At 39.2% G+C, this 72089-nt stretch overlaps 3 protein-coding genes and 1 long non-coding RNA gene across 5 annotated transcripts; 3 read left to right on the top strand and 1 right to left on the bottom strand.

The window, feature by feature from the left end:
• Positions 1-1956: 1956 nt before the first annotated feature.
• Positions 1957-3233, top strand: LOC139951701 (uncharacterized). The gene is made up of 3 exons (XR_011787823.1): positions 1957-2085; positions 2227-2392; positions 2845-3233. It is a non-coding gene; the product is annotated as an uncharacterized lncRNA (long non-coding RNA).
• Positions 3234-12772: 9539 nt separating this feature from the next.
• On the top strand, positions 12773-23106 carry LOC139951691 (3-oxoacyl-[acyl-carrier-protein] synthase, mitochondrial-like). Of its 2 annotated transcripts, XM_071950716.1 has the most exons (12): positions 12774-12988; positions 13998-14114; positions 14398-14462; positions 14742-14849; positions 15599-15670; positions 16391-16477; positions 16998-17149; positions 17576-17690; positions 18118-18184; positions 18523-18660; positions 19187-19335; positions 20770-23106. In XM_071950716.1, the coding sequence occupies exons 1-12, from the start codon at positions 12778-12780 to the stop codon at positions 20950-20952; spliced, it is 1464 nt and encodes a 487-aa protein (XP_071806817.1). In that variant the 5' UTR covers positions 12774-12777; the 3' UTR covers positions 20953-23106. The 2 variants fall into 2 exon arrangements, with proteins under 2 accessions (XP_071806818.1, XP_071806817.1); XM_071950717.1 differs by lacking the exon at positions 14742-14849 and having other exon boundaries at positions 12773-12988.
• On the bottom strand, positions 22526-29810 carry LOC139951694 (uncharacterized). The gene is made up of 7 exons (XM_071950720.1): positions 29651-29810; positions 29093-29267; positions 28202-28373; positions 25537-25595; positions 24693-24768; positions 23800-23918; positions 22526-23265 (listed from the first exon to the last, which is right to left on the bottom strand). Exons 1-7 carry the CDS (start codon positions 29701-29703, stop codon positions 23134-23136), a joined length of 786 nt encoding a protein of 261 aa, XP_071806821.1. The 5' UTR covers positions 29704-29810; the 3' UTR covers positions 22526-23133.
• A 6970-nt stretch (positions 29811-36780) lies between these two features.
• Positions 36781-71457, top strand: LOC139951688 (high affinity cGMP-specific 3',5'-cyclic phosphodiesterase 9A-like). Its single transcript, XM_071950710.1, has 18 exons — positions 36781-36917; positions 37217-37323; positions 48132-48202; positions 49371-49448; positions 49730-49776; positions 50044-50101; positions 50939-51009; positions 51884-51965; positions 54147-54234; positions 54874-54948; positions 55678-55764; positions 56433-56620; positions 57574-57730; positions 58161-58277; positions 67932-68036; positions 69376-69504; positions 70197-70295; positions 70931-71457. The coding sequence occupies exons 2-18, from the start codon at positions 37246-37248 to the stop codon at positions 70997-70999; spliced, it is 1599 nt and encodes a 532-aa protein (XP_071806811.1). The 5' UTR covers positions 36781-36917; positions 37217-37245; the 3' UTR covers positions 71000-71457.
• Positions 71458-72089: the final 632 nt, after the last annotated feature.

The raw sequence follows: 72089 nt of genomic DNA, 5'->3' as shown, positions 1-72089 counted from the left end.
ACCCTAACCCTAACCCTGACCATAACCCTAACCCTAACCCACACCCTAACCCTAACCCTAACCCTAACCCTAACCCTAACCCTAACCCTAACCCTAACCCTAACCTAACCCTAACCCTAACCCTAACCCTAACCCTAACCCTAACCCTAACCCAAACCCAAACCCCAAATCCTAACCCTAACCCTAACCCTGACCATAACCCTAACCCTAACCCACACCCTAACCCTAACCCTAACCCTAACCCTAACCCTAACCCTAACCCTAACCCTAACCCTAACCCTAACCCTAACCCTAACCCTAACCCTAACCCTAACCCAAATCCTAATCCTAATCCTAACCCTAACCCAAATCCCTAATCCTAACCCTAACCCTAACCCTTACTCTTACCCTAACCCTAACCCTTACCCTAATCCTAACCCTAAACCCTAACCCTAACCCAAATCCTTATCCTAACCCTAACCCAAAATCCAAACCTTAACCCCAAATCCAAACCCTATCCCAACCCGAACCCCATTTCCTTACCCTAACCCTAACCCCAAATTCCAACCCATCCCCAAATCCATACCCTTAACCCAAATTTTAACCCTAACCCCAAATCTCAACCCTACCCCATAATCCCAACCCTAATCCCAATTCCCAACCCTAACCCCAAATCCCAACCCTAACCGCAACCAGCCCTAACCCCACATCCTTACCCTAACCCCAAAGCCCTAACTCCAAATTCCAACCCTACCGTACCCCCATCCAACGCTAACCCCAAAATCACAACGCTTACCCCATCCTAATCCTATAACCCCAATTCCTAACCGTAACCCCAAATCCTAACCCTAAAAAAAAACGAAGTTCACTCGGTTTAATTTTATGGAATTGCCTCTAAAATTTCCCCCGCTTCTTTCTTATCGTAAAAAGGTTTCAAGATTTTCAAGATTTTGTGATAAAGCCATAATATTGAACATTGCTTCCCCATAAAATAAGGGCGCTGTTTTTCGTTCTTTTTATTCCGAGTAAGAAACGAAGTTAATTGTGACTAAACTTCACAAAACGGAGTAGGCTATCTCACATTATATTATTTTGAAGGCTAAAAATACTTTCTGATATTTTCTTTCCTGCATGCTGATTATACCCCTTGCAATTTGTTTGTTTTGTTTGAAGTTGTGGGTTTGTTTCATTTCCAACACAATAAATAATCATAAAACGTACAACCAAACATCCCAAATTCACTATCCCACAACCCTTTCTAATAAAGAAGGCAGTTTATCCATTATCCAATGCGAGACCTTTTTTTCTCAAAGTGTTTTTTTTTTATACATTTTCGCCAAACCTGCGTTGTGTTCTCGCTATAGCCAATCAGATTCAGGATAGACATTGTTAACGCACACCTGTTCTAGACATTCCTTGGACTGGGGTTGATGTGGAATGCCAACCTATTGAAGATCTTCATTGTGCAGTATGCAAATGAGGTGTTTTGGCGCTCGCTGTTCGAAGAAGACTGGTTGTGGAAAATTACTGCACACATCTCGGCCATTGCGTTTCGAGGAGAGCAGCATGGCGGCCGTGGGGACATCTCAGCTCATCGTGGGACTTGGACTTCGCCTTTTCTGATGAACTTTACTTGCAAAAACTATCAAAATTCTTACCAAAGCTGGTCATGTGCATTCAGGAATTATTTCAAGACATGCTGGTTCACTTTTTACAACAATTTAGTGTGATATTCTTGAGGAAAAACTCGGTCAAAAATTCGGCAAGAAATGAACCTGTGCTTTTTGTCGGGCAAGCCACGTGAACCACGTGCGTTTTGCCAACAAGCCATGCCTGTGAAGTGCTTTGTGAGGCCAGATAAAACCTTTTGACTCAGTCAAAACTGCAGCACATTATTTGAAACACAATTCACAGTGTTGAACCCTTCAGAACACTATTATGGGTTCCTTGAAGTACTCTATTTCGACTACAGAGACTTTTACAAGCAAATTAATTAAGTCTGTGTCGAGATTTGGGAGTGGCCGTTCCTCCGTTGAGCCATCGTATACTACAAAGAAAACTTCATGACCAAAGCCGAAATTTTTTCATGCACCGACATCCGTTTAGGTAAACTTATTTTTTGAGAGTCTTCCTTTAACACAATCACCACAAAGTAGTTGTCTTTTAACTGACTCCATTTTGTCCAATAAAGTGACTCAGTTTAGACCTAAAACTGTAGCATTTATAGGTTTAATTTTTTCTCAACAGCGTCGGTGAAAATGACCGGGAAGTCGGCGGTGCGCGCGGTGGACCGAGACGGGGGAACAACGAAGCGGAGACCCACCCAGCCAGTGCCGTCCATCCAGCGGGGTGCGGGAAGAGGGAAGTTCATTCTACTGCCGTCTCTCATGAGCACAGAGTCTTCAAGGGACAGGTTAAGACCAAACTGAATAAAAAACATTCTTTCTTCAAAAACGGTGTTTTGTTCTCACAAGTTATTTGTTCGGGGAAAAAAATGTCCGTATCCTGCCACCATGTTCCTTTTTTGTATAAAAAAATTATAAAACGTGAAGGCAGAAAATGAAGTTCTTTCCTTTTTGAGTTTGTTAACCTCCAAAAATAACTCTCATTATCTCTAAATACTTTTCCCTTGGAAAGTTACCCCCCCCCCCCAATAATTTTTTTATATTTTATGCTCAAAATTGTTTTTCCATCAGAATTTTTTTTTCATTCAGTCGAAATATTATTTTGTCGCTGGAATGAAATAGTTTATTTTGAGGGAAATAACTTCATTCCAGGGAATGAAAGGAATAGTATTGAGGATTTTATTGAATAATTATTAAATTTGTTTGGCCTAATTAATTTTTTTTAACTTTCACTTTATAGCTTCTCCGTCTGAGAGACATGTGAAACCAGATGGCAGTTAGAGTATCTATGGATATGTGGTTTGTGGACGAACAGTGGAGTCATCGCCTGAGTCTTCGCTGGAGTCATCGCCGGATTCAGGTAAGGAAAACTTGGCAAAATTCGACCTCCACTCTAGTCAAGTTTGCTCAAGTGTAATTCTCCTCTTTGATAAAAAATTAGCTTTTATGGCCTTAATTGCCATACTCCTAAACATTTTTAAGAAGAACAGTAGAGAACAACATCCAAGAGAAGTTTCAGAAAGGCTTACAACAGACCAAACTATTTGTCAACACTACAAAGAAGCATACATCCCCAAAGGCCCCCCCCCCCATACAAACTCAATGGAAGAAAAAATCATCAGAACTACATCGGAGGCACAGAATGTATTTGGGTTGAACCCATAAACAGTCAGCGTGACAGCTAAATAACAGCTAGGTAGTTTCACTAGGTAGTTTATTATGTTGGACCATTACCCCTTGCACCCCCCCCCCCACAAACAATTTTAATCACTTGAGCAACCTTGCAATACAGACATACAAAAACTAACTTTTTCAAGTTTTTCAGTTTTGGAAAAAAAAAAGAATTAAAAAAAAAAAATGATTAAAAATGAATTTGACTTGAAAGAAAACAAGTTTAGAAAAATAAACAATAAAAACAATTACTGATAAAAACTTACTTAAAAAAGAAAAAGAAAAAAAAATGAAATGCAATAATAGTGGAGGTCGGAAAATGCAAGTTGTCCTTAATCAAGACCAAGACAAGACGAAGACATCGAAGTGTAAGAGAAGATCTAACCCGTTCTCTTGCAGAGTCCCACCCTCGCTACCACCCCTTTCCCCCCTCCAAGATGTTCTGCGATCTTGTTGATGTTGTCCCTTAATATTGTGTAGCTTTCAAGGGGACATCGCATTGTCTTTGGTATTTCTTGATTTGCATATTGGTCGAAGCCAGTGATGCTTTTTAATTAGGAGACTTTTCTGGAAATTTCTTGCGAGGGGTTGATACTTCAAGTCATCAGTTGTCATGTTTATCTATAAGTTGTCATAACGTTTAAATAAACAATTTGTAATTCAAATAGGCCTAAATAATATGCTTTTCTTACTAATTTTCAATATTGTCTCAAAAAAGATGAGCATGTAATTGTCTTGAAAGAAAAACATCTTTTTTATTTTATTTTATTTATTTTTTTTTTTTGGGGGGGGGGTCTTTAACTTAAGCTGCAGCGCAGACCTATTAACTGTAAGCACAAAGTGACCCTCAACAATAAGAAATAGTCTAATGCTTGATATGCAGTCAAATACTCATCAAGTCCAATCAGCATTCATTTGATGGTATGTTTAATTTAGGAGTAATAAATATATAATTTAGAACATCTAAATTAATATTTATGCCTAATAACAGCAATACATCAAATCTGAATGCAGACATGTTTAACTTAAAGAGCATAAAGTTTAGTAAATTCAAAATTAGTAAAGTAAATAAAAAATATATGTAACCCTTCTCAACAGATTAAGTTCAAACTAAAGGAAAATAGAATTGAAGATTTGATGATTGATTTAGGAAATTTAAATATATAATTTAGACATTAGCTAAATTAATATTTAAATAATCCTAATAATATCAGCATTCCATTCTGAATGTTGGACATTTTCGATAAAGCATGAACAACAAAGTTTAAGTCAAAATGATAAACTAAATTGCTGTATCCCTTACTTATTTAGACCAAAATAAAAAATAAAAATAAAAATTGAAAACTTGTAAGAAATACAAGTTTCAGTTAAAGCTGTAGTCCTGAAATGCAAATGAGTTTGAGTTTTATTTCTTTTATGGCTCATTCCAAATACGTTGTCTAAAATATAAATCAATCAATTGGTGAGCGCTGCAAAAAAAAAAAAAAATGTGAAGAAAGAAGAAAACAAAGAAATCAACACAAGAGAGGAGAAGACAAAACATACAAAGATAAGAGAAGAGGGACAGGAACAAGCCAAGAAAAAAGACTCAGCAGCCGATTTCACAAAACTTTACACAACTGCGTAAGCCCCACTTGCGCAACGTCTATGGCGCAACTTACATCATAAACGTTGTGCAAGTGGATTTACGCAGTTGCGTAAAGTTTCGTGAAATTAGCTACAGTGAGGTAAGTATGAATGGTAAGATAGAAAGGCCTAGAGTATTTAGTAAAGGCCTAGAGATAAGACTAACTCTCTATTCTTTCAGCAGGTGTCCTGGTACAGGTTAAGTATAAGGTGTGACTGGTGTAGTGCTTAGTCTTGATTCAAGATGCTCAATCTCATTGCCTTTGCAGCGCCACATTTTAATGAAAAAAAAAAAATGCCTTGAATGAAAAAATCTGATGTCTTTAATCAAAACTAAGAACTATGCCGTCACTAGACTTTGAGTAGATGGTGAAGTCTCTCCCTCTGATGTCTCTGATGATGAGTGAGCCGGAGGTCAGTGAGGTCAAGGGTCGCAGCAAAGGGCAAGTTTAACATCATAGGTTAAGTATGGGTAAGAACGCTAACCATTTTCTCCACAGGGCTAACCAAACTTTTTCTCCCAGCAGGTTTTTAAAACTAAATTCTCCATGTACCTAACCTTTTCTTTCAGCCTTTACCTGTAGCCTCTAAACATGTTCTAATCCACTCTCTTTTTGTTTTGTCTTCCACAGTGTCCTGTTCTTCCTAGTCTTGGCCAAGACTATAGTGATCGTATTGGATAGTGTACTACGCGCAGTTGGTTGTAAATCACTAAAGTGCGCCCTTTACGATATGATTTAATTTACTGGCGAGGCTAAAATCTACCCCATAGCTTGCCAGTATAGTCTAGATTTCAAGCTCACCAGTATATTAAATCATACAGTAAAGGGCGAGCTTTAGCGCTGTACAACTGCGCACATGTACACTGTTCATTAACGAGCACTATCTTGGGCCAAGACTATGTTCTTCATAATCGGATTTTGTATCAGGTTAAGTATTAGGTAAAGTATGTTTGAGGTTGATCGAGAAATACTCGATCCCTTCACAGCTACAGTTTCAAGTGTAATACAAATTTTGACGTCACAGCCCTGTTTTTACTGAGAATGTTTTGCAGGAGTTGAGCTCAGTCTAATTTTTTCGAATTATTCCTTGCAAATGTGTGACGTCAAACTTGTACCGCAATCGCATTTACAGGAAGTATGAACTGAGCTTAACCATGTTTTTGTTTTCCACTTTCTATTAACAGCTATTCCAAAGTAGATGTTGTGGCAAGGAATCGTGCACTGATGGCATCTCTTGGCCACTGTAGATGACATTATTGGTAAAGTATTGGGCACTTTCTGAGGTAACGGATAGTACCAATGTTGAAGGCAAAATTCTAGACTTCATTTCTATCAATCTTAAATTCAATCTTGCATTCAAGCCTTGACTATTTTTTTCTGAAAGACCCGACTCCATCTGTTCATCTACTCTGTTACCAAAAAACCCATGTCAAGTCAATATGGTGAACCTGACTTTTGCTAATTGATTTGATCTAAAAATGCTAACCTTTCTAGATGTAAGTTTTTCTTCCAGGAAGCAGATTATCGGTTCTTTCTGAAGATGATAAAGAAGTCTGTGCTGACATTGTAAGAGTGTTGATGGATGATGACTTACAAAAGGTTTGGTAATGTATCAAGTTTTTACAAGTTTAGGCCCTGTCACACAGGCCCCGATAATGAGAACAAGAACAAGAACTGCACGTCTTCGATTGGTTGAAAGTCTTCGCGCAGAACACGCAAATCGAGTGCGTGCATTTTTATCTCTCTCGATTTCCTTATAAGGTCCTGTGTGACCGGGCCTTTACTTGTGAAGAAAGAACTTTAAAAATGGGACAATCGCTCAGGAAATTTTGAGAACTATGAACATATCTAAACATTATTTTATCCTTGAAAATATACTTCAGCCAATCCTTGAAATTATAAAGAAGAAAAAACAAAGTTTTTGAATCCTGCTAAAAAATCTTTCAAGTACTATCTATGGACAGAAGCAAACAGTATAGTTAAAAAAAACAGCAGCCAAGATACTTGTGACATTTGGGATTGGACATCCATGGACAACCTTCAAAACCATCGAGTTAAAAACAACTTGAGAATGAAACAACTTGAGCACTTAAAAGCAAGTTGTTTCATTCTCAAGTTCTTTTTACAAAGTTCTGTTCTGAACTATCACCCAAAACTGCAACCCTTCCTGAAGCAATGGAAGTAAGCTCTTCCTGCAATTGAATTTTTCACAAACAAAATGTTATGAACTCATGGTAACAAAGTGATCTGTGTCTTCTTTTCTGTTCCCTCATAGTTGAGAAGTCTTTGGTAGAGTGGTGACTACAACAGCTGTTCGGATGGACACCACCGATGCATCGTGAGTGCATACCACCTGGGGTTCAGCGAGCACCTTGACTGAAGGCTACTTTCTGTTGTGTTGTTGCAAGGACACAGATGCGAATACTTTAAGACAAACCACTTGGTAAGTTTGAAAAAATTAGTCCAAAACATTTCTTGCAACAGAGTCCAGCTTTCTCCAGAATACAATCAAAGTACACTGATCAAAACATTGAGTTGTTGGCAACCACCAGGGCCATGTTTCATAAAGCTGCTTAGCACAAAAATTTGCTTATCATGAAATTTTTTGCCTCGATAAAAGTAGGATTACCAACTGAATTTCCACATAATTTTCAAGACTAAGCAAACAATAGCTGAACACCAGTATCAAGCAATAGAAAAAGAATGGAAATTTGGTTGGTAAGAGGAAGAAATTTCATGCCAAGCAAATTTTCGTGCTCAGTTCTTAACAGAACCAACACTACTTTAAAGAGATTCGCACATGCTGCTACCGCAAACTTCACCTAATTAAACTCCCACCTAGTCTTGGTTCCAAGACCATTGGTGTTGCGCGGTCACACACAACCATTGTTTCGATCTATGTGTTTATGCGCAGCAAATTGTGCACGCTTGTAATAAATGAACATAGATGGAGCTTTGTATTTCTGATTCCCAGACCGGATTTGTTGTTAGGGGGAAAAGAACACTAGTCACAGCGCCCTCTTTGTTCATTCATTACAAGCGTGTGCAGTTTGCTGTGCATAGATCGGAACGTTGATTGTGTATGACCCTGCAACAGCAATGGTCTTGGAACCAAGACTAACTCCCACCATGCAAGGTTTCAAATCCTACTTTGACTTGTTTAAAGAGAAGAATCGGCAAATTTTGCAAAAGAGTTAAAGGTTTTAAATTTCATTTGTTCCAGCTATTCTCTGTGAAAACTAAGTCAAGATTTTTAAGATTTTTTTTTTTTAAAACCACATCAACAACAAAGTGAATGTTGTGTGATGTGAGTTGAAGAGCTGATCTGGGCCCAATTACATGGAGCTGCTTAGCACAAAAAAAATTGCTTAGCATGAAACTTCTACCATGATAAAAACGGGGGATTACAAACAAAAATTCCGTTTGTTAAATATTTCTTGTTACTCGTATTCAGCTGTTGTTTGCTTATCCTGAAAATCATGTGGAAATTTGGTTGGTAATCCTGTTTTTATCAAAGAAGAAATTTCATGCTGAGCAAATTTTTGTGCTTAGCAGCTCTTTGAAATTGGGCCCCGAGCTTGAGAAGAACACATGAGAAGAACACATTCAGTCTGTCCTTCTCAGAACAACTGATATTGTATTAAAATATTTCATAAAAGTTCATTTCTTTTTAATTTTTAATTTTCTTCTGCAGATTGAGATGATGACCTTTAAGATAACATACACCCAACCTTGAGGCTCATCACTGCTTTTTAGACTGTGCCAATAGCTGAGGAAGGACTGCATAAGTCTAGCCAGATGATTCTTCACTATCAGTTCAACCGCCGTTCAAGTGACATACACTTTGCATTTCAGACTTTGTACCATCAGCTTAAAGACTGTGGGAAGTCTACCCAGATGATTTTTCCGCTGCATGTTGAACCATTGAAGTGACCTAGGATCAGCGTAAAGGCATACCAAAACTTTTTAGACTTTGTGCCACCAGCTCAACGAGATTGCGTCAAGTCTTGCCAGGTGACACTCATTGACAAGTTCAACTATTCAACTCATGTAGGGCATGTAGGGATGTTGAGGAGACCAAAATAATTAAACTTTTTGGACGATGTGCCACCATCTAAAGGTCTTAAGACTCTGCTACAAGTTCAACCATTGGATTTGGTCTACATGGACAACACTTTTTAGACTACCACCAACTGACAATAGTTAGACTGGGTCAAGTATAGCCATTATGATTCCCCACGTATGTTCAACTGAAACAAGCAGGATCATGACAGCGCCTTATTGGATAAAGACACTTGAAGAGAGGAGCTTAGGCTATGTCTGAGTTTGTGACTGCAGCTATGGCTGTGGTATGGCTGTGGTTGTTGCTATGGCATCGCGCTTAAAGGAACACGTTGCCTTGGATCGGTCGAGTTGGTCTTTGAAAAGCGTTCGAACCGTTTTTTATAAAATGCATATGGGTAGAAAGATGTTGTAAAAGTAGAATACAATGATCCACACAAACATGCCTCGAAATTGCGTGGTTTTCCTTTTACCTCGTCGACAAACACGTCGGCCATTTATGGGGGTCAAAATTTTGACTCCCATAAATGGCCGACCGTGTTAGTTCGCACAGTAGAAGGAAAACCACGCAATTTCGAGGCAAACTTGTGTGGATCATTGTATTCTACTTTTAAAACATCTTTCCAACCATATGCATTTTATAAAAAACGGTTACAAACGCTTTTGTTTTGACCAACTCGTCCGATCCAAGGCAACGTGTTCCTTTAAATGCACAAACATGTATTCACTTGATATCGGGGCTCAATTTCATAAAGCCTGTAAGCACAAAAATATGCTAAGCAGTAGGCACAGAAATATCTTGCTTAGCAGAGACTGGGTAGCAGCCAAAATTCCACAAAGTTTAAATTGTGGCAACTGGTGCCGCACTTGTTTTTTTGCTAAGAAGTACTTTCTGCTTCACAGCTTTATGAAGTTGAGCTAAAGGTCACAGTCGCATTCGAGCCACCATGGAGCAATCAACTACATGTAGCAGTTTATTGCTCCATGGCAGCCACTTACCCAGTCCCAGTGTAACATTTAGTAAATAAGTTTTTCTTGAATCCATCAAACTCAAATGCCATCGTACAATGTAGCCCGGTACTTTCATCCTTTGGTTTAATAAAATTGGCCCGCCTGGCCTCATGAAGTACATTCTAGTACAATTAACCTTGGACTTTGATGGATTCACAGTAGTTAGAAAGACAACTTTAAAGAGCAGCTTTTGTCTTTAGAAACAATCAAAATTTGAGGTTACCCAAAATGTAAAAGTGCACTTTATGCAGTGTTTTTGGCTCGATGAAACTTTTTGATAAAACAAAACCACATTTTTTGCAAGCTTTACCACTCGTAAAAAATTGTTTACTAAGGAGCGAAGTTTTTAGAATTAATTGCTTGGCTGAGATTAAAATCAAATTCACAAAATCTTTCTTAGAAACCAAGGCAAGAAATGCTATGAATATTAAATAATGTTTTGTAGGCCAAATGAAAAAAAAAACAGTTTTTATAATAATTTCTTTGATAAGGGTAAACAAGTGAACAGACAAAATATTGCCCATGCTTGTTGTTGGACTGGGCCCAATTTCATCAAGCTACATGTTTTTTTTAAAGCAGAAAATACTGCTGATGCTAAGCAAAAAGTGGGTGGGGCACCAGTCACACAATGCAAACTGCATGGACTTTTGGCAGGTAACCATTTTCTGCTAAGCAATATTTTGTGGTGCTTAGCAAGTATTTGTGTTTACAGGCTTTATGGAATTGGACCCAGGTTCTTTTGACTGAATTATATCAACTAAATGACCTGAACTTGGCTTTTAAAATGGCTTTTAAATTAGTGTATACAACTACATTGAATCATGGTAAACTTTCTGGTCCAACCAATTAAATTTTCAAACAATAGTTGTCAAACAAATTTCAGCACCAACCACTATTCAATCTGGGCATTGCATTTTAAATGTATAATTTTTTGAGACATGTATTTTGTCTACTAGTACTAGCGCTAAAAAATAAAGTCACTTATATTATTAACAGGCAATCATATTGTTGAGCTGAAATCAGAAGTAATTTAGTAACATCGTTTTAGACAGGCGCTCCATTGGAGTCATACCGAACCAAACTCTGAATTAACATGAAAAGGTCAACGTCTCAAACAAGTAGGATTGTCTCTGGAGCGCATTGTTTCAGACGTAGAACTTGTCATGAGCTGAACTTAATGTAAATGTAAATGTTATGTTCGCCTGATGAAACCAAAATTTAATTGGGTCGACCCAGAGTCGCTCCTAATCTATTTGGTTCGGAGTCTGGAGGGCCTGATGTCTGAACCGGGTGTAAGATATTTTATTAATTTCTTAAAATTTGTTCATTGTCTCCAAGCTGTGGGGAAGTTTTCTTTTTAGCATGGTGCAAGACTTCCTTGTTTACATTAATTTGTGCTTTGAGAGTTGTTAAAAAACTAAAACGAGAAGGTCACATTGCACCAAGACTATAAACTTTTGGATGGGGTTACCGGTTATATTGGGCCAAATTTCTAGCCTTGGTTCAAGTCAGTACTACTTGGAGGAAGGAAAACAGCTTCTTCTAAAGTACTATGCCTGACTGCGACCTTCGGGAGGATGGAGGGTTCGGATTTCTCACTACTTGATCAACTAGGATCAATCATGGAGGTAGAATTTAGAACTTCCTAAATCCAAAGAGTCCATGCAAGTTAACAAGGTTGGCATATTTTTCTACACTCCTAGCACTACATGTATGAGAGGTTTGTTCCACTATCTGCTTTCATCTTCACGAACTGTATAGCGAAACAAACATCATTGTTCTAGGAGTACGGTTGGCATGTGATGTGGTTGGTTTAGCAAATGATTTGTAATTGTGTATTTTTTATAAGCAACTTGTATAGTAAAATATTCATTTAAATGTATACGAATAACAATAAAATAGGTATGTGATCATGTAACAAAAAAATGAATTAAAAATAACATCATTATTTTACAGTTAATATATTATTTACTTTTGTATCCATTTTTTTATCACCTCAAAAAAGTCCATGGACTCTGTACTTTATTTTTATAGGCAATAAATTTTGAGATATTTTGCAAGTCGTAATAAAAAATAATATAACTCGAACTGTGTCAAAAATGATAGACCTGAGACAAAACTGTCGCTCAGTCAGTGTAATTGATTGGACATATTAATTTATTATTATTGTTGAGTGTATACCATGGAAACTAAATATGCTTGGGATGTTGGGATCGATTCAAAAAATTCTCCAGAGTGAGAGTCCATGACTGTAGCTCGTGTCATGTCTGCTGAGCTCCTCAGTCCGACCATGAGCTGAGTTAGCCCACCTTGTTGAGCTGTTAATGGCTCCGCTTTTAACATGGTGAAAGATGATGATGAGACCGATGTTAAAAGCGGAGCCATTAACACTAACACTTAAAATAGTAACAGCTCAACAAGGTGGGCTAGAGCTGAGTTAAAGACGCTTTAACTTTTCAGGAATTTCAAAAAATGAGGAAATGAGTGAAAGTTTCCTGCAAATAAAAAGTATGGTTAAATGGTTTTTAATAATGTCCATTTGTGTACAGTTAGTTTCAGTTACCAATTTCAAAACTTTTCCGAAAACCATGACCTGACCATCCCACGAGCGCTGCCATCTTCATGATCTTGTTTTTCCACGAAACGACCTTTGACCCACCCCGGAAGTGCATTCACATCAAAGTTGGACCTAACCTAAAACGTTCGTCAACGACCGAGTTTCATACATCACTCGCATCTACATGCCGCAGTTTAGTATGTCTTGACGGTCGTACACGAATGTTGACCGACGCTTGAAATTGATGTTGGGACCAATATTGACAGTGTTGTATGTTGACGCGCGCACATTTACAACTTTAAAAACGACAATGTTGTTTATAAACAAACATTTATTACAAGAAGCACGGAATGAAAGGAAGCTGCTGACATTTCTGTACTGTAGTGGTCTTCGTAGGAAGTATTGCAGCCATGGAAAGACGTCGCATCGAAGGAGAGTTGTCGTCACTGGTGTTGGTGAGTGATAAAAAAATGAAAGTTTTATTTAAAAAAATATTAAAACCAAAACAAACTACCGTAGGACTATTCAGTCTGCTACTACTGACTACAGACAGTGTACTTCTAGAAACTAAAGGCTTCCCACTTCTAGAAACTATATTAAGGCTTCCCTGTGAGCCTAATATTTTGGGCCTCCTTAACGCTATTATTTAGCATGGTTAGTTTACAAATACAACAACGTTGGGAAGATTACAATTAATATGATTGATTTATGATATTGAATAATTGATGTTAATTTGGGGCTTCCTGATGCTTACAAATGACTCATGTATTATGAGTCAAATCGGTCATAAGTCAACTGGGTACGAGTCCAACTCTGTCCGAAGTCAACTTGGTCCGAACATGGAGATAGAAATAGGTCCGAATATGGTTTGTTTAATAAAATCTTGCCAGACGTAAAATTAAAAAAATGGAGGTAGAAATGGGGGGACCAATGGTCTTAGCGGTTCAAATACGCGAGAGACTTGCACATTTATGTTTTTATGAGATCAAGAAGACTTTTCGGGCTTAGCCTAGCAAGCTTTTATCCCTCAATACAAAAAGATCTTGGACCGAGTTGGCTTCGGACTGAGGTGACCGGTACCACTCGAGATAGAGGGGGGGGGGGGTCTTTTTGAAAAAAGAAGGTACATCCATCGTACCAAAACAACGCCTAGTTCATCTGAAGGATGGAGGGCTACGATGATAGTGTAGCGCCCTCTTTGGGATTCATGGGTAGCCGACCATGCAAACGTCCAATAATAGTGACGCTTCTGAAGTTCTTGCACTTCACTTTTATTCTTAGCAAACGACACAAAAAGGGTATTATTTTTTTAAATTTCCATTAGGCTAAACCTACAGTAAGCAGCAATACCCTCCATCCTACCAATAGTCTTTTCGATTGTTGGCAGGATGGAGGGTTGCGATTATCATAATTATCGAAGTCCAAAGTCCATATGTTATGATACAATGTGTTTTCTTCCTGCAGGAGTAGTTTGTCCATTAGGTTCAGGAATCAAGTACGTATGGCCCAAGCTCTTAGATGGCTCATGTGGACTGTCAAACGTCTTAGGCCCAGGGTATGACAAGATTCCTTGTCAAGTTGGTGAGTATTAAGATCTATTTTTTTAAATTTTAATTATTGATTTTCTTTTCTTGGACATTATGTCACTTGACAGGTGCTTGAATTTGGTATTGCACCTGTCTGGTGGAAGTCCAAAGTGATCATTGCTGCACTTTGTGTAAAGTGGGTGGGGCTTACAGTGGAGATGTGTTACACACCAGCACACGAACAGGATAATTGCTAAACCTCTTTTGTTTACAACTTCGAGAAAGTGTCAACAAACTTGCTTATTTTTAAATTTTTTTATTCTTATTTTTCCCCTCAGCCGGTTATGTACCAAGAGGTGACAAAGATGGGGAGTTTAACATCACACATTTTGCATCATCATCGGTAAGTAAACGTTACCTAAGCTTTAGATTCAAAATCAATAGTATTAGTGAATTTTGTTTAAAGTAGATCATCAGTTCAAATCCTGCTCTAGTAATATTTTTCCTGTTCTTGAACTCTGGTAAAAGTTGTCGCAGCCCCTTCTGACTAAGCTATCTAGCCCTATGTTGGCGGTCTCCCCTTTTTGGTCAATATCTTTTTTCAGGTGTAAGCCAGGTATTACCTTCCAGGGGATGCAACTTTGATTTCAAATATTCTATTATTCTTCAATCCCAATTTTAGGAGCAACGTACAATGGCAGAGGCGACAGTTTTTGCGTTGGCTGCAACTCAAGAAGCACTGACACAAGCTGAGTGGTTTCCAACAACTAAGAAAGACATGGTTGCCACTGTGAGTACACTTAAAGTCACCTGGAAGTGGTATTTTTTCAAAATAAAGCTTTTGTCACTAATATATGTGTTTTGATGAGTGGAATGTGAATAAACGGTTATTAAAGGTTTTAAAAAATCAGTTCTTATGTTATTTACAAACTTAAGAGTAGACCCCGACCCGAGAGGGCGCTGTTCGTGACATCAATCGAGGCAGACTTTGCCTGTAATGCGTAGAGTTAACACAGGGCAAAGTACATGTATGGACCAAGTCGTGAGTTTGTACAGTTAAAAAATAAAAAAAAGTTCCGGCAATGCCGACCAGGTGTGTTACTGCTGAATGCAGAAAAACACTTTTTGAAATGTACCAACTCACGACTTGGACGTACATGCACTTTGCACGTGTGTTTACTATACGCATTGCAGGCAAAGTCTGCCTCGATTGATGTCACAAAAGGGGTAGGCGGAGTCAGCCCCCCAAACAACTTTCTATATTTTTTAAACATATAAATCATGACAAACAATTACTAAAAAAGTTGTTTTATTGTTCGTAAGCATATACTCTTATGTTTGAAAGAAAAAAAATCTATTTCCAGGTGACTTTAAGAAAACCGCACAATAGAGCTGCCTAATAATAATAAATCTCAAAAGTTTCTAAGCACAGCAAAGTTATGCTTACCAGAGTAAGGTTACCAGCAAGTAAACAAGCTGTAGTTCTGTTCAAGGAGAAATCAATACAAATAATTGAAAAAATATTCTTTTTCTGTTTAGGGTGTGGCAGTCGGCATGGGAATGGTTGGCCTTCAAGATATTGTAGACACGGGTATTAGTCTTCAAAATCAGGTTAGTAGCGGTGTTGTTGTGTCTCACTGTACCTAACATTTTTCATCAAGCTGGTCATAAAATTTCTGAGCAAGAAATGGGGGGATGGATGGCTATAGTTTTAAACCCTATGAAATGTTGGCTGGTAAACTATTTCTGCTAACAGCATTTTCTGTGCTAAGCAAGATTTTGTGTTTACAGGCTTTATGAAATTCGGCCCAGTAGTCATCAAAAGCACAAAGTCCAAGGTGGAGACTGGGACTGAGACCTCTCCTCTGAGACCAAGACAGGGACTGAAACTTAGACCTTACTAGTTCTCTTCCATTGTTTAAAAACTTGCTTAAAACTCATTTATTTAAATCCTCTTACACTTAGCTCGTTACATGTCTTGACAGTAGATTATTTATTGTATAATTTTGTATTATGTTCTACATTTCTTTTTTGTTGTATGTATTGTTTTTTTGTTCTGCGCCTGGGAATAGGGTCTTGTACACTAGATAGATGGCGCATTATAAATGCATTATTATTATTATTATTATTATTATTATTATTATTACCAATGCCTTCTTGTTTAGACCAAACCAGTGGCGTGATGTAGTCCAGCAATCAAGCACACTGGACTCAATCTTTGTTGTTCTGAACAGGAGAGTGTGGGTTCAAATCCCAGTGTTGACAATACAATACATTTGAATGAAAACCTTTTATTATTATTATTTTATTAAATTTTTTTTTTTTTTCCAGGGATACAGGAAAGTCAGCCCATTTTTTGTTCCTCGTATTTTGACCAACATGGCCGCCGGTCACATTGCAATCAGATACAAGTGCAAGGTGAGGGTGACTCTATAAAAAAATTATAAAGCGTGAAAAACTTCATTCAAACTCCAAGGTGTTGAAGTATACAAAACATGTACTTCCCCCTATAGTTTTGTTATGTATTGTTTTTTCTAATTGTAGAAAACCAAGATGACTCGTTCATTAAGTCCGAATTGAAATGGTGGCTACAGCCACAGCTTCAACTGCTGCTAAGGGTGTTCTACGGGGTAGCGCATGATGACACGGCGATCCAGCTGTAGCCATAGTTGTAGTTAGTTAGTCACCAATTTGGATACGGCCTAAGCTATGACTTGGGCCTAGAATTACACACAGGCAACGGAGGTTGCCCCTGGTCTTGGCCTTGATGCCCCTGCAAAGTTTCCCATTGACTTAAATGTTTTCTCTGACTTTAATGGAAGTGCCCTTAAGAAAATGAAAATGGCCTTGCCCTTTCAAAAGTGAAAATCCAGGCCTGACTTTAGTAAGGGTTCTTTTTTTGATAGTCGACTAATCTTGGTTGAACTTTATCCACCAGGGTCCGAATCATGCAGTATCCACAGCATGTACCACCGGGGCACATGCTATCGGAGATGCCTCTAGATTCATCCGATATGGAGACGCTGACGTTATGATTGCTGGGGGCACTGAGGCCTGCATCTGCCCTCTAGCCTTGGCTGGATTCGCAAAGTAAGTACAGCCCAATTTTAAACAGCCTGGGGCCGATTTCACAAAGAGCTACGATTGATCGCAACTGCAAATCAATCGTAGTTGCTTAGTAAAGTGTGATGTCACAAAGCAAATCACTATTAGTATTGTAATACTGACAAAATTTGTCTTACGGTGGATTTTATTTCTTCGTGAAATTGAGCCCTGTAAGCCCTTGGCCAAAGTGTTATGAGGCCTAGCACTTTATCCTTTAGCCACCCATGCCATACATGAGAAGAGACATTGGTGACAAACTCTTGCTAGCAGGCACTTCAACTATAATTTAGAATCGCCCAATACCAAAAACAATTTATGGTTAAATTTTGATGTTTTTCGTTTTTGCAATGCTTCGCCTTTTGCTAACTGATATTTCCCTCTCTTATATTTTCCTCTGATCTTTCATCTCAGGGCAAGAGCATTGAGTAAGAACTTCAACGAGGAACCCCTAAAGTCTTCCAGACCCTTCGATAAAGACAGAGATGGTTTTGTGATGTCTGAGGGCGCTGCCATCGTAATATTAGAGGTACATCCAGCTTTTACCAAGACGGCCTAACTTTGTATACTATAGTTTTTAGACCATGAGCCACTGTTGAGCTGAACTTGAAAAGAATAATATTCTTAAACAATCAATTAGCAGAAGAAAGTGAATGTTTCATAGCCAAACTATCCAGGGCAAACATTTCCCAGGCATGCAACTTTTCCTCGGATCAGCTGATTTCCTCTTTTTTTAATCTCAGTTTTACAAAATTGAAAAAACTATACAAAATCATTGCAATTTTGTTATTTTCTCTTTTTTGGTGAAGTTACGGTTGCATGCCTGATTTCCATAATTGAGAAGGTCCCCTTAGAAAAAGGTCTTAACTTTGTTCCCACTTCTGCTAAACCCAACCACAAGTCAAAGTCTTTTGTTCTGCTCATTCATTCATGTCATTTGTTTTTTGTCATTGCAGGAGTATGAACATGCAGTTTCCCGTGGGGCCAACATACTAGCAGAAGTCCTGGGATATGGACTATCAGGTAGGTTATACAGAAGAAACTTTATGGAGTCATTTCGTTTTTGTATTAAGCCTATCCGGAGTTCTAGCGGCGCATGTCTGTTACTGCTGACAACGCAATTTGTCTATCTCCCATGACCTTTTGACAATACCAGCGGGTATTGTCAAAAGGTCACTAGAGAGCAAAAAATACATCTACATCTACATCCATGCAACTTTTCCACTGGTCAGCTGAATTCCTCTTTATTTTATTGTCATGTGTGCCATTCAAAATACACTGTTGGAATTTTCCTCTTTTGGTGAAGTTACAGTTGCATGCCTGCCTCTAATATTGTGCTTTATTTTCCATGACGTCATCAGGTGACGCAAATCACATGACTGCCCCGAGTGAGGATGGTGAAGGTGCGGAGCTCTGCATGAGGGCATCTGCAAAGGATGCTGGGATAGCAATGGAAGATGTGACGTATATCAACGCTCACGCTACTTCAACTCCACTTGGTAAGGCCATGAAAAAGACAGGCATTATCTCATTAAATAAAGAGAAGAGAAAAAAAAAAAGATAAACATAAAAGCGTAATGGAGTATAGACAGGTCAGGCCATGAAAAAGACAGGCATTATCTCATTAAATAAAGAGAAGAGAAAGAAAAAAAAAAAGATAAACATAAAAGAGTAATGGAGTAGAGATACAATAGATTAACATAAATTTTAATATTTCAACCTTCCCAAGTGCATTGTTTGTCTTGGTTTGTGAACATGTGTGTACTGTGTATGTAATGTGCATGACATCATTTTCAGGCTGGCAACAATTATCATTCAAAGCCACAGTGGATGATATTGAATGGTCAGACAGAAGTGGTTGACTAAGTGTTATTAGGCCTGTGTTATGAATTTGAAATTTTTTGATGATTCTACTATGAAGCAATTTTGCCCTTTGGGCCACCTGTTTCATTTTTAAGGTATTGATAAATAAACATACCAGCAATAATATATACATTGTCATTTCCTATAATTCTACATCTTCAGGTGATGCGGTTGAGAATCAAGCTATTAGGAGACTCTTCCCAAATCACGAGAACCATCTCTCCGTCTCCTCCACTAAGGGAGCTACGGGTCACCTCCTAGGAGCTGCTGGGTCTCTGGAAGCCGTCTTCACCGTCATGGCTTGTACAACAGTAAGTAGAACCCACTTTTGGGTGGCATGGTTGGCTTGTGCGTAAAGCGCTCGCCTCTCACCAAGGTGACCCTGGTTCGATTCCCGGCCGGGGCCATATGTGAGTTGAGTTGTGCGTTGGTTCTCTTCTGTGCCACAAGGGTTTTTGAGACCATCCAATTTTCCTCCCTCGGGAAAAAAAATCAAACACTTTCGATCCTTGGCTGTGCTCGGTAGTCATAATGGGTTGATGTGGCTGGCAGCTGAATGCGCCCTTGCATGCCTGCTTTTCGAACACGTTGTAGCTGCATCCTTCGCAATTCAGCTCTTAGCTGCGAGTAAGGATAATTAGCCCCCCAAATTATTACTATTATTATTATTATTAAAACTTATCCGCAAGATTTGGACTTAATGACTAGGAAAAGTCTTAAACCAAATAAGTTCAACAGTAAGCTAGCAGGAAGTTTGTGCTGGTGCGCATGCATACTCCCTGTAACGAGGCATTCTTCCCTTACACAGCTAGCACAGAAACTTGCCTGTAAGTGAAGCATGGTTATCACAACGGCGGACAGCATTAAGCTGAGCCATGAAATTGGGCCCTATAGTCTCACTGGCTATGCCCAATAGCTCAGCCAGAGACAAGGGGCCAGGGCCCAATTTCATGGCTCTGCTTACCGTAAGCACAGAATTGGCGCTTATGGAAGCAGGGATTTCTGTGCTTACGACAAGCATATTTCACGGGGTAGCGGTGAATTTCAGCTTCTGTGCGTGCGTACTTCACGTTACTAGGCATTCTACGCTTACATGGCTAGCACAGAAATTTGGCGCTTGCACCTAAGCGGGGAATCGTGAACGTAAGCACAGAATTCGGCAGGAAGCAGAGCCATGAAATTGGGCCCTGTTACATGTGTAATAGTGTTGAATCCATACAGTTACAACTTCGAAATCAACCTCAGGTAACACAAACCTTTGTGTAAACAATGCGTAAATCACAAACCTGAGATGATGAACATGTTCCCTGTGTCAAGGCCGAACAATCTGTATTCCCGGTTCGATTCCCAGTCACGACACTTATGCCCTTGAGCAAGGCATTTAACCATAATTTCTTCTCTAAGAAATGAGATCCTAAGAGGACTGATACAGTATTGTGTTGGATTTACCCTTTAGCGCCAGCTTCAAGCAGCTTGGGGAGTTCTTAATATTTCAGAAATAGTTTAAAGGACTGTTACAGAATTGATGTGCGATCAATCTCAAACTTCTACAGGTTTGTCAGTGGATGTATATGGTGGATTACATAAAGTGCTTACACTGCCAGCAACTGTTTTGTTAGCAAAAACCAATTCTGAAATTTTCCTTTAAGTATGGCAGGTAAACAGGGAAAAAGATTGTTTTTAAGCACCTCAAATTTGTCGCAAATTATTCACTTTATAAACCAAGTATTATTTCCTTTCCACAGAAAACCTTACCACCGACGATAAACCTTCAATCCACTACACAAGATTTTGACCTGAACTACGTGCCTCATCATGCCCAGCCATGGAGTGTACCAAATAGCCAGAGGCGAATAGCCTTGTCCAACTCATTTGGTTTCGGAGGGACGAATGCAAGCTTATGTATCACTGAGTACTGTAGGTCGTGACATAGACAGGCAAGATATTCTTCCCACTTTAGGGAGCGTCTCAAAAGTCGGAACGGTAGGAACGTTCTTTTTGGATCGCAAAAGTATCCCCGCCGCTTTACTTGGACCGGTCCTTTGGACCACCAGAGCGATCTTTTGGATCGTTCCAAATACGTGACCGCGTCCAATCTCATGGTAGAACGTTCCTAATGTCCATGATGTTGGGATCCTGCGGGCATGGAACGTTCTTTTGCGCTAGGAACGTGCCCGACTTTTGAGACGCTCCCTTAGTCTGATCGTTTTGCGCCCAATAAAAAAACTTAACAACTTTGTTGAATAACCGGGAAAGTCTATTGGAGCATCCACCATGCACACTAATTACTAATCTAGTATGTACTAAATAAAAATAATTCTACTTTTTCCCCAAGGGCTGAAGGCCAAGTCACACTGCAGCGATAACGCAAAACGATAACAATAACGATAACAACGCAGAGAGAGAACATTCTATTGGTTGAATTGCTCCACGCAGAGTACGCACACGCTCATTCAACCAATCGAGGGGGTGCATTTTTATCGTTCTCATTTTCGTTTTGGTTATCGGGGCCTGTGTGACCGGGCCTTAAATGTCATGCCTGTATGGAGGAAGGCAATCATGTTTTCATGTGTAAATCTTGTTCAAAGGTAGAGGACAAAGTTTGTGTATTTGGGAAAGTGAAGAATTATAGTAGTATACAAATATTGACTTCTTTGAGTGCTATGGTTTAAATGTTTGTCTCCTGAGGTGGTCCTCGGCTCTTTCTATTTTCCCAGAGGAGAAGCCAGGGCCCATTTTAATAAAGCTGCTAAGCACAAAAATTTGTTGAGCATGAAATTTCTTCCTTGATAAAGACAGGATTACCAACCAAATTTCCATTTGTTGCATTGCTTGTAACTGGGTATTCAGCTGTTGTTTGCTTATCCTGAAAATCATGTGGTTACCCCGTTTTTATCAAGGAATACGTTTCATGCTAAGCAAATTTCTGTGCTTGGCAGCTCTATGAAATTGGGCCTAGGTGAAAATAGAACATTCTAGGGATTACCAAGGGGAAAAGCAGTCAGTTTTTGTTTTATAACACCCTATACATATGTTGTGCTGAGACACGCCAAAAAAGCTGCTGTTTCTACGGGTATAGTACACTGGTTGCTATGGGTATAGTACAATGGTTGCTAAGGGTACACTGGTTGCTAAGGGGATAGTACACTGGTTGCTATGGTTTAGTACACTGGTTGCTATGTGGGTATAGTACATTGGTTGCTATGGGTTTAGTACACTGGTTGCTATGTGGGTATAGTACATTGGTTGCTATGGGTTTAGTACACTGATTGCTATGTGGGTATAGTACATTGGTTGCTATGGGTTAAGTACACTGGTTGCTATGTGGGTATAGCACATTGGTTACCATTTACCAAGGGTGTAGTACAGTGATTTGCCTGCATAACTGTCCCTCCACAGAAGAGGTATTTTAGATTGACCTTTTTCAGACAACTTAATTAAAGAAGAGATTTTCGAATTTAATTTTGTAAAGTCTTCTATTTCTTTTGCAAGAATATAATGTTTATTTCCTCTTTATAAAGACATTCCCGCAAAAATATTTATTTGTAAATAAACAAATGTAAAACAGTTGTTATTTTACAAATTAGTCCAAGGGATCACAAAGTACTGAGTGTTGGTTTGTTTGGGATTTTTAGGTTGGCACCATTGATCTATAAAGCTCTATGGTTGGTTGGCACCCGGATACTGGTGCCCCTCGTGGAAAATGTATTGGAATTTATTTTAAAAATTTGGGGTTGAACAAAGACAACTTGACTAGAGCCAGATGTCAACTTTTGCGATAGGATTTATTTGTTGGCACTACACCCAAATGATTGTGTCTCCTTATGTCAGTATTTTTTTTTTCAGAATGCAAAATTTCTTCCTTCTGGAGTGCCTTTACCATGCCCAATATGCAGCAGAAGGCCAGCGCCTCAAAAGCAATTTACCACCACAATAATGTGTATTTGAATTGAGTTGAATAATAAAACAAAAATAACTTTAAAATCTATAGACTTGTGAAATTGTCTGGCTTATTCCACAGCCGCTCTCCTTGTAGTAATTTGTTTATTTTGTAAAATTTGTGATACAAAAAAAACTAGAAAGAGTAAGTATTTGTGATGAAAAAAAAACTAGAAAGAGTTGTTCAGCCACACTGGTAGTTTGGCATCTCCGAGAATCTGAAGATTAGGGATATGTTTCTTCTTTCGGCCGGTGATTGTTCGCGTTGTATCCGTTGGTGCACCCCCATCAAAATGGTCAACCTACAGAGACCGAATAAAATATAAGGGGCTTGAAAGAAGACTATTATAATCATGCAGAATGGTTTTAACTGCGCCCTTATTATTTAACACGCGTTCAAAACCTGGGGAGACCAAAAAGTGGTTTTAAACAAGACTAAGAATAATTTAGGTTGGTTTATACTGCACCCTTATTATTCAAAACTGATTAAAAAGGATACACAAATGTTAAAGGGAAGTGATAACGGACTAAAGTTGCTTGAAAAGGCTAAAGCAATTTGTGGTAGGAAGTTCTGTCCCCTTATAAACGGCAAACTGTGTACAAACTTCTTCTGATAGCGCCCTCTTTTGAGTCATCCTCCTCCAGGCAATGTTTATTCCCCATAATTATGTGAAGGGGGGGGGGGGCAAATTCTTAGGAAGATAGATTTCCCTACGACACCGTTTTGTCACACAAAACCCTTAATATTTCGAACGGATCAAAGCGCATACACAAAATGAAAACAGGACTACTTCAACAAAATGGATCATAGATGCACTGTGCATTATAGTGCCTACCTGTAATGTCGTCTTGGGTGCACTAGCCACGTGACGTCTTCTTGGTCTACGTGGTGATGACGTCTTGCCCACTTGGACTGAATCACCAGGCTGTGGATCACTCAGGGTGAAACCTTCATCTGATACCAAATAGATACACTATTTACATCTAAACGAGTCTCTTTCAATGTGTAGTAACATCAAAACCAGTCGTTTATAGGGTGCGTTCGTTTAATAGCTTCCCTGCATGGGTCGACCCCGGTGTATTTTTTTTTCCAGGACGAACGTGGGTTATTATCTGCACACGTTCGTCCTGAAAAAAAAAAATAACCTGCCACACACCGGGGTCGACCCGGGGAAGCTGTACGAACGCACCCATTGTTGGATTGCATATGACGTCATTGACCGCCAGATTTATTTGATAACAAACGATGAGAAAAGTGCACGTGTACGATGCGGCGCAACAGCCAAATGATAGACTTTTACCCGTGCAAGTTTTATCAACGCACAAATTGGCACTGAGTTTCCCGATGCATTCGATATTCGCAGGACTGTAAAGAAAAACACTAGTCAACATTCTGACTCGGCTTGTAAATAATAATATTATATAGCTAAAAAATGTTCGACATTCAAACAAGGAAAGTTTGCTTTACAAAACAAAAAAAACGGTGGTGCCCCTCCCCCAGAACCACATGCCAATTTATTTTGAGGTTCTGAATGACTATAATTTGCCTGAACTAGTTTTATAAAAAATTCTTGTTTCGGTTCTGAAGTCAAACGTTTAGAATTGTAGAAAAGTATGAAAGTCAGATACCGAACCGATTGGGATGGGGCGTGGCTTGCATCTTTAGACTGGCAGTGTTTGGTGATGGGTGTATTACGATGGGGGTGGGTGCATGGCGTCACATACTTACCAATTCCAATGGGAACAATCTTCCGTCTGCGAGGCACATACGAGAATGGGTTCTTAGTGGTCATTAGAGTGGTATGCTGTAAAAAGAGAAAACAATCCAGTCAAACAACGTGACTTTAAAGGCATCGACGACCAATCAGCTCAAATTTCACAGATTTGTTATTTGATGCATATGTTGAGATACACCAAGTGAGAAAACTGGTCTTTGACAATTACCGATAGTGTCCAGTGTCTTTAAAGAGAGAAGACATGCGCTCTATAAATAGGCTGGGTGAGTGTGTTCGAATCCCAAGCTTTACAGAGTCATGACCTCTGCCTGTATAATAATTATTTGAAAACGATCGCTTTCGGTAAAGACTTGAAATAGATGAACAGAGCCTATTGCCGGTGTGGCAGTATATATTCTGTTCCACGGAGATTTTACCCTCTCATTTATTGGTCGAACCTTCTACAAATTGCTGATAGCGCCCTCTATTGGAAAGTCCTCCTTCAGCCCATGTTGAACTTCTCATGAAATTATGGCGCGGGGCAGAATCTCCGGCCCCCGGGTGACAGACTTTCCTGACACCGGAGCCGCCGCCTAAAGCCATGGTTTCGAAAATGCCTTACCGTCGTTTCATTTTGATTTTAACGACAACACTAGTCTTGCCCCAAGACGATATTGCTAATCAATTAGTGTACTGCACTCAGTTGTCGTCTTGGGGCAAGACTATCAAGACACCTGATGAGGAATGCTGATGCCTAATTGATTTGGACGAGAAACAAGTTGATTTCACAGGTATCCGTTAAAAACTAGTTGTATGATTTATTTGACATGTTGCCAGGGTATAAAGATCGTCACAAACCTGTTGACTTGCGGGTAGAAGTCGCTCTGTGTCAGGGTCAGGCTCGGGAGTAGTCGGCACTTCATGAAAACAAAAAGAAGACGAGTGTCATTGAAGGATCGTTTTATGTCTTATGTCAAGGTCAGACTCGGGAGTAGTCGGCACTTCATGAAAACAAAAAGAAGACGAGTGTCATTGAAGGATCGTTTTATAAAATATCTTATGTCAAGGTCAGACTCGGGAGTAGTCGGCACTTCATGAAAACAAAAAGAAGACGAGTGTCATTGAAGGATCGTTTTATAAAATGTCTTATGTCAAGGTCAGACTCGGGAGTAGTCGGCACTTCATGAAAACAAAAAGAAGACGAGTGTCATTGAAGGATCGTTTTATAAAATATCTTATGTCAAGGTCAGACTCGGGAGTAGTCGGCACTTCATGAAAACAAAAAGAAGACGAGTGTCATTGAAGGATCGTTTTATAAAATGTCTTATGTCAAGGTCAGACTCGGGAGTAGTCGGCACTTCATGAAAACAAAAAGAAGACGAGTGTCATTGAAGGATCGTTTTATAAAATGTCTTATGTCAAGGTCAGACTCGGGAGTAGTCAGCACTTCATGGAAAAAAAAAGAAGACGAGTGTCATTGAAGGATCGTTTTATAAAATGTCTTATGTCAAGGTCAGGCTCGGGAGTAGTCGGCACTTCATGGAAACAAAAAGAAGGCGAGTGTCATTGAAGGATCGTTTTATAAAATGTCTTATGTCAAGGTCAGGCTCGGGAGTAGACGGCACTTCATGAAAACAAAAAGAAGATCCGAGTGTCATTGAAGGATCGTTTTATAAAATGTCTTATGTCAAGGTCAGGCTCGGGAGTAGTCGGCACTTCATGAAAACAAAAAGAAGATCCGAGTGTCATTGAAGGATCGTGTTATGTCTTATGTCAAGGTCAGGCTCGGGAGAAGTCGGCACTTCATGAAAACAAATAGAAGACGAGTGTCATTGAAGGATCGTTTTATAAAAAGTCTTATGTCAAGGTCAGGCTCGGGAGAAGTCGGCACTTCATGAAAACAAATAGAAGACGAGTGTCATTGAAGGATCGTTTTATAAAAAGTCTTATGTCAAGGTCAGGCTCGGGAGTAGTCGGCACTTCAAGAAAACAAAAAGAAGACGAGTGTCATTGAAGGATCGTTTTATAAAAAGTCTTATGTCAAGGTCAGGCTCGGGAGTAGTCGGCACTTCATGAAAACAAAAAGAAGACGAGTGTCATTGAAGGATCGTTTTATAAAAAGTCTTATGTCAAGGTCAGGCTCGGGAGTAGTCGGCACTTGAAGGATCGTTTTATAAAATGTCTTATGTCAAGGTCAGACTCGGGAGTAGTCGGCACTTCATGAAAACAAAAAGAAGACGAGTGTCATTGAAGGATCGTTTTATAAAAAGTCTTATGTCAAGGTCAGGCTCGGGAGTAGTCGGCACTTCATGAAAACAAAAAGAAGACGAGTGTCATTGAAGGATCGTTTTATAAAAAGTCTTATGTCAAGGTCAGACTCGGGAGTAGTCGGCACTTCATGAAAACAAAAAGAAGACGAGTGTCATTGAAGGATCGTTTTATAAAATGTCTTATGTCAAGGTCAGACTCGGGAGTAGTCGGCACTTCATGAAAACAAAAAGAAGACGAGTGTCATTGAAGGATCGTTTTATAAAATGTCTTATGTCAAGGTCAGGCTCAGGTGTAGTCGGCACTTCATGAAAACAAAAAGAAGACGAGTGTCATTGAAGGATCGTTTTATAAAATGTCTTATGTCAAGGTCAGGCTCAGGTGTAGTCGGCACTTCATGAAAACAAAAAGAAGACGAGTGTCATTGAAGGATCGTTTTATAAAATGTCTTATGTCAAGGTCAGGCTCGGGAGTAGTCGGCACTTCATGAAAACAAAAAGAAGATCCGAGTGTCGTTGAAGGATTGTTTTACAAAATATCTTGAACGCTAAAACCGGCACCGGTCCAACAATTAGTCTATTGCCTTATTGTTGTGTAGGCTACTTTAAGATTTCTCTTCGTTTTTAAATTTAACAGAACGAAGTTGTGAGAAATTTTGGATAAAGTGAATTTTGTAATGAGTGAACTGTCAAACTATTTGTTTAGTCTTTCAGTCAAGACTTCGAACGTGTCTCTTTTGCAGGCCGTCTGCATGTATAAGACTTGGACCCGATTTGCGCGCCTTGACTGAAGGCAAAAAATGGTCTATGGTGGGCCTGTTCTTGTGTTGGTTAAGAGAGCTTAAAACAACGAATATTGGAATCACTTATAGTTTTTAAGTGGATAAGTTACGGGATGGTACTGACAGCGAGGTTTAGCTGCACGTTACGCATGTAAATACGTGAACGTCAACAAATTGTGTTGTTTCCGGGTGACGTCACCACGTTGGGCTTATTGCATGCTCACGTATGACGTCTGCGCGCACGTACGTAGCAGACGTGAAAAATAGTTACTTCACGTATGCTAAAAACGTGAGATTTTAATGACACAATTTTCTGACGTTCACGTTCACGTTCACGCGGAACCTCCTTAATATTATGGAAGGCCATAGTTAAGTTAGACTAAACTATTGGTACGAGGCGGGATTCGAACCCGGGTCCAGTGAGTTGAAGGTCACAATAAAGAACCACCTCGGGTATTCAAGCACACGACTTACCTATTCCAACAGCTGCAACCTTCTTGGCCGGGTTACATCCGAACCTCGTGGGCCTAGATCCTTCTGGTGAGGGCGGCATCGTTGGATAGTGCGTCCTCATTGATGACTCCATACAATGAGCAGCGCCATCACCGGCAGTTTGGGACACCATTGTCTTTACTGTGCATACTGGCTGATTGTGTTTATAGGCAATGGTTTAAATAAATAAAATTAATAAATTAATGGTATGGTTGAGTTGCTTGGGTGTTTTTTTTTTTGTTTTTTTTTACGGGGGGGCGTAGGTGTTTGTTGTTCGGGGTGTTTGTTTGTTTGTTTGTTTGTCTGTTTGTTTATTTATTTGCGCTTAGAAACGTAGTATTAAGCGCGGTATAAATTTGTATTAATATTATTATTATTTGGGTGTTTGCTTGCTTGTTTGTATATTTATTGATTGTGTGTTTGGGGTATTTGTTTTTTGTCGGTTGTCTTCTTTTTTTTGCGTAGGTTTCGAGAAATATTTTACAAAGGTTCGTCAAAATCGTATTGTGGATTGTAAATTCTATTGCATCTTGAATTTTATTAAACTTTTTGTTTACACCGTAAAACATCATGTGTTGTATTGAATAAACTACCAGACCAATCGTTGTGCAAATAGTGAGAAGTTCAAGTTGCATTGAACTGACTAAAAATGAGATAAGAACGAAAACTGTCTCCCACAATCATGCGCTTACTCTCGTCTGAACGTAGACTTGACTCAAGTCCCAATCCCGGGCCATCGCTAGAAAACTACTCTGCATTCCCCCAAACCTTTCGCAGGACCACTAATAGCTATATTGACTGCGGGTATGCTTAGGGACCTCTCGCATGAGAACGGGACTTGAATCAAGTCTAGACGGGGTAGGAATCACTGACCTCATTTGAGAGTCTTCGCAGGTGAGCCAGGTGAGATGGATGCGGGTTATTCTTGCGGTTATCGTGGATAGGGAGAGGCGATCGCCCAGTCTGGCCCACGGTTTGTTTCTTAGTGAAGTCTGTAGCGTAGTTACTGACGTTTGGGTGCCAGTCTGGATTCACGTCGCCAAGAACTCTGTCATAAAGAACGAATATTAATGGAAGAGTTGCTGTGACGTTTATAGGTGGCAGCAGACTTAGGCCGTCGAAAGCCATTGGAAGTGCGCTCGCTCAGATCAAAACAAAAATAGATATCTGCTTGGCATCTTTACTACCTTTAGCGTTCAGTATAGTCTGGGCTGTAGTTTCTAGTGGTTTGGGAAGAGTAACATTTCCTTTGGATCAATTTCTTTGTTGAACCTGAAATTACTGTTAAAGTTTTGTGATGATGAATCTCAGATTATGTAGTATCATGGATCGTAACTGTGAAGAGTCTATGAATATAGAAACTTGAATAACTTTTTTTTAACACTGAAAATTAAAAAAAAAAAACATTTTGGAAAATCCGATTGTGCAAACCTTCTTCTTGTGTTGATTGCAATTGAGTGTGCCGTCGCTGTGGCGGCTGCCATCTTGTTCCACTGGGCTTTAATCCCAACCTGTGCTCATTCCATGTACCCGCAAAGTGAAACTTTACTCAACTGTTTGTTGCTTGGTTTGATACCCTCATGCTGCATGAAACTAGCTATCACCATAACAAACAACCATGCCCCTCTCTTGATTTCGCAACGCGTAAACCTCAACGCGCGCGTACGTCTTTGTGACGTATAATAAGGGGGACACTTAATAAAAATACGTCACAATCTACTTTGGCCCTTTCGAACCCACAGCTTCGGCTGTGGATTCGGCTTCAGGCTCCGTTCTCTCGTCTGAAGCCCTGAGTGCGTACGCAAAGCACGCGCAATTGTCAAAACAACTGCGGGGCCAATCTAGCCTGAGCCGAATCCAAAGCCCAAGCCGTGGTTTCGAAAAGGATAATCACGGTTGCCCACACGGTTACGACATTTGTAGTTCATTCCCTTAGTTTGTCCTTAGGTGTCCCTAGTTGTCTTTGTTGTGAAGCTGAACTTTCCCATGTTACTGTTAATCTCATTAAAAAAGCTGGTATCCCCGTAGGTAAATAGGTAAAGCCTTGTGCAACCAACCCGCCAGGGAGACTATACGTCAGCACGGCTCAATCATAATAAAATACAATGAGCCTCATTGAAAGAGGGGCTTCAATGTCAAATTGAATTTTGTGATGATGCACTCATTTTTGAAAAAAGAAATCTCATCAAACTGAGGGACAAATATTACAGGTCTTCAACGTCACGTTAAAATTGTGTAATGCCATTTTATTCGAGCCTTTCCGCCTGAGATCTCGCGAACCGGTGTAGTCTCTACCCAAGGAATTAACGATCGGCACATTTTTGAAATACTGAAACCAGAAGATTCGGTTTGGATAATATGAAAACAATGGTACATAATTACGGAATGTCTCGTACTACTCATTACGAAATTGTTGTTTCTACGTCATAGAACTGGAAATGAATAACAATAATTTGAGGCTTACACTAATTAATCACTTTTTGTCCCTCATCCCATCTTGAGTTTGTCCTTTGTGATGGAAAAAATCTTTTGGTCATTACACCACCGTCTTTTCCCATATCCACCTCTGTCTTACTTAAAGAAACACGTTGCCTTGGATCGGTCGAGTTGGTCTTTGAAAAGCGTTTGTTATAAAATGCATTTGTGTAGAAAGATGCTGTAAAAGTAGAATGCAATGATCCACACAAACATGCCTCGAAACTGCTTGGTTTTCCTCTCGTCGACTAACACAGTTATGGGAGTCAAATTTTTGACTCCATAATGGCCGACCGTGTTAGTTCGCAAAGTAAAAGGAAAACCACGCAATTTTGAGGCAAACTTGTGTGGATCATTGTATTCTACTTTTAACACATCTTTCTAACCATAAACGACGTTACAAATGCTTTTTTATAGACCAACTCGTCCGATCCAAGGCAATGTGTTCCTTTGATCATTGTTCTTTATCTTGTTTTCTAAGTGCTTTCTGCGTCTCGTTTCTCATCTCTTTCCCCTTGACTGCTTATTGTCACAACAGTTCACCCGTTTTTATGTTAGATGTGATGTCATCATAATACCCTTCAAGAAATACTAGTCTACTAAAAGGTCAATACATCAGGCAGCTTTGGTAATGTTGTCAAAGACCAGTCTTCCCACTTAGTGTATCTCAACGTATGCATAAAAAAAAAAAAAATTGTGAAAATTTGATTCACTTGTTCATGGAAGTTGCGAGATAATAATGGAAGAAAAACACATTTGTCACACGAAGTTGTGTGCTTTCGGATGCTTGATTTCGGGACCTCAAACTCTAATTCTGAAGGTTCGAAATCAAATTCAAATAATTATTTTAATTGAAAATATATTACTTCTTTCTCGAAAACGACATTACTTCAGAGGTGGGCCGTTTCTCACAATGTTTTATATAACCAACAGCTCTCCATTACTCGATAACAACTTTTTTATGCAACAAATATTTTGAGGAACTACCAATAATGTCCAGTGTCTTTAATCATTCTTTACAGACAAATTCAGCCGCTCACAATGAAGTTTTTATTAATTTACCTTTTGCATCCCAACCGATAATAACAGAACATTATAACCAGAGGCTAGCTTTACAAAGATTTTCCTTCGGGGCATGAGATTTTTGAAATTATACCCTTGCATACCTGTGTGACGGAGATTGCCGCATCCAATAAGCGTAATTACCCCCTCCCTCCACCCCAACCAACCGCCTCCCAGCGGCCTCCATTTACCCCCCACTACGCCTCCCACCTCACCAACACCTCGCCCCATGTACGCTCAAGTAATGAAACTTTCATTAAGCTATGCGATTTAAAACGATTCTTTGATTACTATTAATGTTGGAGAGCTACAGGAACTGTGAGTTGGAAAATACTGAGTCTTAAAGGTAAAGTATATGTTCCCGTTCTATTTAAAGGATGTACTTTTCAATAATTGTTAATATTCAAGACAACCAACATGTGGAAACTTCATTTCAAATGGTTAAAGCCATTGGACCCTTTCGGTAAACAGTGTTGTCCAATGCCCACATTTGTGCACCACAACTTCTATATCGAATAACAAACCTGTGTAAATTTAGGCTCAATCGGTCATCGGAGTCGGGAGAAAACAACGGAAAAACCCACCCTTGTTTCCGCGCGTTCCGCCGTGTCATGACTAGCCTTGCTCAAGGCAGTCGAATTATTCACTCCGAAAAAAGACCGCCGCTGTATAAAAACCCACCCGTATTCACTGTGCGTAAAACCCACCCGTATTCACTGTGCGTAACATCGCACGACACGATGCCCCCGTACACTATCCGCATGCGGAGGCCGTCAGGCCGACAGCCTTGTAGGATCTGTGTTGAAGCCACTGACCTCATTACTATAATAAGCGAAGAGTTCCCACGGTCAGCTCATTACCATAATGCCCGCGAAAGACGAGACATGTTTACCTCACACACCACCACCACGGACGCATGATAGGGTCCAAAGGTCGTGATAAGGGAAGTGCGTGATTGGACGTCAAAATGAATAATTCATTTGCCTCACATCCTGTGTTGTCTGATAGGTCTGACGAACGATATACATATTCATGAGCTGCATACTAGCATATCCTCGAGCCCCCCCAATTTCGTCCACTATTGGAATTTTTTCAATACAACACATTAAAACGGGAAGATACAGATCCGACAAGGCTGTCGGCCTAACGGCCTCCGCATGCGGTTAGTGGTGTACGAGTGCGATTACTTGTGTGAACAGTATTCGTGCGATGTGACAGTGTGTATACGGGTTGGTCATTCGGTGTGATCGCACACACCATGCACAGGGTATACGGCGGGTGGGTTTACAGCTGCGTCTTTTCGGAGCGAATAATGCGACTGCCTTGAGCAAGGCTATGTCATGACATGTGTTTAAAATAAATCCGTAATTCTCGTTAACGAGAACGAGAATTTATATTGTTTTGCTGTTTTCTCGAAAAGTAAAGCATTTCATGGAATAATATTTCAAGTCTTTCACCATTGCCTTCTGTAAATACTGTAAGTTATTTGTGAATCTGTGAACTTTTTTTTTCTGAACCGAAAGGGTCCAATGGCTTTAAAGCTTGTTTAAATATCTTCGAAAAAATCTTGACCGGCCAAAGGACCACGCAGAAAGAAAACAACGTTACTGAAATAAAACATCTGAGAAACGATCATGCATAATGAATTCCAAGATAGAAAAAAAACCTGCACAAAACTGCTGCATAAAAGTTAACCTGTGTCAATAAACCTTTAATTTGGTTTAACATTTTTCGGTTACATAGCTAATCTACAACTTGTGGTTTTGAATTTGCACGTTCGGTCTGCATGTTTTTCCCTCGACCTTTAAAGTGGCATTTTATTTGCTCTAATGCCAACACAAAAGGATTAACGTAATTGCAATACACAGATCGTGCCCCAGTTCCCAAGCTGACCTAAATCTTAATTGAATTAGTTACTTAAACTGACAAAGGGTCTTGCGTTAGCACCGTGATGAATTGATGCCTTTTTAAAATCTTTAGAATTACTAGTAAACCCTGGATCTCTTTGGAGTTCGGCTTTCCGTTTTTGTTTTTTAAATTTATTATACTGTTATAATAATTTTGAATGAAAAATCATCCAAGGCGAGTCGAGTATAGTCACGAATCTAGAGTTTAGAGTATTTTCTCTGACTTAAACTACAATATCCCAAAAGAAAGTAAACACACATTATGGAGGGGGGGGGGGTATATACACCATGCCAAATATCGATCACAAAAATTACCATGGCCCAGTTTTATAGAGCTGCTTATTCAGGGCTTGACTTCTGCTTAAAGCTCTTTCTGCTTAGCAAAACTAAGCAGGGTACCAATCACAAATTGTACATAACATCTTGTTGTTGTACTTGGCTTCTCTTTGTGATAAGCACAGTTAGGCCCTGTATGAGGAATCCCTTTTTACAATTCTGAGGAACTGAAAATAACCTCGATGATTACTCAATTAATGTTTCATTCATTCCATACAAAATGATTTGTCATGAAGGAAATTGAAACTCCAAGCACGTACTGTGAACGATGTCATGGTAACGCAAAGTTGCAAACAAGTTAGCAGGACAATATACTTGCCATTAAAACTTCGACCGTTCGGCATGATTCAATTTCTGCGAATTCACTGTACGTGCAGTCGTTTCAGAACAATACAAAACACAGAGTTTAACTCTCTAATGGTGAACTAGTAATACATATCAGGACTTAAAAGAAGTCACTCTCGAAATATTCAGATGCTTTCAACGTTGGCCTTGATTCAGCCTTATTATAACGGAATGAAATCTGAGTGAAGTGCTTTACGTATAAACTCCATAAGTCACGTACGTTCAGGGCCCAATTTCATAGACTTGCTGCACACAAAGTAGCTATTATAAACACAAAATTAACCTCATCAGAAGGTAAACAGAGTGAAACAATAATATAGACAAAAATAGAACCCAAGAAAGAAAACTGCCCCAAATCCTCCAAGGATAGCACAAACAAACCAATAATACCCAGATTTATTTCCATTTGGGTCTTTTTGAGAGACAACTCTTCAGTCCAGAATCACCCCAGCTTTTTGCCACACCTTCTACGATGTCCAGCCCTAGTGGAGCAGTGATGCATTGAAGACCTGGGCCAAATTTCATAGAGCTGCTAAGCACAACAATTTGCTTAGCATGACATTTCTTCCTTGATAAAAACGGGATTACCAACCAAATTTCCATTTGTTGCATATTGCTTGTTACGAGTATTCAGCTGTTGTTTGATCATCCTGAAAATCACGTGGGAATTTGGTTTGTACCTTTTTTCTATTAAGGCAAAACAATGTTATGCTATAAGCAAACGGGGCGGTGAGATGTGCCCCAATCCTGACCGAACATTTGAGTTAGAGTAGACGATGGAATCGAAAGACGAAGTCTAGAATCTTATTAATTGGGAATATGACAAGGACAATGGTATCTTTGTTGTCTTCTCATAAGAAACCGATGACTTATAATATAAACGTCTCAATGAGCTCGAGGCCTTCCTAACAAAGCATCTTCAACTAATGAGCCGGCAACGTCTTAATTGCATGGGTTGCCAAGGGGAACAAGAGTCTATGATTGGGGCATGGCATACGAGGCAATTTACAGTCAACCAGTTCCAGGCTGGTGGTGTCTCCATTCTACAATTCCGGCCATACACAAAATCGTTGCCCCCCCCCCCCCCCCCCGCCACCTTTCAATGTTGGCTCCAATTGCCGGTCTTCTGCGTTTACAGTCAACGTCGAGTGTGGGGGGGGGGACGAGGGCGGGAAGACAATGTTTATTGTCAGTTGGAAGTGGACAGGGAATGGTTTTATATAACGTTATATGAATGGGTGGCCCAAGCATTTTGACCGGGATGTGGCTATTAGCAAGCTGACTGGGTGTTCCAGGCAATCTCTAATAATGAGAGAAATCATTCTCATGTTCACTCATTCGTCCGTTCAGAACTTTAAGGTCAATAAATATAGTTAAATATGGATTTTGCACACTGTGGAGCCACTGCTCTTGGTGAATTGGGTTTATTGATCAAGACTGGATATCGAAGTAATTTTCTGACAGAAAAGAAACACTTTTTAATAAAACTAACTTAGTAACACGTTCTCTTTTCTTAAAATGCATTTTATACTTTTGATACCGGTATTTTGTCAAAGTCCTCATTTGACATTCATTGCTCAAGATTCTGTAAAACTCCAATGAAGTGAAGTAGGAACCTGGAGACTGTTCACGTTATTTGCACCACGTACAACTAATAAATCGTAGTTATTGTATAATATTGTAAAATATAACGTCACTATTTATTGTAGTGGTTTATTTCATTATGTATGTAATAGTATGTAGTACTTGGTTACGCTTCATCTGATGTGGTTTTTCGTCTTATTAATAATAATAAGATATTTATAGAGTGCCTTATATTCAAGGGCCTCAACGCGTATCACCAAAAGCAAATTGAAAGTCTTAGGTAGCAGCCAAAGTTAAGTCACAATAATGTCAAGTTATTTAAAAGCTAAAAGTAAAAAAAAAAACAAAAAAAAAAAACAATTAAAGCCTATAACTAAAAGTACTAGTGTTAGTGTTTATTTTGAATATTTACTATCGTTGCTTAAACAATCCAACCACCATCACCACATCATAAGACTTAAGACATAAGAAATACTACATAAGACATAATAAATAAGATATAAGAAACGTTGTCACTCTCCCCCCAAAAAAGAAATTACATTGCTACAAAAGGAACAAAAGTTACAAATGTTGCACACACGCAGTCTGGCCATGTATAAATCAAGATGCAATGAATTGTTTAAATTCAAAATATTATGCAAATACTGTGACCCAGCACATCATGATCTCATATCAGTCTCCGACGGCAGAAAATAATTTATTACACATAATTTATTACAGAATACTCATTGATAAATCTGTATTGTTGCACAACCTGTCAGTGCAGTGCAATGCTATAAGGCTCAGCTTATCAACCATGCATACGCACCACAGCCTTCCAATCTCACTCTTCACTATCTCTCCCTACATCGGGGCAAACATGTCACATGACAACAAAACTGATTAGTTGCCATGGGAATCCTCAGAACTCGCATTTTGATGAAAAACCACACAATCCGTGCGCACTAGATGCACGCACGTAAAACAGTCACGAAAAATCGGAGCATGATGTAAGTTGATGAGTTGCTATGGCAACAGTGGCTTGTAAGAGATGCGGTGCTTAGTTGAAGACGACAGTCTTGAGATGTTTTAGAAACAGCGAAACTGCGACAGGGAAAGCATCTCAAACGCATCAAGTGTTATCGAAGTTCTCTTTGCGCACTAGCAATCTATTTCAATAGTGTCCTCCCCCGAAAACATCGTTTCTTGAAAGTTGACTACTCTAGCCTCAGCGTTTTATCATTATCTTACAATTTTTATGATATAATTTTATTTCACGGGTCTTCTTCGTGGTTCAACGTCAAACAAGTGATTGATTTTTATAAAAGAAGAAGAAGAATGGGGAATGGTGCTGCGTCACGCGAAAAGGACAACACTGCGTGCATTCATCTAGACGTAAATGGTGTGCAACAAAAGGTAAAACATACAATATTTATAGGTTACTTCGATATTGGACATTGTAAATTTATGATTGTATATATAGCAAATGTCGAGTTTGCTATCATTTTATTGGACATCGCACATTCTATGGGTTTGTACATGGAATGTCTTCTTTGTTATGTCGATATTGGACACTGATAATTCACGTAAGTTTGTACAGCGATATTGGACAACATTCACACAGGTTTGTACAGCACATGTCTACCTTTTGTTTTCATATTGGACGATGAACATTCAAATGGGTTTGAAGAGCGAATGTATAACTCTCTGTGTTTTGATATTGGACAATGGATGTCGTGTACTGCGTTTCAAAGACCCTAATATACTCTCAAAACGGCACAACCAATTTTAAGGCAGTGGTCACTATTGGTAATTACTCAAAATAATTGTTAGCATGAAACCTTATCCTTGGTAAAGAGTAGTGGGGAACTGTTGATGGTTTAAAACATTGTGAGAAACGGCTCCCTCTGAAGTAACGTATATTTATTTTAGAAAGAAGTAATTTCCCACGATTTTGATTTCGAGACCTCAGAATAAGATTTTGAGGTCTCGAAATCAAGCATCCTGAAAGCACACAAGTTCGTGTGACAAGGAGTTTTCTTTCATTATTATCTCGCAACTTCGCCGACCAATTGAACTCAAATTTTCAGACACACCATTGCGACAATAACTAGTAGTGTCCAGTGTCATTTAAAGGATTTGGGTACTTTTTCAAAATGTCCATAGATTAACCTTAAACTTACAGGGTTGGAAGATAACGATAGTGGAAAGCTTCCCTTCAAATATTACTTACTGAGGTGCCTGTAGTTTTTGAGAAATGAGTAAAACAATGTCATGAAAATGTGTTTGTAAATGATTAAAATAATTTTCGTCTCACGAGACGAAAATTATTTTCATGACATTGTTTTACTCATTAATTTTCCCAAAACTACAGCACCTCAGCACGTAATATTTCCAGGGAAGCTTTCTACTATCATTATCTTCAGACTGTGTAAGTTTAGTGTAAATATGTAGACATTGTGTTTTTGTCCTACAAAAGTTACATAGACCCTTTAAGGTTATGCCGCTGATGATGTTTCCATTTCCACTTGCTTGCTTCGAAAGGCCATCAAAATAGAAGTTCAGTTTGCTCCACTGAGCGGAGGATGGCGGTCGATTAACCACAGCATGTAAAATGCAATTACTCAGCCTCTCCGCATGGGGCAATCTATATGCGTACATCAAACATGCTAGTCCCTCGTGAAAATGTGTACAGAGGCCGTTGTAGGTAAGAAAGGTATTGAGGTAGACAATTTGACAATCAAGCTTTTAAGAATCAAATCATGAGTCTCTCGATAAGTTGTTTCCATAATTATCCCCCCCCCCCGCCGAAGCTAATAGAAATGTTAATATTTGCCAAAGCAAATAGAAATATTATACTTAAAAGGTGTTGAGGTACAAAACTTTATAATCAAGCTTTTAGGAATCGAATGAATTTATGAGTCTCTTGATAAGTTATTTCCTTAATTACCCTCCCCAACCGAAGCGCGCATAGAAATGTTTGTCTTTGCCGAATAAAACATAAATATTATACCAATAAAGTCACGCCTTCAAGAATCGACCCCCCCCCCCCCCGCCTAGGCCGACTAATATTTTATTATAATGAGTGAGAAAGTTTAAGACACTTTACAGTTTGGTAGTTGTCTAAGATCAGTAAGATCACCTGGTGTATCCCAACATGTGCATGAAATTACATTTTTGCTCAATTGGTTATCGAATTTGCAAGAGCAAAATGAAAGAAAAAAAATCTCTTGTACAAAATGTGTGTGCTTTCAGATGCATAATAAAGTCTACAGCTGAAGTATTTTATTATATGAGTGAGAAATTACCTCTTTCTCAAAAAAATACGTTACTCCAGTAGGAGCCGTTTCTCACAATGTTTGATACTGTCAACAGCTATCCATTGCGTGTACCAAGTTAGTTTTTATGCCAGTATAATCCCACTTTGTGTATCCTAACATAATACATAAAATAACAAATCTGTGCAATTTGGCTCAATTGGTCATTGAATTTGAAAGAGAACAATGACAGAAAAACACCCTTGTTGCATTGCTTTTATAACGCTTCCACCAGCCTGAAGTATTTTGTTATTTGAGTCAGAAACTACCTCTTTATCAAAAACTATGTTACTTCAGAGGGAGCTGTTTCTCATAATGTTTTATACTATCAACAGCTCTCCGTTGCAAGTAGTTGTTATGCTGATAATTATTTTGAGTATTTTGCCACTATGTTCAGTGCCTTTAATCTTCATCAAGTTATTTCGTGAATCCTGAAACGGCTGATTAAACTAGTCTCTGTCTCTGAAGCAATGTTGATCTTTAATTTGATTTGCACTTGTAGATCAAGTACGCATGGTTGTATAGTATTAGCATTTCAATTAATAACGACAGCGCAGTAGCATGTTCCCAAATGGGGTAATTATTATTCCAATCGAAGAGGTATATTGTCGTAAACAGTCTGTTATTTCATTATGAAATAAATATGCACACAAGTTTTACCCGCAAGTTTACTATCATATTATTTATAGTACTCTTACTCTCCACACCATGCAAAGCTTCAAACACGCACAACGGTTGTTTTATGCTATTGCCATTTGTTGTGTGCACGTACACCATCTCAAGATGCATCTAAGGACACCAGACGAGGGAATTTCCAGGAAACCAGTTCCAGGCAATTATACAATAGAAAACATTGATTTTATTTCATTGTATTTCGAAATGGTTTATTATAACGAATCCAAAAGCTGAATTGCCCATGGTTCCTACTAAAACAGCAACAAAGAAGAAAGATTCAAATGTAAATTTAAAACAAACATTTACATAAAAAATATCTGTTGTTGCTGGTCTTTTTGCAAGCAGTTGGTTGCCTTCAAAGTTGCATGTGGAAATAGCCCTGTGTCACATGGCCACTCTCGGATCGCAATTAATCCGGATTCCCTGTCCCTGGAGCTATTTTGTTTCTCCAAACGACATTGCAATTATTTGGTAAAAGAGCAGGCAAATTTCATTGTGACGTAATTTTGACGGAAAGAGCCAATTTTGAAGGAAAAACAAATTCGCGTCCCGGGAGATCGAAGGCTTTACTCAATTCCGGGCAAGACTGACCCGGAGAAGTGGTTTTGGAAGAGGTGCCCTTTACCAAGGAGAAAACACCTTGGTGCCCTTTCACTATCAAAAACAAAGCACAAAAACAAATTGTCAATTTCAATTGCAATACAATTTGTTATTCACTTTAGGAAATTCATTTTGGTCTTTAATTAATCCAGTTTGCAAAAATGACATAAGTTTAATTTTTACCATACAACAATACAAAAGACACTACAAGACACTTATAATGTTGTACACTCTTTGGGAAGTGCTTCATGCCGACCGCTCTTTGACCCTTTTCTGGGTCATTTTGAACAGATTCAGGGTCATACTGACTCAGAAATTGTTTAGAAATGTGGTCCAAGTCCGGGTAAATTCTAACCCGGAGTTATATTTTGAGCATACATAAAATTAATAATACAAGTACAATGGTTGCACTGAATGCACTCGTCCACTGTGTTCGCATGTGGCCGTTGTTAGATAGATAGACCATTAAGTTTGTGGGATGTTTTTTGACAGGTTAAATTGTTGTTTCCTTAAGTGATTGATCGTGCAGCCTAACAGAAAAGGCGGTTGATTGTTCTTGGTCGTAGAAAATAATGAGTGTTGCGTGTGTGTCGTGTCTCTTATTAGGTGATGCAATACAGTATACACTAGCAAAAACTAGCTCAAAACTCACCCATATATCTACAATGTAAAAATGATTTGCACCTGTTGCACTTAAAAACCATCACCTATTTGTCCGGATAAAAACGGCACTTGAGGTGCTTCGTAACAACACACGGTGCTTCGGGTAACCAATATTTAGCACATAACCGACACTTAATGTTGATTTTTTACAAGCATCAATATGTGCGAGCTGCAAGATTTAGACATGGTGGACACATCGTTTGAAGCAACAAGTTGAACTTTAATAACATCTTTACCATCTCCTGACATTTTCTTATTATATAAATACTTGAAGTTTCTAAACAAACAATTATGAGTTATGGGGAAAAAAACCTGTTCTCTACTTGAGAACTTCCGTCTACACTTTATTATATGTAAAACATCCTTACAAATTGGTGCGTATTATTCAGTATATAATCATTATTACTAATATACAACCCGCATAACCAAAAAGGCACTGGACACTATTGGTAATTACTTAAAATAATAATTAGCACAAAACCTTACTTGGTAACAAGCAATGGAGAGCTGTTGATTGTATACATCATTGTAAGAAACGGCTCCATCTGAAGCAAGTTTTCGAGAAAGAAGTATATTTCCTCGAATTTGATTTCGAGACCTCAAATTTGAGGTCTCGAAATCAGACAAGGGTGTTGTTTCCTTCATTATTATCTCGCAACTTCGACGACCAATTGAGTTTAAATTTTCACAGGTTTGTTATTTTTATGCATATGTTGCGATACACCTAGTGAGAAGACTGGTCTCTGACAATTTACCAATAGTGTCCAGTGTCTTTAAACCTGGATATGTATGCCTAACTTAAAACAAAATATTTTTGTTTAATCAGCTATTTCTTTGGAAAAAGCATTTCTCGTGAAAATTGTCCTTATAACTTTGCCGATTGTAATAATAATTCCATGCAATTATCTCGGCTGGCAGTGTGCCAAGTTATTTTCGCGAACGTTATCTTGAAATGGTTTCCAGAAATGGAGTTATCTAGAACCGTCTCCATTAAAAAGAACCTTGCTATGTTATTAACCTTTTTATTCACTATTCCACGTATTATCACTTGGCTTCAAGGAAGGGAATACTGTGATGAAGAAAAAAACCGGATTATATTATATTATTTGGTTTGCGGTAACACTACATTTGCCAGGTTTGTTCTTACCGCGGAGTAGATTTCCGGATTTCGGGAGAATTCTCAGTTCTTAAAAGAACTGTCTTGCTTTAAGATTATACAGCAAGACAGTTCCCTTATAAGAACAAAATCTACCCGGCAAGTGGTATTAATGGTTTGATTATACTCTACGCCCTACCTTTAATTTTACCCCATTAATTTTGAAATATTTATCAGAGTTGTAAATGCAAAAGATGCTCTGAGTTGGATTAAACTAAACTATGGGCTTTTTTGTTTTCAATTCATATTCATATTGAGTGAAACCCTACCTTTTAATTTTTTGCTCTTCCTTTATTGACATGTGTAACAAAAAGCCATTACATCAGCTTTATTCCACGAACTATCTCTTAGGAGCCCCTTGCCTTATGCATGTTTCTACAATCTAGACTATTTTAAGAGGAATATAAACTCCTACCTTCACCTTCCCTTTGTGAATTACTCGCCATGAACGTCCTTTTGAGACGAATACCGGCGCTTTAAAGGCAGTGGACACTATTGGTAATTACTCAAAATAATGATCAGCATAAAACCTACCTTGGTAACGAGTAATGGGGAGAGGTTGATAGTATACAAATATTCTTGTTTTAACCATTGCAAGAGTAAAAGCAGCCAATATTTGTTTTATAACACCCAAACATTTCTAACAGACCTGAATGCTACAATCCACGGACGACGCGAATACAGATTGCAAACACTTTTACTTACTGTGTTGCATGTAGTGTCGTGCAATCCGAAATGGTTACAGACTATTAAATTATTATCCTCGTACACGCAACGGACGTCTGGGTACTGCACGCCGTGTGCTAGTCTTTCGGACTGGCACACGGAAAACCAATGCACTATCACACGGCCGTCGTCAAACAAAACTAAGACAAATCATGTGATGCGCTCTAAACCAATGAAGGCAAAATATTGGTAAGGGTTGTTATAATATAAAACATTGTGAGAAACGGCTCCCTATGCAGTGACGTAGTTTTCGAGAAAGAAGTCATTTTCCATGAATTTGATTTTGAGACCTCAAGTTTAGAATTTGAGGTCTCGAAATCAAGCATCTGAAAGCACACAACTTCGTGTGACAAAGGTGTTTTTTTCTGTCATGGTATATCTCGCAACTCCGACGACCAATCAAGCTTAAATTTTCACAGGTTTGTTATTTTATGCATATGTTGAGATACACTAAGTGAGAAGACTGGATCTTGGCAATTACCAATAATGTCCACTGCCTTTAAAGGCACTGTACACGTTTGGTAATTACTCAAAATATATATAAGCATAAAACCTTATTTGGTATCGAGCGTGCAAAGAGAGCTGTTGATAGTATAAAACATTGTGAGAAACGGCTCCCTCTGAAGTAACGTAGTTTTTAAATTTCTCACTAAAATAACAAAACGGAAGCCTTTTATTCCAATTTGAAAGTACACTATTTTGTACAAGGGTCAAGTTTTTCCTACATCATTTTCTTGCAACTTCAATGAATAATTGAGACCAAATGTTGAGATACACCAAGCGAGAATACTTGTCCTTGACAATTGTTCAGTGCCTTTTAAATACTTCACTAGTATTGAAAGATTGTATGAACTTAACAATGGAATTGTCTCTGTCGTGCGTTTAGTTCTTTTGTTTTTACTTTATGAACTAGCAGCACTTCACCAAAAAAGGTAAGTCCGGTTGTTCAGTTTATAAACTCGTTATTTTAGTTCTGAATGACGGAGAATATCATCAATACTTCATTAAATATCATTATTATTATTATTGTGCACAGCTTCAAAAAATACATGAAAAACCTACTTATAACCAGTATCGGCTAAAATGACACCACCTGTAACTACACGCGTACCATGATTATCCATTCCAAATTATCAAGTTTTGTAATTTCCTAAATAATGTTCTGTTAATTTTCTTTTTTGTTATCAACTCTCAATATGTATTTATGGCTGCATAGCAAACAATTTTTTTCAAAACAGTTTAATTACAAGCAATCATTGTTTTGTGTTATTTTTGCTGTATGTACTTATACCTTTCACCGTACCTTCATTTCAATAGTCAATATTGTTATTGTTATAAACTAAAAACGTATTAATTTACATTGTTAAGGGTCCAGGCTCTGTATAAGCCCATGCTTTTTCCTGGTGCCAACCAAACAAACAAACAAACAAGTTTTCATCTTGTGCCTTTAGGCCTTGTTTGGATTAAGAATAAAGAGATTAAGAATAAAAAGAGATTAAGAATAAAGAGATTAAGAATAAAATGTTAGTGTTACACTCAAGTGCTTCGCTCGATGGGGACTTTTGTACAACACTGCTCGTCAAGATGCAACATCCTTTTCTTCAACGTTCTTCGAGAACATTCGTTGAGGTTTTTACAACCAGATTCACCCACGGCAATTTTTGTCTGTATTTTAGAATTGCCATCCAATTGATTCCCGGCCATTTTTGAGTGGATTTAGAAGAAGGGTAAATATGTCCATTGAAAAGCACTACGAAAAAAAAAAATCAATAACAAATCAATTGGAAAGGCACAAAGTGACAATTTCCTCTTTCTTTTTTTTTCCCGTTTTCCAAGATTTCCCTATTTTGAATTGATCTACATCCTCCCGCGGAGATGCGTTGGTTTCAATTCAATTTCCACAAGGAATCAAGGCCTTGAGACCCTTGCTTTTGAGCCATTTTAGATAGCCAATATTACAAAAATTCGATTTTTGTTTTCAAAATGTTTTTTTTAGCCGTAACCGCCGTATTTGGATACGGTCATTATTAGTAATGTTTATTTCACTTCTAATGGGCAATCTAAATCTTGAGGTCACTCTGGATGATGTAGCCTCAACTTGGCCAGTCTAATAATTAGTCACTCTGAGTTTACAATTAATTGGTTATTTAATAAATGTTTATATCACTCCCAACTAGGCCAGTCTAAATATTTACTTCCCTCCGAAAGTACCACTCTGTTCTAAAGCTATTATGTGTATGACGTATGCAATATATCGGATAGCAATGCAGTTCTTAGTCTGCTATATATTGCCAGGGGAACCTTCACTGTATCGTTTGTGAATATTGTATGTGTCGAGCCTTTCACCTGATTTAAAGTTAATTTATGGGTTAGTCGTCACCCGTTTAAAGATCCATGGTTTGAAAAGGAAAAAAGGTGAACGGTATTGTGTGTCTTGAGAAAGTGTTTTGTTTGGCTGTAGGTAAATCATGGGTACTTTGCGCCCAACAGGAATTATTACTTTTTCATTCGTATGGTATTGTTCATAATTATCATTTTAAAATTCGCCTTGCATCACTAACAAACCATAATTTCTATTTGCTGTTCACGGCGCGGAAACGTTGCTCATACAGTCCTCCACCTTTAAGGTGAGGATGCATCTTTAAGTGCCCTGGAATGACAGGCGTGTAGCCTCTATTCCTCTCTCAAGAACAAATCTTTCTCTCACCACCCCCCCCCCCCCCTTCCTCACTATATCTGTTATACTTTATTCAAATTTTTCGCTCCCTCGGGAGGATGTGTAGAGACCTTGTTGGATGTCATATTATACAAGGGATTGTTTTTTGTTTCCGGTTGCGGTGCAAAATGAACCCCGAGAGAAAGATGTTCCAGTATTGTGTATAACAACCATCCTTGTTATTGTTTACGCCTGCATGAAGGGTATATCGTTCATTCATTCATTCATTCATTCATTTCCTTTCATAGAAAAAAAGAAAAAAGAAAACAAAAAACTGCGGCACAAGGCTGAATAGACCTTTTATCACGGTGAGGCCGTCTTGATTTTACTTCATTCAAACTCATTGTATAACCTAACTGAGGCTGGACGTACCAATAATCTGGTGCCATGTTTGCGCAATGAATGTTAGCATTCATTACTGTTATTTGAAACAGGAAACATGACCAAGATGGTGATAGGGTGATAATGTCTATTATGTTTCTTTACAAGGTGGAGAAGTTGTTAAAATTACACAGATGAAAGACACATACCATATCAACACCGCGTGCGGGTGTACATAAATACATCTTTGGTATCTTTTATCTTGTTCGTTTCGTTTTGCGTGTTTGTTTCTGATGCTGCCTCTTGATTTTGCTCGTACCGATAATAATTGATTGAGAAAAATGGTGCTGACAAATCGTAAAGCACATGGTTCCAACCAACATTTTGTTAGTGGACATTATTTTATTAAGGTTATCGTAATTTCCCTGGAGGAATTGCATGGTGTCAATGGCGAGACGGCTAAGCGCGTATTAAAGCCCCCCCCCCCCCCATCACTTGTACTGTCACGCCCGTTTCTCTGACCGACAAACGAACTTGACGAGTTTTGATAAATAAAACCCGAGAATTTGAAATAGACATTACCAAGAGACATCCAAAGTAAATTAAATGATTTCAGTTGCCATGGCAATACAGAGACACTTAAAGGCGTTGGACACTCTTGGTAATTACTCAAAATAATTATTAGCATGAAACCTTTTTTGGTAACGAGTAATGGGGAGAGGTTGACAGTATAAAACATTAGAAAAACAGCTCCATCTGAAGTGACATAGTTTTCGAGAAATAAGTAATTTGCCACGAATTTGATTTCGAGACCTCAGATTTAGAATTTAAAGTCTCGAAATCAAGCATCTAAAAGCACACAACTTCGTGGGACAAGGGTGTTTTTTTCTTTCTTTCATAGTTATTTCGCAACTCCGATGACCAATCAATCTCAAATTTTCACAGGTTTGTTATGTTATGCATATGTTGAGATACACCAAGTGAGAAGACTGGTCTTTGACAATTACCATTATACAGTGTCCACTGTCTTTAAGACAATTTCATTTCTTCATGGCGACCTTGTCTGTATTAGATAGGGTCTATCAGCGAAACAGCTGGAATTCAATTTTATTTTAATCCAAGCTTTATTGCTTACATTTTTATTAGAGGGAGAATTCCCGATAAAATCAGCGACTTTCTGCTGGGTGTCCTTGCTTTATCTTTCCGCATACAATCTTTTCTTATACAGTGTCGTTGATGAAGATAGTGTGTAGTCTGTATGCCTTTGAAACCCTGCAGCGAGAGGCCTGTTGCAGGCCCGCAAGGAAAGGGGCAAGGCCGTTTTCATTTTGCAGATGGTGCTTCCACACGTCCGTTTTATAATATATATCTGAAGTGTGTGCGACACTTTTGAGATGTTAGTTGTAGTATTGTGTATATCCATTTATAGGGTTCAACCAATCGATCGTTTTCTAAAATCAAAGGTATACTTCAAATGCCTAGACACTGGACACTCTGTAATTGTCAAAGACAAGTCTTCTCAATTGGTGTATCTCAACATAATTTGCATGCTTAAAATAGCAAACCTGTGAAAATTAGAGCTCAATAGGTCGTCGAAGTTGTGAGATAACAATGAAAGAAAAATACCCTTGTCACACGAAGTTGTGTGCTTTCAGATGGTTTATTTCGAGACCTAAAATTCTATATTTGAGGTCTCGCAATCAAATTCGATAAAAATTACTTCTTTCTCGAAAACTATAGAGGAAGCCGTTTCTTACAATGTTTTATACTACCAACCTCTTCCCATTACTTGTTCTAAGCAAGGTTTTATGCTTATAACTATTTTGAGTAATTATCAATAGTTGTTTATACATGATAGGAACCGGGACGAACGAACGGAGAAAAAAACAAAAAAAACGTTGACCATTCAATTCTGGGTCCAGTAGTTTGATAAACTAACTACTTGTCGTACATAGGATTCACAACATGAGATTGGTAAGATGTATAAGGAAATGTAAACCGCATCACCATCAATGTCATTAAGGTTTGCATCTTTTCTCATTCTCGGTAGGTGATATTCGGTAGGAGATGTAGCTCTAAGGATGTCCAGGACCTCTTAGCAGCCGCTGCTGGGGTTAGCAAGTAAGTTGGGGTTACGGGAGTACCCTTGTGGGGTCTTTTAGACAATGGAACAATGGACCCCACAATATAACATCTTGCTCCACCTACAGTGGACCCCAAAAGGGAGTTCTTCAGAAACAGGAATAATAAAACAACAATAGCGGAACCCCACAATAGGATCTACAAATAGGTTGTGTGCCTGTGTCAACCGAAAGCCCATAGCCCGTCCCAATGCGCATGATTGGCGCGCAAAGGTTTCTGGGCGAAATCTGAGTCCAAGCAACACCGACAGCCATAATGGCAGGCTGATTTTGAAGCAATATGTTACACAACTATATAAAACCTGGCTTTAATAGTTACACGTAAAATACAGCATAGTAAACATTATTGGGAGCTTGATTGATTTTGCTGTAATAATCCTTTCCGAAGATGCCATGATATAATGTCTGTGAGGCGCATGCGCATAAAACGGCATATTGACGAGAACTCTAAATAAAGTGAAGCTACACACAGTGCCCCCCTACCCGGCGAAGTTGTAAAGTGCTTTGTAGTTTCGGATACTCTAAAAACAGCCTATAATCTTCACAGCAACAGCCCATTCGTGACAATAAGTATTCATAAATACCTCAGACAGTTTCGCTATTCCTATTGGTGGAGAGCGCGTCACGTGGGGGCGTATAAATCTTTGATAATGACCAGTAAAAAGTGTTGAAACATGGGCGTGACACGCGAGCTTGCAACTGTGCTTATAAGACAGTTTCTTCATTCCTATTGGTCGAGAGCAACGGCTGAAACACTTGTGCCACATCACGCGATACGCGCGACGTGCACAGCATCTCCTTATAAGGAGTTGTTTACCTGAGGGCCTTACCATGTCATAGCTGGAGGGGTGTTGTGTTTAAAGAAATCATTCAACAATTATAATTTTTGCATTTATTTTACCTTTTGACCCAAAAGTGTTGATGTTTTTTTGACCGTAAAGGTATCGAATGGGAATCAAAATGTGTTTAATCGGTTTTCAACTGGTGGTATAGATCCGCCGATACCTGGTTCTTGATAATTTACCTCGACTTCGTCTCGGTGAAACTATCAAGAACCAGGCGGCGTTGGGTTTAAACCACTAGTTGATAACCTCTTCACCACACATTTATTCCCCTATTAAAGATCCTTTATTTTGTTTATCCATAAGGAAAGCAACCATCTCGTTGAAGGACGTAGATGGCGCTTTGGTCAGTGTCTCTTCGGCAATGCCTGCAAACACATCAAGGTAAGTGTTACAAGTGGTGTTTAAAAAGGGGTTATCAATTTTGAGCTTTTTTGTGATCTTTAAAACCCTAAAGAATTTTTTTTTAAACCTCAGCAAAAACAAAATACACAACTCTGTGACCTGATCCCCTTCTTAAGTAAATGAAATGGTCCAGTCTAGGACATCATGCATGCACTTTATAGAAAACAGAGGAATAACATAATTTACTTACCGGTAGTTTTGGAGGTTTTTGTAAATACGCTTTGTTCTTCTTATCTTGATGTTATGTTTTCCTCCTCCAGCACACCGTACAGAGTACTCGCAACTGAAGCAGAGGAGGTACCGCAAGGTAAATAGTGAGACTGAAAATTATAGTTTTATGACAATGGAACCTTTTTGGGCGCTAGGTGGCAGCAGACTTACCAGGTAGTTTTTCACTGTTTACGGACGTAGTTCTGAACACGCGCACATTACCAAGAGCAACGTATTAACCTGGTAAGTGTGCTGCCACCTAGCGTCTTCAAACAAACGTTTCCCATTGATGAGAATGGTTGAATTCATCAAAAATAATTATCATAGGAAGTCAAAATAACTGTGTTTCTTTTTTGTGTCAAAGGTCGAGAAGACGCCATGGTGTATGGCGTCATTACGCAAGTAGCCGAACAGTTTAACAAGTAAGTAAACAAAATACATGCAATCGACTCGGTGAACTGCGCTCTAAAAAAAATCAGAATTGACCTGGATTCAGATCAAAGATTAAGATAGATTATTACTTAGGTCAGGCAAATTCTGAATTGAGTATTGCAGGTGTGTATGCGCTGTGCGCGCAACTCTCATTAGCCAGTTATGGGGGTTGCTTTTATCTCAATGATGGCGCTAATGTTTGGAAGGGAACATCACAACTGATGCAAGTGTACAATTTACCTCATGAGGTTCCTTAGATCTATCAAGATTGAAAAATATGTGTATTAATATGTCCCTCTGTGTATGTGGGTCTAATTTAATAGAGCTGTTTATAAGCTAAGAAAGTAGAAGCATAACACAATTTCGCTCACCGGAATTTACCGGCCAAACTTCCATGTCACTTTTACAATTTGTGGATCCTGCTAATTTCTGCTTGGAAAAACATTTTTCTTAAGCAGTTTTTCTGCTTCAGCAGCTCTGTGAAACTTGGCCCTGGTAACACTGAAATGAGAAACTAATGGGCACATCTTTCATAAAAACACATTCTTTGGTTGTCTGGTAACCGATGACGTCTGGAACCTTTTAATAATCACCTTCTATTGAATGGTTTAGAAGAGCAATCCATCTGCCCGTCTGATGCATTTTGAGCTGGAAATAAAAAATGTATTACTCAGCAGAACAAGCAACTAAAATAAATAATTCCCAAGAAGAATTGGTCATCTTTTAAGCCTAATGGTTCATTATTGGACTCGAGAGGACGTCTGGAAAAATTCAATTCGTTGTCATGACAACTTAAGTTTACTTGTCTCTATCTCTCGTTCTCAAAGAGCCCTCGGGGTCAATGAATTTAAAGAGGAGCTGACTTCAAGAATTGCAGTTATAGAGAAGAAGAAGGAAAGTGAGTAGAAGTCATTGTATTATTATAATCCTCCCCCCCCTTCTATTTCAAATGCATTGAAAGTTATCATTTATGTTGAAAACACTTAAAGCCATTGGACACTATTGGTAATTACTCAAAATAATTATCAGCATAAAGAACTCACTTGGTATCGAGTAATGGGGGGAGGTTGATAGTATAAAACATCTTGAGAAATGGCTCCATCTGAAATGACGTAGATTTCTGGAAAGAAATATTTTTAAAAGAATTTGATTTCGAGACCTCAGATTTAGAATTTGAGGTATCGAAATCAAGCATCTGAAAGCACACAAGTTCGTATGACAAGGGTGTTTTTCTTTTATAGTTATCTCGCAACTTTGACGACCCATTGAGCTCAAATTTTCACAGGTCTGTTATTGTATGCATATTTCTTATTGAAATACATCAAGTGACAAGACTGGCCTTTGACAAATAGTGTCCAGTGTCTTTAAGCCATTCTTAGAAATTAATTGAACATTTTTAGATACTAATAGTGAACTTTTTGTTACTTGGGTTGTCATCACACACGAAACAAACCGCTGATGACATAAATTATCTCCAGCTGTCTCTCTCTTCGCATCTCTTTCCTTTTTACTTTCGACTGTTGGTTTTATTGCTTTAATACAGTTGTTGTTTATAATCACCTTTGACCTCCCATTCATTTCACCTGGACTTCACGGTCCTGGAGACTCGTAGTTAAATCCGATGTTCATTATAGTAGACATATAAAGCCAATACCGGTCTTTATCTCTTAGCATCTTTCTTCTTCCGTTGTTTACTGCTATATTGACTTTTTATTTTATTGTTTGTTGTTGTTGTTGTTGATGTTGTTGTTGCTGATGTTGTTGTTTTGCAGTGGAAGGTCTCAAGGCAATCGAGATTGAGAAATGTAAGGTGGAATTACGTAATCTGAAGGACGAATTGTTGAGCGCAAAGAGGTAAAACTCTTTTTTATGTAAGATGTTTCATCCCTAATTTGTACATTAGGGAATTAGTTTTGTATTGTTATAGACGGCATTTTTTCTGATTAGAAATTAATGAAATGTACCTCGTAGTATTCCTGTTTTGGTCATTAAGATTCTTGGAAGACACTTAAGTCTTGACTATTGTTACGTTTGAGTGCCTTCACATAACGGAGGTGTAACTGCACGTTACGCGAGCAAAAAGTAAACGTGAATGTCAGAAATTTAGTCTTACGTTTTTAGCATTTTGTTAAGTTACCGTTTCTCACGTCAGATATGTACGTTAGCATGAAACACGCCCAAAGTTGCAACGTCACCTAGGAACAACACGCTTTCTGACGTTCACGTTTTTGCGTGCGTAACGTGCAGCTAAACCTCCCTAGTATCTGGGCCCAATTTCATAGAGCTGCTAAGCACACAAATTTGCTTAGCATAGAATTTCCTCCTTGATAAGTTTGGATAGACTGTGCAAGTCTCGCGCGCACCGGAGCGAGAAAACACGACAACTGGAGAACTTTATTTTTTTATGAATCAAATCTTTGCTTTAATTGATTCTTAATGCCGAATCTGAACAACAAAAATACCCTATAGAGCTTGTTGAAATTAGTTTTAGCTTTTTAAACAAATACACAATTATCGGTTAAAGTCTATTTATTGACAAAAGTAAAACTCTGGGACAAGGATGTTTGTTTGATCTTAAATTTTTTGAAAGCCCTTTTGTAAATCTACGCCCGAATGTGAAACTACTAAAAGCTGGTTTATACGCGGACGCACGATGGTCGCAAGGGCGTTAGACAAACGCGTGACGCAGTTTAAAGAGGAAGCCGACCGAAGCCGACGCCTAAAGGACCAATGAAGAGGCTTTTCACTCGCGCGACCAAAACAAGCGTCTGCGTAAGTTTCGTGATCGGAGATGGGCACAAATTCTTAATTTTTACCAAGTAACCTGACCTGAGGTCAAGTTTAAATATCGATTATTCTTCGTTATTATGTTGACTTTATTTTTACTTTTGTATATGGTGTTAATTAGTATTACATTTTTAACAACATATATCATTTTTATTGTCGTAAACTACATTAAACTAAAGTAATGGACGAAACAAAATCTCCCCAACGTAAAACTCCATAAGGTTGGGACCACAATGGTTCCGGAAGTTCAAATCCGCGCGAGACTTGCACAGTCTATTACCAGCCGAATTTGCTCGTCACTTTCAGGATAAGCAAACAACAGCTGAATACCAGTAACAAGCATTATCTTCAAGTACGCGCTAATCCTCCAATCAGATTGGCAGAATGGAGTGGTGATAAAAACCTTTATCTTCAAGTACGCGCTAATCATCCAATCAGATTGGAAGAATGGAGTGGTGATAAAAACCTATATTGCACGGCTAATATCACTACCATGCGTCTTGTGTGTTCTATGTCACGCGCCAAGTTTGCTTGAAGATAGGCCTCGTTGGATATAGGACGCAGAAGCGCTATATTTTTTCCGTATTCCACTCGCGATCTTTCAATCGATTTAAAAAGTGCCTTTCAAATAAGGTTTGCTTTAAAGACACTTGACACTATTGGTAGTTGTCAAAGACTAGTTAACAGTTGGTGTTTCACAACATATGCATAAAATAACAACCCTGTGAAAATTTGGGCTCGATCGGTCGTCGAAATTGCGAGATATTAATGAAATAAAAAACACCCTTGTCGCACCATGGTCACACGAATTTTGTGTGCTTTCAGATGCTTCATTACGAGACCTCAATTCTAAATCTGAGGTCCCGAAACTAAATTCGTGGAAAATTACTTCTTTTTCGGTTCACAGAGGGAGCTGTTTCTCACAATTGTTTAGTATCAACCTCTCCCCATTACTCGTGGTCAAGAAAGGTTTTATGATAACAATTATTTTGAATAATTATCACTAGTGAACACTGCCTTTAAAGACACTGGACACTATTGGTAGTTCCTCAAAATAATTGCTGCATAAAAACTTGGTATCGAGTTGGTATCGAGTAATGGAGAGCTGTTGATAGTAACGTCGTTTTCGAGAAAGAAGTCATTTTTCAATAGTGTCCACTGCCTTTAAATTTGACTATTTTTTTTTCCTGGTGATTTCTGATTTCAAGATTTGTGTACTCTTATTTTCCTGATGATTATTGTTTTTAGTCGGCACGCTCTGTTTTGTAAATGTGCCATCCCGGAAGGGGATGAGAAGAAGATAGTTGCCAGACGTGACGTACCCAAATATCACAAGGTAACAATATTACCATAACATAATTTCAATTTATACTACCGATTTTCTATTAATATTATATTTTTGCCCTTTTTTTTTTTTTTTTTTTTTTTTTACCATTGTCAATGCTCTGCATATTATACACTCAGCTTTAGTTGCTGTCACTTTGTGAACATTCCTTTGTAAAGCAACCTCCTATTCTTCGACACTGTACACAACACTGTGTGGGCAAGTGTAAGTCCACATAGTGTTTCAATTATATAAATTGTGTAGACCTCTTTTGTTCTCATGCCCACACTTCGTATATAGCGTAATAACACTTGTATTCAAGTGCAATACCTTTCGCTTACTTTATGCATAACTCGCATGTCTAGTTTTATTGTTCTTTCTCTTCTTCTTCTTATTCTATTTGTTCTTTGATACTGTACAGGTAGCCTACACCTTTGTACCTAGGCAGAGAATCCGCACTTGCTTAGATTATGCATCAAACTCACATGTCTAGTTTTGTTTTTCTTCCTCTTATTATAATATTCTGTCTGTTCTTTGATACTCTACAATACACCTTTATGTACCTAGGCGGAAATACCCTTACTTGCTTACAATATGCATCAAACTCACATGTCTAGTTTGTTTTTCTTCCTCTTCTTCCTTATATCGCAGTACACCTTGTCCCAGGAAACAATCGAGTATCTGAAGAAACCGGCGTTTGATATCTGGCACTGGGAATCGAATGAGGTATAAGCATTTTGATATTTATCAAATAAGATTTTTCTCTATTTTGTTTTAAAATTGTGACTAAACGAACACAGGACCTGTGTAGTGCCTCATGTGAAATTGAATTAACCGATTTGTTTGCTGTGGCTCAGCCACGACTAATTCACAGTGCCACAAGAGTTGTTTTACTGCATTGTCTCGTTGTCTTTCTCCAAAGATCGCACCTAGGAAACCCCTTAAATAGTTCCAAACCTAGAAAAACGTTCGTGACATCGATGTGTTCTAATTATTTGCATTTTTAATTTTTTAATAATCATCTACACATGGAATACAAGCTGAACAGTGCTGTCAAGGTTATACAAAAGTATTTAAGAAAGTGTCACCGAAAGATGTTTACAACCAGACTCCTGCCAACGTGTACTTTGGATTTTACTCAAACTTAGACTAAATAGATAGACTTGGGCTTGAACTTGACCTGGTTGGTGTGTTCACGACTTTATTACTGGCTTTAAACCTAACAGGGCCCAATATCATAAAGCTTCTTAAGCCGAAACAATTGTTACAATTTTTCTGCTGAGTAAAAATAAGCAGGTTCTAGTCAAAGATTGTTCGTTAGACATTTTGCCTGGCAATTATGCTAGTAAGCATGACTTTGTCGTGCTTAGCTATTATTTTATGATTAAGCAGATCTTTGAAATTGACACAGGTTGTCTCTGAATAAATATTCTCAACTCTTTCTTGATTTGACAGATGTTGTGTCTTCTGGAGCACATGTACCATGAGCTTGGTTTGGTCGAAGAGTTTAGTATTGACACGCTGGTGCTTAAACGATTCCTGGTACGTTTGCTTAATTAATCATTGCATTGGAAATAATTAATGATCAACAACAGAAGGCCGAGTGTGTGGCTACAATATTTACAGTGTACATAACCTAAAGCCGTAGACAAAGTCATTATCATTTGAACACGGCATAACTTACATAAACAACAGTAGGACTATTCTTGTTTATAATGAAGTCCATAATTGAATCATCTTTTTTTCGCCAGGTTTGCGAAGTGGTAGCATTCCTTGCCTTCCCTAGGACCAAGGTTCGAATCCAGCCGGGGGGGGGGGCACTATGTGAATTATATTTTCAGTTCCTACGTGAGGGCTTCTTCTCATATCTTAAACCTCTTTGTCCTCCAATTTCGGTTTATATGGCTATATAGTGGGTGCGTTCGTTTAGCTTCCCCGGGTCCATCCCGTGTGTGGCGGGTTTTTTCAAGGACGAGTGTGTGCAGATAATTACTCATCACGTTCGTCCCGGTAAAAAACACCCATGCACCGGGGTCGACCCAGGGGAGCTAAACGAACGCACCCCTAGTGATAGTTCGCTTTTCTGAGAGTACTTGCATAGGTCTAACCAATAAAATAATAGAAGTGTACGTGTTTATAACATTAGGCATTAGGGCCAACGCGTCTTTATTCTCTGATGTATTTTGAGTTTTATTGTTTCTCAATTCCAGCTTTGTGTCCAAGAGAACTACCGTAGAAACCCATTCCATAATTTCCGCCATTGTTTCTGTGTGACTCAAATGATGTACGGCATGATCCATCTGTGTGACCTGGGGTCAACACTGTCCCGGATGGAGCTTGGAATTCTTCTGACCGCCGCCTTGTGTCATGATCTTGACCATCCGGGATATAACAACACGTATGAATATTCATGTATATTTATGAATGTTCACGTCTAAAGTATTGTCAATTGTCGTTCTCCATAATGTCCACGATGTCCCAGTGAAATATGCTTCTTGTACAAATTAGAAATGCCAGCTCACTCACCTCATTCAAGACACTCCTTAAAGCTCACCTCATGTTCCAGCAGGCTTACTAACCATTTAACCATGCCTCAGCGCTTTAGATAAACTTTTGATTTGGTGCTCTATAGAATACTTTTGATTGATTGATTGATTCAATTCCGAAATCTACAGTAGAATAAAAAGCAGGACCTAGTTTCCCAAGAACAAAATCTACACAGCAAATTGGATACACATGGTGTTACAGCAAACCTATTGTATTTATTTATTTATTTATTAGAAAATAATATATCGGGCAATACACAGCAAACATACAAAATACAACTACATATACATTGATACCTCACGATACAATGCCTCAAAAATTCATAATTGATTACTGCTTCGTTAATTGTGTACGGCGGGTCTAAGGCCGGTGAAATCATGAAAAATAAGGACCATCCCTTGCACCATTATTATTATTATTTCATGAGGTCAAGGAAAAGACTCTGTAGCATCCAATGTAGAACCACACGCTTTCTTAGTTCATTTGTGCCTTTGTCAGTTATAGTTTGCAATGATTCTTAGTGGGATTTTACTGATTAGTTTCATCCTTGGATTGTTGGAGCGGAGGGGTTTGGGCAGTTTTTGCGTATGTAGTGTTTTTGTTTGGTTCTTATTGTGTTTTAACTTATCTTTCATCAGTGTATACGTCATGTACATGTGTTAATCATAGTTTTTATCATTATTTCTGTATTTTTAAGTGCTCCGTTTTGGAGTTTCTTATCAATATTTTGACATGTAAATTTTCCATTTTTATCTTTTTAATGGATAAATCAATTGTTGACTTGAATTGAATTGTCTCCCATAGATACCAAATCAATGCACGGACCGACTTGGCTATTCGATACAACGACATCTCCCCTCTGGAGAACCACCATTGTGCTGTCGCCTTCAAGATCATCAGTAATCCGGAGTATAACATCTTCGCCAACGTGGACCAAGACAAGTTCAAGACTATCCGACAGGTAACTAAAATGTGTGGTTATAGTCTTGTTCCAAGTCGTTCTATAACACAATGAGTTTAAATGTATTTTTAAGAGCGAGGGCGCACTAGATCAAATTATGTGCTTCATGACTCGCACATTTTGATATTCATGGCCAGGGCCCAATTTCATAAAGTTGCTTATGCAGAAAATATTGCTGAAAAATGGTCTTCTAAACAGAAATGAGCAGGATACCAGTCACAATTTGTTATGGTGTTTTAGCTGGTAACTATATTCCGCTAAGCATAACATTACTTGGCTCTTATATAGCAGCTTGCAGTTCTATGAAATAGGGCCCTGGTACGGTCTTATTAGTCAATATGTGCTTGATGGTTTCTTTTAAGAAAAACCCATGACCTCTGATGAAAAACAGTTACCAGTTAACCTTTGACCTATGACGTCATCCTTACAGGGCGTCATCATGTTGATCCTGGCAACTGATATGGCACGCCATAGCGAGATTCTGGATCAGTTCAAGAAGTACGTGAAGAATGGATTCGAGATTTCCAACGAAGAACATCTCAACTACGTCAGTATTTTTATCTCTATATTTTTCATTTTAGTTGGAAATGTAATAAATTTGACTTTTTATTAAAGGCAGTGGACACTATTGGTAATTGTCAAAGACTAGCCTTCACAGTTGGTGTATCTCAACATAATATGCATAAAATAATAAACCTGTGGAAATTTGAGCTTAATCGGTCATCGAACTTGCGAGATAATAATGAAAGAAAAAACACTCTTGTCAAACGAAGTTGTGTGCGTTAAGATGCTTGATTTCAAGACCTCAAGTTCTAAATCTGAGGTCTCGAAATCAAATTCGCGGAAATTACTTTTTTCTCGAAAACTATGGCACTTCAGAGGGAGCCGTTTCTCACAATGTTTATACCATCAACCTCTCCCCATTACTTGTCACCAAGAAAGGTTTTATACTAATGTCACGGGTGCGATGCGACCCCCCCCCCCCCCACGTTTATTTTTATGTTACGTAATCATTTGCTTTACTTGCATGGCTAGCGCCCTCTGCGGGCTGCTTTCCGGTTCAAGAGCATTCTGTTTTGGGCCGAAGACCTTAACTGACGTCTTTGCGTGTCTTCACCCAACAGGTAAAGATCTTGTTATATTTTGCATTTAAATGTTTTCCTAATTACTACTTAGATTAAATAGTATGTAATAAGCACTATCCTCAAGTCTCAATTTGTTTATAGAATGTTGTTGACTTTAGTGGATATCTGGTTGCTTTTGCAACATCACGCTAGCTATTTATTGATTTGCGGTGTTTAGATATATTTATTACCTCTAGAGCCTTTCCTAATAATCTTAGCAGTGTTACTGAATGTAACATTTTGGAGATCCTTTAGTTTATTTTATCATTGCTTCTGGGATTGGAAATAACCTGTTTATATTGCATTTCACCGTTAATTTGCCTTAAATCCAAGATGGCGGTCGCGTCCTTAATTTTGGCGCGAACCGCGAGTATTGTTTTATCGTTTCATTGTTTATTCTTTTAAAGTTTAGTTTATGTAATTATTATTGTATATTTTGTATGAGCATTCTGTTTTGGGCCGAAGACCTTAACTGACGTCTTTGCGTGTCTTCACCCAACAGATTCACCGTTTACAGATCTCAATAAAACTAAAGAGCTACTATATGATCAGACTTGCCGTTTCATGCCCGTACTTATTCCAAGGGTCACATTTGGTGGAGAATCCGGGTACGGGCATATCGACGACGGCATCAAGCATCACTTGATCGTCAGAGTACATTATACCCGTCAATCTTGTGACCGGTACAGATTACCCCATCAAGACGTTGAAGGCATCCCCAGCCAGGACAGCCGGGTTCCAGCGGGCAGAGCGGCCTTCCCCCCTGAACCCTGCCCCGCGGATCGGAGAGACCCTCAACACTCCAGACGTGAAGAATTTTGGACCGCCGTATCCTTACCATCGGACTTGGATCACCCGTGATTGAGCAACCTTATCCAGCCTCTTCAACGCCCCTGAGTGCCGGATGTTTTTTCTTCACGATCGGAACTGTTGAACATTTTCGCCAACATCAAGAACAAGTTTATCGCGGTGTTCTTGAACATTTTGCCAATAATAAAAATTTGCAGATTTCACGAACTCTCGCAAAGAATTCGATCGCCTCCATTTTGGACAAACTCATAGTTGTTTAAACTCATACGATCGGGAAAGCACCATCATCAGGACAATAAACACAATAGCATTGTCACACGGACTAAAGACCTCCTTTGTACTCTTCCACTGTGCCGATTAAGAGTGCGTTCGGTTGTTACCACCAGACAAGCAGCTGATGAACAATTCCCATTATGAACATTGACATTATTGGAATTTGATTGAATCAAGTCTCAATTGTATTTTGGATTCGGATTTGGTATTGTTGGTATTGTTAGGAGTCATTAATCTTGTCTGGCATTTAGACAGGTGTCCACTTAATGGGAGTAGGTACTTAAAGTTCTCATTCAGCTGAAAAGAACTTTAGTCCATACATTGTTGTTTGCCTTTGGCGATGCTAAATTCCTGGGGTGTAAAAGAACACCTGTAAATTCTTTTGTATTGTATTTGAGACATTTTGATTGTCCAGCTGTGTGAAAGTTTCTCTTTATTACCTCAATTGGGTAGAGATAATTGAAGTCATTTCCTTCAGAATTGTCGCACGAAAATTCCATTGTTTCTGGTACTTCAATTGCGTACAGAATTTTTTCTTCTTCTGAATATTGATGTGTTCCAATTTGCATTCAAAGATTATATTTTGCTATTGCTGATTTGTTTTTGCATTGGTTACATTGATTGCATTTCATGATTGCTTCAGTTGGATTGATATTATCATTTTTTCTGACAGCCATTTTACATTTTGTGAAGGTATTGCATTGATGACCATTTTTTATACTTTTGAATTGTGTTCTTTTGCATACTTTGTCACTCTGTATTTTATCTTTGGACTGTGTTCTTGGAAGCATGTCTGACGAGGAAGAATTCCCATCGTCCACAGCAGCATTTGGTCACAGATCATCTCGTCGAACTCTTCCGAACAGACCTCAACATACCTCTCCCTTCCAAGAAGAACTAGGCGACATCCAGCAAACAACCGATCGCATGCTTTCGCAACTGGGAAACATCGAGCGAAGACTATCCCGAGGCTCACTGCATCAATCAGTTCCAGGTACTCATGCACAACGGTCAACTCCAATGATGTCTACCACATTGCCAAGGCAAGGGTCTTCTTCAAATGACTATCCTTTGAGGTCTAGCCAAGCGCCGAGGCAAGGTTCTTCTTCAACCGACTATCCAGTTCTCACACCTCAGAATCACCACCTACCTGACCGCAACTCCACTACGCTTTCATCTCATCACCGTTTACTTCCATCACATCAAGTGAAAAGTGTACCTATGTTTACAGGGCGTGACCAAGGTGCAACAATCGCCATTGAAGATTGGGTCCGAGACGTGAATTATCTCATCGAAACTACTTCGATGCCTGAAGAAATCCAGTTTTCTACCATCGTGAGATATCTTGGTGGCGCTGCAAGAAAACTTGTACTCAATCTCCATCCAACACATCAGACCCCAAGCCACGCCTTTGCAGAACTCAAAGCACAGTTCGGAGATGTATTCCTGACTGGTGATCCATTAGCCAGCTTCTATGAGCGTGTGAAACATCCCACCGAACTACCGAGCATCTACGCCGTCGAACTAGAGGCAACGCTGAGAACCATAGAGGAAAAGTCAACCCTAAGTCGCCCTTTTCCTAATAGAAACAGTATGCTGACGCAACAATTTATGAGAGGCGTCAAAGACGAGAAAGTTACACAGAGACTCGCACCGATGAAGCCCAGAGATATGACGTTTCGGGAACTTCAAATTGAACTTCGTCAACTGGAACGAGAGTCTAGGATTGCAGCAGCTGCAAAGACAGGAACCAAGCTTCAAGCTCAACAATTGCAGCAGATTCGTCCTCCATATCAGCAATCCTCACCGAAAGTGCCAGATGTCAAGAGCCCCAAACCAACTACCGATCATGATGTGTTACAAGAACTTCTCGCCACTGTCCATCAACTAGCTCTGAGGGTAGATCATATCTCTCATCAAACTCCACGTGGACCTCAGCAACCAAGAACAGACCAACATGCCTCTGGTCAACGAGTGTTCTACTGCCACAGATGCGGCAATGAAGGTCATATTGCCAAAGGATGCAGAAGTGCCCCTTTAAACTCCAACGGCCCACGGCCAATGGGCAAGCCGTCAGAGGCCGGGAATCAGCGAGCCCAGTAGTAAGTTCTCCTTCAAACACTGCACCACGTCTGTCTTCAATATGCCACGGTGGTAACATACCTCTCCATCACCAGCAATTGATTGGTCCAACAAACGAAGACGTCGTCAACGTTAATGGTGTGAACTACACTGCCCTAATAGACTCTGGCTCCCAGATCACGTCGATAACGGAAGACATCTTGAGGCAAAACCCTGAGCTCCAGAACATGGAAATTTCTCCTTCAGAAGTCTCCATCGAAAGTGCTAGTGGGCACAGCGTTCCTCACCGAGGTGTCATCCCTTTAACCATCACTATAATGGACGTCGTCTACAAGGATGTTCCTACATTTGTTGTACAAGCAGACAGTTACCGTAGAAACGTTCCAGTCCTCATTGGTACTAATGTCATCAGAGCAGTGAAGAGAGACCATCAAGTGACAAAGAGTAATAAGTTCCTGCCTCCGAAGAGCTCTGCATGGTATGCAGCCTTCAACAGTATTTCTGCTTCAGAACCTGGTAGCCACAGCGACGGTACCATCGGCTACGCTAGGTACATCGGCCGATACCCCCGAGTGATACCAGCAGGCCAAGAAGTAGACATCATTTGTCAGGCACCCCCTGGCAAAGGTCCGTACACTGCAGTAGTTGAAAACTTTCCTCGAAGCTCTTCATCTTTAAAAGTTAGCAACCTGGTCACAGATGTTGAATCTAACTGCCAAGTACCCGTGAGACTTTGCAACATCTCCGCCAAGCCCATAACCATCAAACGCAACTGCAAACTCGCACAGCTAGCATACATCCAGCGCATTGATGATCTACCACTCAATGAAGACTACGAAACGTTACAAGCTAGACAGGAAGACGAAGATGTTTCTCCTTCTTATCAGCTGAGCCAAGTCCATGAAAGTCCAGGAGATGTTAAACATACACCACTTGTTGACCTATCCAAAGCGAAGTTAGACAGCGAGTCACAAAAGCAGCAGCTAGAGAGTCTCCTTCAGAATTACTCTGACGTATTCTCATCCAGTCCCCTGGACTTTGGATGTACGTCGACGATGAAGCACTCCATCCCACTCATAGACAATCAACCCTTTCGACTTCCTCACCGCCGAATTCCTCCTTCACAATACCAAGCTGTCAAAGATCATCTCAAGGCCATGGAAGAAGCAGGTGTCATCCGCAGAAGTAACAGTCCATTCGCCTCACCGATAGTGATAGCCCATAAGAAGGATGGTTCACTGCGGATATGTATTGACTATCGTCGCCTGAACAGCAAAACTGTACGTGATGCATATCCTCTCCCTCGCATCGATGAAGCACTGGACGCTCTTGGAAATGCTCAACTCTTCACCACTCTAGATCTCACATCAGGCTACTGGCAGGTTCAAATGGAAGACGAAGACATACCTAAGACAGCGTTCACTACCCCCATGGGACTATTTGAATGTAATCGGATGCCCTTCGGCTTAGCAAATGCCCCAGCTACATTCCAACGTCTGATGATGACTTGTCTCGGAGAGCAAAACTACGTCACGTGTCTTCTCTACCTCGATGACATCATCATATTCTCTGCCAACTTCGAAGACCATCTCGACCGCCTCTCTAAAGTGTTCTCCTGTTTGAGGCAACACGGTCTGAAACTGAAGCCGTCCAAGTGTAACCTCCTCCAAGAAGAAGTTAGATACCTCGGACACATCGTTTCGAACAAAGGCATTAGTACTGATCCAGAGAAGACGCAACAAGTAGAGCACTGGCCAACCCCCACTAATCGCAAGGAACTACAACGCTTCCTCGGCTTCACTGGCTACTATAGAAGATTTATTAAAGGATACTCACACGTTGTCTCACCTCTCTACAAGCTCACTGCTGGTGACCCAAGACGAAAGAAGAAGAATACCAAAAACACCTCTCCATCTGTAACCCCACCTTTCATCTGGACAGAAGAGTGTCAGAACGCGATGGACATGTTAAAGCAGTACTTGACATCTCCACCGATCCTCGCCTACGCCGACTATTCACTCCCGTTTATACTCCAGACCGATGCATCAGGAGTAGGGCTCGGAGCTGTCCTCAGCCAAGTCCAAAATGGAACAGAGAGAGTCATCGCTTACGCAAGCAGAGGACTCAACCCCGCCGAATCTCGCTACGCAGCACATAAGTTAGAATTCCTAGCCATGAAGTGGGCGATTACTGACAAGCTACGAGACTATCTTCTGGGCAACCAATGTACCGTGCTGACAGACAACAATCCTCTCCTTTATGTCACTACATCTGCCAAACTAGATGCGACAGGCCAAAGATGGATTGCGGCACTATCTCAGTTCAATTTCACTGTTAAATACAAGCCCGGAAAGAACAACGGAGCGGCTGATGCACTCTCTCGCAAATCGCAAGCTGATACTTCAAGAAGTCTCTTGTCATTCCAAAAGGATGCAATCACAATTCCTCCCCACATCGTGCAAGCTATCTGCAACAGTCACCCACCCGAAACAACTCCCTTCATCGAACCTCCAATTGCAAGATGCGATGTCATGACACAGAGTCACACGTCACTCCCATCAAATGAGTTGCCGAGACTACAAGAGAAAGACATCATATCCGCTCAGAGAAGTGACACGGACATATCCAGAGTCATACACTATCTAGAGAAAGGAAGAAAACCAACCAGAGCAGAGAGGAGTTGTGAAAAGCTCGGATGCCTCATGTACCTAAGACAATGGGAAAAGCTTCACAGGAAAAACGGCGTACTCTATCGTCTCAGAAAGACCCATGACGGATCAACAGCCGAACAGCTTGTTCTCCCTGAACAATTTCGACACACAGTAATGACATCACTCCACAATGATTTCGGTCACTTGGGCTACGAAAGAACGCTCGACATCGCAAGAACCCGCTTCTTTTGGTCCAAGATGGCAAGTGACATCAAAACTTGGTGTGAACAATGCAAGCGATGCTGCCTAAGAAAAACTCCGTCTACAAAAACGCGTGTACCTTTGGTCAGCATCACCACAACTGAGCCTATGGAATTACTCTGCATCGATTACCTCAAGCTGGAAAGAAGCAAAGGTGGCTATGAAAACATTTTGGTAATCACAGATCATTTCACCAAGTATGCCCAGGCGTTTCCATCTCGCGATCAGAAGGCAGGCACAGTTGCTAAGATACTCTGGGAAAAGATAATACAGCACTACGGATTTCCTGTACGACTACACGCTGATCAGGGTCGCAACTTTGAAAGCCAACTCATCCGAGAATTATGCAAGATCTGTGGCATCAAAAAGAGCCGAACTACCCCGTATCACCCTCAAGGAAATGGCGTCACAGAGCGTTTTAACCATACGCTCCTTAACATGCTTGGGACATTAGAAGAAAATCAGAAGAAAGACTGGAAGCAATACGTCGAAATAATGACACACGCATACAACTCCACACGTCACGACTCCACCGGTTATGCTCCGTTCTACCTGATGTTTGGTAGACACCCAAATCTACCAGTCGACTTGATGTTTGGACTCAATTCCACTCAGAGAGAGTCTACTTCAAACTATGCGGACTATGTAGAGCAGCTGAGAGAAAGACTACAGAAATCATACACAAGGGCCAGCGACTACGTCAAACAAGCGCAGTCGAAGCAGAAACGCCTGTATGACAGAGGTTCCTCCATCGCTCCTCTACGTCTAGGTGACAGAGTCCTCATCCAAAACAAGAACCTCATTGGCACATGCAAATTAGCCGATAGATGGGAATCACAGCCCTATATTGTGATTTCAAAGCACAAAGATCTACCTGTGTACAGCCTCCGCTCCCTCGGTGACGGTAGAGAAAGAACTGTGCACAGAAACATGCTGACTCCATGCATGTTTCTCCCACTAGAAGAGAACAACACAACAGCCGATGAACCACATCAGGAAACCCAGTTAGAGTCAGACGAACATCAGGAGAGTGAGAAAGTTCCAACTATCATGGATCATAGTGAAACTAGCGACGAAGAGATAGACATAGACTTCATCCCAGTAGAAACTGAATCTTCGTCAATGTCTCCTTCACTATCTCCGTCACTATCACCTCCTGTCCTCACACCAATCATAGATCTTGAGCCAAGCAATGTCGTTGAAGTTTCCCCTCCTGTCGCACCACCGCAACTTACCCCTGAGTTACTGGAAACCCAAACTATTGATGTTACAGATGAGTCGAACGACACTGAAAGTACGGTATATCTTTCGCCACCGAGCCCTAGACCTATCAGAAACAGACAGCCGCCCACAAGGTTTACCTATGACTTCATAGGTCAAACCAAACAACTGCAAGCACGAGATACATCACGCCAAGAAAAGATATGCAATGGACGACGACTGTTCGACAAGTGGAAAGAGCCTACTATGGCTAAGACAAGAAGAAAAGCTTGTCTGCGTCTCCTTCTGCAAGAACACAGTTCCATCTAATAACCCCCCCCCCAATTGTATATACACTGTATTATTATTGATTGTAACTCAATGAAGATAACAAAGTATTATTTAAATAATACTGTTATAGAGAGAAAGAAACAAAAAATCTCTCTGAGTTATGTTCATTTCGTTATAATTGTTACTTTCAATGTATCAAGATATTGAAGTTGTAATGTAATTAACTTCTGCATTAAGTTTTGTCTACCAAAATGACAGAGTCTTTTTTGAAGGAACCATTTAGAGATGTATTTAAATTACTGGTGTTCTGCTCCTTAGTTATAGAATACTTACCTTTTTGTTGTTCTAACTAAATGCTTGGAACACCAGAGTTTTGTTTAAAGGTTGGATGGTATGGAAGACATTTGCCACCATTTTGTTTTCATAAGTTGTAAAATTTCCATTGTGTAAATATGTAACATAGGTTATGTTAGTTGCATGCCGAGGACGACATTTTTCTCCAGGGGGAATAATGTCACGGGTGCGATGCGACCCCCCCCCCCCACGTTTATTTTTATGTTACGTAATCATTTGCTTTACTTGCATGGCTAGCGCCCTCTGCGGGCTGCTTTCCGGTTCAAGAGCATTCTGTTTTGGGCCGAAGACCTTAACTGACGTCTTTGCGTGTCTTCACCCAACAGGTAAAGATCTTGTTATATTTTGCATTTAAATGTTTTCCTAATTACTACTTAGATTAAATAGTATGTAATAAGCACTATCCTCAAGTCTCAATTTGTTTATAGAATGTTGTTGACTTTAGTGGATATCTGGTTGCTTTTGCAACATCACGCTAGCTATTTATTGATTTGCGGTGTTTAGATATATTTATTACCTCTAGAGCCTTTCCTAATAATCTTAGCAGTGTTACTGAATGTAACATTTTGGAGATCCTTTAGTTTATTTTATCATTGCTTCTGGGATTGGAAATAACCTGTTTATATTGCATTTCACCGTTAATTTGCCTTAAATCCAAGATGGCGGTCGCGTCCTTAATTTTGGCGCGAACCGCGAGTATTGTTTTATCGTTTCATTGTTTATTCTTTTAAAGTTTAGTTTATGTAATTATTATTGTATATTTTGTATGAGCATTCTGTTTTGGGCCGAAGACCTTAACTGACGTCTTTGCGTGTCTTCACCCAACAGATTCACCGTTTACAGATCTCAATAAAACTAAAGAGCTACTATATGATCAGACTTGCCGTTTCATGCCCGTACTTATTCCAAGGGTCACACTAATAATTATGTTGAGTTATTACCAATAGTGTCCACTGCCTTTAATGCAATTTTTGTTAATACTGGATTTGGTTATCTCAACACGCCATAGTTTCCCTTGCTCACATCCTTACCAAGGGTGCTTTCGTAACCAATAACTGTTTCGGTTATAAATTGGCCACTGTTCAATGACCGAAACAGGACGGCGGCCATATAAATGGTTTATATTTGTCTCCGTTTGAATCCTTCTTCACACAGTTAAAGATGCTGCTCATCAAATGCTGCGATATCTCCAATGAAGTCCGTCCGATCGAAGTATCTGAGCCGTGGGTTGATTGCCTACTGGAAGAGTACTTCATGCAGGTACAAGTCTTGAATTAAACATTTTGCTGTGTCCAAATTTACAGAGCTGCTATTAAAGTCACCTGGAAATAGATTTTTTTTTCTTTCAAACATAAGAGTATATGCTTACGAACAATAAAACAATTTTTTTAGTAATTGTTTGTCACGATTTATATGTTTAAAAAATATATAAAGTTGTTTGGGGGGCTGACTCCGCCTACCCCCTTTGTGACGTCAATCGAGGCAGACTTTGCCTGCAATGCGTATAGTAAACACACGTACAAAGTACATGTACGTCCAAGTCGTGAGTTGGTACATTTCAAAAAGTGTTTTTCTGCATTCAGCAGCAATACACCTGGTCGGCATTGCCGGAAAAAAACTTTTTTTTTTTTTTTTTAACTTATAATATCACGACTTGGTCCGTATATGTACTTTGCAATTACAGGCAAAGTCTGCCTCGATTGACGTCACGAACAGCGCCCTCTCGGGTCGGGGTCTACTCTGAAATTTGTAAATAACATAAGAACTGATTTTTTAAAACCTTAGTTAACTGTTTATTCACATTCCACTCATCGGAACACATATATTAGTGACAAAAGCTTTATTTTGAAAAAATACCACTTCCAGGTGACTTTAATCAAAAGTAATCCTTATATCGTTGCAGTACCCGCTGCCAAAACATAATTTTTGATTCGAACTGCCTCTAGCTACCGGGCAGCCTCGGTAGTCTAGTTGACAAGACACTGCTCTAGAATTGCAAGTGTCATGGGTTCGAATCCCACGCGAGTAACATGCCTGTGGTATTTTTTTCACAGGACTCGGGAAAGTACTGAGTATACAGTGCAAACACACATCGGTGTATGGGTAAAAACAAAACTAATAAAAGTAACCCTTAAAATTTTCTTCTAAACATATATTTGGAAGCAGCGGGATGTCAGTTAAAGATTGTACTATGTGACGCTATTTTTGGCTTGATCTACATGTATTTTTCTTTTCTGTTTTGTGCTTAAAGCAGCTCTATGACATTGGTCCAGATACCATCAGAGGATAATGTTATAATAATGGCCTCGACCTCTTAGTAGAACATTGACTTAGCTAAAGGGACATACTTACTTACCCGTAATGTCATTTAGTTGGTGTAGATTCACTGATATAATTTTGAGATGGTTATTGTAAAACAAACTTTAATGTCGCGTTAGAGAAAAACGTATAAAGGAAAATAATGAAGAGCAAAAAACGGTAAAAATTCTGCGTTCAGACGCTTTTCCAGCCGTTGCAACTAGCTTTTTCTCTGTTATGTATCTTGACATCTTTTTAATCTCTTCCCTTCTTCTTCCCTTTACTCATTTCGAACAATCAGAGTGACCGTGAGAAGATGGAAGGTCTTCCTGTAGCATCCTTCATGGACCGAGACAAGGTCACTAAGCCAACCTCCCAGATTGGTTTCATTAAGTTCGTCTTAATCCCGATGTTTGAGGTCGTAGCTTCGGTGAGTGCTAGTAGTCTTCGGTCAGAGAAACCTAGCACATATGATGCATTTCTTTTGAAAAAACTTTGGGCAATGTCATTTTCAAAATTAATAACACTGTGTGCGGAAAAACCTCCACGCATCATTATGTTCCCATATTGTTCCCTCTATCTTAGATCTGACATAATTATTAGTGACAAAGCAATATTAAAACCAGATGACCCTACATGGATATAAAACAATAGTCCCCTCAAGCACATCAACAATCGTTTTCGTCTCTGACTTTTTCAAGTTTTGTCTCTTGGTTAAACTAGTTTTAGTCTCCTGAACAATCCTTCGTCTATTTAAACCAGGTTTTCGTCTCTATTACGTTTGTTTTCGTCTCTTCATGTCAGGCTTTTTTGCCTTAACTATGTTTTCGTCTCTTGAACTAAAGGTGTCGTGTCCTAAGGAAATCTTAAAGAGGAAGACAAAGGACCTTTGTATTCCTCTTTTAGGTTTCCATCTCTTTAATTGGGTTTTGTTGTTTCTGATTGACTAGATTTGTGTTTCTTTTATACCTATTCGTTTCTTTTCAAAAGGTTTTCGTAAATTTTTAGTTCTGGATCTAAGTATGTGTCTCTTTTAACTATGTTTTAGTCTGATTTAACTAGGTTTTAGTCTATATTAACCAGAGGTTTACGTTTTACTGGGGTTTATTCTCTTGTTACTAGGTTTTCGTAGCTTTGGACTCTACCATGCTTCAACCTCTGCGTGATGCTTTGTATCGATATGAAGAACTCAAAATCGCTGATGACTCTGCAAGAGAAGAGGTAGGAATCGATCAATCAGTCGTAGTCGATATTCGATAATCAATGGTGCAATCTCCTTAAAACAAAGTACTTCATGCGTGTGCGTTCTTCCATGTTGGTCTTTAAAAGTTGTGCCTAGTCATAATCGATAACCAGTAATCAATGTAATGATAATAAGTGGGGTTTGGAGCTTTATATTGTGTGAAAAATAAGAATTAACTGTTAAATAAACTTACGGGTACAACCATGTATTAAAACCTCTCATAATTCAACTCAATTCAATTCAACTTGACAAATATTTCCATAAAGGCCTACTGCAAAATGTACATGTATATAAATAATCTTTTGTGTGAGTGTTGGCTCTGAAAAGAGCCGTTGGTGTCCATCCCAAGGAATTCTGTCCACTGGAGATTCTGTCACCTCATAGGAAATTAACATTGGCTGGAAGAGGATGATTAAAAAGTGGGCGTTATGAGATGAAGTTTGTAGTCACAGGTTGCCGTATGGGGGGGGGGGGCACCGAATCTCCGGGAAAGGTGGGGGGGTCACAGGATCTCCTGCCGCAACGGTGTCGGCTCGAAAGTTTGAACAGTATACTCTGTTCGTCTTCAGGATAATGGACACGGGTATCTATTTTTGTCTTTCTTTGCTTACAGAGGAAAAAGAATGAACACAATCAGCTTGCAGGGCTAGATAGCATGAGCAGCACCACTGCCGCTACCTGATCGAGATCACAAAACGTCACAAGAGGGCGCTATACTGTTGTAATGTGACGTCACACGAGGGTGCTGTATTTTGAGAGCCACTGTTTTATTGTAAATTATATTTTGAAAATTATCAGCATGCCAGTTCTCATGATTAATTAAATTCGGGCTGGTAATGGAAAAGAAAACATGAATATTTTAATCAAATTTTGTATTTTAAAACGTGTTAATGGAACTTGTATTTCTGTAAATTGAAAGCACCTGGTAATTTATAAACTTAAATTGAAAAACCGGAGCATCAACGAAAATGTACTTAAAAGGCTGAAATCCTATGTCTTAAAACCATTGATTTGTTTGGTAACAAAAGAGTGCACCACCAAGCGCTGGCCTTAGAACACTAAGTCACATGTTAAAATGCGTCATAGGGAATTAAAGGTTCACTCTTGCCCACCTCCCTACTTTAACCCAAAATGAGATCATCCAACTGTAATCGCAAAATGAGTGGTTCGATTTCAAAATTAAAAATAGGCCCCTATTATTGTGACTTTGCTCCCCTTAGTGCCCCCCCCCCCCACCCAACCCACAATACAGAGTCATGGTTGCGCAAGTTAGTTACTGTCAGGATTTTTTCCACTACATTCATGTATTCTGAAACTGGCCATCAATTATTGTGAGATAAAGGTCTTTTATGTGTAAACTGTCGCAAGGTTTATCACCGTCAAACAGTGACTGTATTTTCGTCTTATTCTAAATTAAGTTATTATTTTGTTGTTGCTGCTGTTTTTGTTGTTATTGTTGCTGTTGTTCAACAGTGGGGTTTTGGAAGTTATAGATGTAGTATTTGTTTGTAGTTTATTGTTGATGTTTTTGTTGATGTTTTTGTTAATGCTTATGTTGCTGTTGTTGTTGATGTTGTTGTTATTGTTGTTGTTTTTTGTTGCTGCTGCTCCTCATTGTTCTAGTTTAGATCCACACTTTTCTTTGTCCTCCTTTGAAACAAAAAAGCGTCGTTGGTGTTCTCACTTATTGTCTATTGTATAATTCTTAGTTCAAAGATTGAAAGCATATGGTAACTTGTTATCTTGATGAACTAGCCTTGAAATCAACATTT

Source organism: Asterias amurensis, chromosome 19 (assembly GCF_032118995.1).
Source record: "Asterias amurensis chromosome 19, ASM3211899v1".
Classification (NCBI taxonomy): domain Eukaryota; kingdom Metazoa; phylum Echinodermata; class Asteroidea; order Forcipulatida; family Asteriidae; genus Asterias; species Asterias amurensis.
The sequence above is the reverse complement of the archived record's forward strand: the minus strand, read 5'-3'. Positions and strand labels throughout refer to the sequence as shown.

What these genes read in the sequence shown, in the direction of transcription:
- LOC139951691 (XM_071950716.1), top strand. Translation starts at nt 12,778, where the DNA reads ATGTTGGGACCAATATTGACAGTGTTGTATGTTGACGCGCGCACATTT. An exon ending in CTGCCATCGTAATATTAGAG is followed by an intron (nt 17,691 to 18,117) that starts GTACATCCAGCT and finishes TTGTCATTGCAG; the next exon opens with GAGTATGAACATGCAGTTTC. An exon ending in CCGTCATGGCTTGTACAACA is followed by an intron (nt 19,336 to 20,769) that starts GTAAGTAGAACC and finishes TCCTTTCCACAG; the next exon opens with AAAACCTTACCACCGACGAT.
- LOC139951694 (XM_071950720.1), bottom strand. Translation starts at nt 29,703, where the DNA reads ATGGCAGCCGCCACAGCGACGGCACACTCAATTGCAATCAACACAAGA. An exon ending in GGTTGCAGCTGTTGGAATAG is followed by an intron (nt 25,596 to 28,201) that starts GTAAGTCGTGTG and finishes GTTTTCATGAAG; the next exon opens with TGCCGACTACTCCCGAGCCT. An exon ending in TTCTACCCGCAAGTCAACAG is followed by an intron (nt 24,769 to 25,536) that starts GTTTGTGACGAT and finishes CTCTTTTTACAG; the next exon opens with CATACCACTCTAATGACCAC.
- LOC139951688 (XM_071950710.1), top strand. Translation starts at nt 37,246, where the DNA reads ATGGGGAATGGTGCTGCGTCACGCGAAAAGGACAACACTGCGTGCATT. An exon ending in TATAGAGAAGAAGAAGGAAA is followed by an intron (nt 51,010 to 51,883) that starts GTGAGTAGAAGT and finishes GTTGTTTTGCAG; the next exon opens with TGGAAGGTCTCAAGGCAATC. An exon ending in ATGACTCTGCAAGAGAAGAG is followed by an intron (nt 70,296 to 70,930) that starts GTAGGAATCGAT and finishes CTTTGCTTACAG; the next exon opens with AGGAAAAAGAATGAACACAA.